We start from the raw sequence: 72,089 nt of genomic DNA, 5'->3' as shown, positions 1-72,089 counted from the left end.
TAGAAGGAGGCCATTCAGCCCATCGAGTCTCCACCAGAGCTTGGAAAGGGCACCCTCCCTGAGCCCACACCTCTACCCGCTCCCCATAACCCCACTTAATCTTATTGGGACACCACGGGAAATTTATCATGGTCAATCCACCTAACCTGCACATCTTTAGACTGTGGGAGGAGACCGGAGCACCCGGAGGAAACCCACGCACACACGGGGAGAATGTGCAGACTCCGCACAGACAGTGGCCCAAGCCGGAATCGAACCTGGGACCCTGGTGCTGTGAAGCAACAGTACTAATCACTTGTGGCAAACCACTGTTGCACCTCTATTAGAGGATGTATGGTAGGACCTGTACTACAGGCACGTTGGTATTCCCTGAGTATAAGTACGTGTGTCCTCCATGCTGCAGCCATTTTGCGACAAGTAGACCAACTCCAGACCCTGCACGACAGCCTTTGTCACCCGGGGAGTCACACGGTTGTACCATTTCAAAAAGGCCCGCAATCTGCCCTACTCCGTCGAGGAAGTACGGACAATCACCAGGGACTGCCAGGTCTGTGCGGAGTGCAAGCCGCACTTCTACTGGCCAGACCATGCGCACCTGATGAAGGCCTCCCGCCCCTTTGAGCGCCTCAGCGTGGATTTCAAAGGGCCCCTCCCCTCCACCAACCGTAACACGTATTTTCTCAGTGTGGTCGATGAATACTCCAGATTCCCCTTCGCCGTCCCATGCCCCGATATGACGCCTGCCACCGTCATCAAAGCCCTCAACACGATCTTCGCTCTGTTTGGTCTCCCCGCCTACGTCCTCCTTCATGAGTGATGAGCTGCGTCAGTTCCTGTTCAGCAGGGGTATCGCCTCCAGCAGAACGACCAGCTACAACCCCCGGGGAAACGGGCAGGTAGAGAGGGAGAATGGGACGGTATGGAGGGCCGTCCAGCTGGCCCTAAGGTCCAGGAACCTCCCTGCCTCCCGCTGGCAGGAGGTCCTCCGTGATGCACTCCACTTCATCCGGTCGCTACTGTGCACCGCTACAAATAACACACCCCATGAATGTCTTTTTGCCTTCCCCAGGAAGTCCACATCCGGGTGTCGCTCTCGACATGGCTCGCAGCTCCAGGACCCGTCCTGCTCCGTAGGCACGTCCGACTCCACAAGGTGGACCCGTTGGTGGAGAGGATGCAATTGCTCCATGCAAACCCCCAGTATGCCTATGTGGCGTACCCCGACGGCCGCCAGGATACTGTCTCCCTCAGGGACCTGGCACCAGCAGGTTCCCCCACACTCACACCCCTCCGGCCCGGCGCCACCCTCCCCTCCCCCGGCGCTCCCAGCAGCAACCCCCCCTGGACCATCCGTCCTCCCCCTGCCCACGCCCGAGGATGAAGAGGATTCCGGCACGCTCCCGGAGTCACCGGACATCAGACCAGCATCGGCATCGCCGCCACCACTACGTCGCTCCCAGCGGAGCATCAAGGCCCCGGACCGGTTAAACCTCTAACGGGTCCACTGGACTTTAAAAGACAGTTCTTTTTTTCTCTCTATCGAATATTGTAAATGTAAAAACCACTTGTTGTATATAGTTCTCCACCACCCACGCCGGACTCAATTTTAACAGGGGGTGAATGTGGTAAACCACTGTTGCACCTCTATTAGAGGATGTATGGTAGGACCTGTACTACAGGTACATTGGTAGTCCCTGAGTATAAATATGTGTGTCCTCCATGCTGCAGCCATTTCGCCAGCTGCTGTGGGAGGCCACACATCTTAGAGCAATAATGCCTCATTGTATCCAACTTAAGGCTTTGTGCAATTGATCGTGCATCACCACTGTGCTACCGTGCTGCCCTTCTAGAAGTCGCACACAGGGAATGTTGTCAAACACTGTGGGGATAGTAACACTTCTCTACATAAAGGATGATTGAAGTTTGGAACTCTCTTCTACAACCAAATTGAGTGAGAGTAATTGGTTAATTTTAAATTGGAGGTTGAAATCTTTTGTTATCCAAAAATATTTAAGAGACATGGTCATTATATGGAGTTAGGTCACAGATCAGCCTTGATCTCACTGAATGTTCAAATGACCACCTCGAGGGCAGGATTCTCTCACCCCAGCCTGGGCGAGAGAATTGTCGGGATGGGCGCGAATCACGCCACGCCGCCCCAACGCCGATTCGGAGAATCGACGCCATTGGTGCTGGCGCGGTCGGCGCAGTGCCGGTTGGGGGCCGTTCTATGGGGGGAGGGAATCCAACCCGGGGGGGGCCTCTGCTGTGTCTTGGCCCGTGATCGGGGCCTACCGATCGGCGGGCCGGCTTCTCGGGCTGGGGGCCTCTTTTGTTCCGCGCCGGCCCCTGTAGCCCCATGCCATATTGTGACAGGGCCGGCGTGGAGAAGCGAGCCACGCACATGCGGGGCAATCGCGCTGGTCCCACTGCGCATGCACCCGTTGGCAACGGCCGACTGCACATGCGCAGACGCGCGATGCCCATCTGACGCTGGGGATCAGCAGCTGGAGCGGCGTGGGTCGCTCCAGTGCTGTTCTGGCCCTCTGTAGGGGTCAGAATTGCTGTTCCTGAGGGCATGTTGACGCCGTCGAGAAACACAACGGCGTTTACGATGGCATCAACACTTATCCCCAGGATTAGAGAATTCCGCCCCATATTTCTGCAATCTTTCCTTGGCATGTTAGAATCAGTACCTATGAAGAGTAAAGGTTGTGAATGAAGCTGACATTCGTGGCGGGATTTGCATATTTTGGAGACAAATCCTGTGAGAAAAAACTGCTTCAACTGATGGAAAAGTCACGGGAACAAGAAGTTCACAAATTCTCTCCAGCAATACCTCATCACAGTGCTGCTGCTTCTTTAGTAGGAATTCTGTTTGGTTGAAAACTCTGAATAGAGTTTCCTACATTCTCTCATTGTTGACAAGGCCCAGACTGCAGGGGTTGTTTTAATTGGTTAGTTTGAATCTCCAGCTCATTGATGGCAGGGTGCTCGCTGAAAGAATATCAGCGATTGATGATGGAATATTCTGCAGGGTATGGATGAAGAGAAAACAGCTGGTGGTGCGTAACCTTTGAGCACTTTGTTAAGCCTATGTATATCCTGGAAATGAATCTGTGAAATTGTTTTTCATGGGTGAATTCAACAGTGCAAGCGACGATATAAAGGTGACTTTCTCTGAAAGGAAAATATTGTAGCTACATTGCCAACCTTGAGATTATGAAAGTGATCAGCAGCACTACTGAATGATCTCCTCTTCAATTCACAACAGGGAAAATTCCAGTACTTGTTGAGCGAGATAAAAAAGCATAAATATACGGAAAGAAGTCACAAAGGTTGGAATGGAAAACATGTGTGATAAGATAGATAAACTGTTGATACATAGAGTTAACAGGTTGAGATCTAAGTGTCACAATAGGGAATAGATTTCACAAGAAGTTGTGGTCCCTGCCCACACTTCAACTAAAAGTTTTGCTCTTCCTGCTTGGCGATGGGCGGGTTGGGTGAAGGGACTCAGCTATTTACAATCTATATTAATTACTTAGTAAAAGAGACCCAAGAGTAACATGTCTGGCGATGTTGATGATACAAAGCTGGGTGGGAATGTAAGCGGGGGCAAAGTGATATAGATAGGTTAATTGGCAGTGTGTGATGTAGCCACCTGAGTTGGCCACTTCCCCACACAAAATGGAGAAACACAAAGACAGCAGGGAAATTGGACAATCCTAGAGAAACAAGCAGTTTGCAGACTTTTCCTGTGTATTCTGCCTGCAAAGAAAGCGGACAGCACCAAAACCAGCAGTTTGCATATTAATGAGCGATCCCCGGGAACAATGGATACAACGATTAGCTACATTTGGGACATTCTATAGCAGGTCAGACTTCCCGGCGCCAACGGGAGTCCGAAGCAAAGGAGACAAACAAGCCAGAAAGAACCGCCCAGTGATCGAGAAACTGCCCCAGTATTGGGGAATTCAAACCAATCGATTGGTATGGGATCCAATCGATTGGAAGTAAGCTCGGGGTCCACCCAAAAGGGCGCGAAGCCCCTGGGACCTATAAAAGACAGGTCCCAAGTTCAGTTCACTCTCTTAGCCGGCCCCCTCAGCATAACATCTCAGCAGCTCCCGAAGAACTTTACCGTAAGGAGGAGAGGCCTGGCCAATTGCTGCACCACCAAGTAAGTGTCATACAACACACGCTACGAGATCGACACTCCTGACCCATACCAGCTGGAAGCCTGCAGATCCAGTACAGAGCAAGAGGCCATTGTTCCCTGATCCGGCGGGTTCCCTTATCCAGATAAGTATTGGCCTATTGGTGGTAGGAATAGTTTAGTCTTTTAGTATTATATGCATGAGTAGCGAATAACTATATTAATAAACGTGTCTTGTTTTGAACCTTACTAATTGGTGTATTGAGTCATTGGTCTGAACTTGAACTTGAACCTCGTGGCGGTATCATAAGGATACCTGGCGACTCTAGAGCTAAGTAATAAAACAGAGCCAAGTGGGTGTAAAGCGCACTCACCAGAATGAGCAACAGTGATTATGCACTTTGATGGTAATAATAGAAAAGCAGAATAGCTTTTTAAAGGATGGAAATTCTAAACGCTGATACCCGAGAGTGTTGTGGATGCTCCATCATTATGTATGTTTAAGGCTGAGAGAGTCATATTTTTGGCCTCTCAAGGAATCTAGGGAGATAGGGAGCATGCGGATTGCAGCGATACAGCCAGAAGGTCAGCAATGTTCATCTTGAATGGCCAAACATGCTCGAGGAGCCAGATGGTCCACTCCTGCTCTTATTCCTTATGCCCTTATCTGGTACAGCCCCTTTAAAAATTGCTAAAGAGCAAAATTAAGATCAAACTCAATTTGCTGAATAAAGTTCAATCTTGGAGGCAGATTATGTTGTGCAAATGAGAACAGAGCAGAAATTATTCTGGGCAATCAGCTAGGGATGATGGAAACGACAAATAATACTCCAGACACAAAAGATTGTTGGACTGCTTCTGCTAAAGCAAATAGAATTATCGTGAACTTAAAATGATATTATAAAACATCACGAAGATACAAATTCTCACCAATTCATACTAACTGGGATCTTTACAGGATTTCGCAAATATGTCTGACTTTCTGAAGCACATATGCATTTACTCACGCTATGATGTATCCTCGACAGTTATTATACCATAACTGGGCATTTGCCACAACCATTTTGACATCAACACAGTATTCTCCTGAATAATGGGTGGAGGTGGTGCGGGATGAAGACACACTTCGGAATCTGGCACTGATCCGGAAAGTTGAACCCCTGCACTGTGCCCATTCATGACCTCAGAAAAGGATGGTGTCAGGGCCCTCAATGGCCTTGGTCCAAAATAGGGAATAAAGTCACACTGATGCCCTCTCCTGATCACAGTCCAGCGACTATTTGAAATGTTTGTATGTGTCTGGATATTAGTTAAGCCTAGCTATTGTTTCTTGGGTGGATAGGGTTAAAATTGATTTGAGATAGTGGGATAATTTCGGCTGAAGCTGAGAAGGCCTTGCGGAGATATGATAAAAGATATTTAAAATGATTATGCAATTTACAGAGTGAAAGAGAAAGCATTTCCTTTGACTCCCAACTGATGAAGGGAAATCTGTAATTTAATATTTTCTGTAAGGAAATGAAGAGCATGGATGAGAGAAGCACCCTACCACCATATTAAAGGGCATATAGCTTTGCATTAGAAGTGTTAGAATTACAGTAGTGACAAACATGGTAAAAGGTGAGAATTGGTCAATATGTGCATGCGATCTGTGTCTGCCTTTTAATCCTTAAAAAATTCACATTGGTAACAAGTATTTTACAGAAGTTCCTTGATTCAAGCACTGATGAAAAATTGCTGTGCAGAAATAAAGTGTTCCCAGAAACGGTTCCCATTGCTTACCTGCTTAAATATTGAAGCTCTCGTCAGTCCATTTTAAATTCCGAAATTTCTATTATTTCTTTCCTTTCCCTTTGGATTTCATTTCACAATGCACTCCCAAGGGAGGTCATAATAGTTTTGAGTTGAGTACATTTGAAAAGGCACGGGTTCACATAAAGGACCTTATACAAGACAAAATAATCTGGATATAGAATTGAAGTGTGTATTTGAACAGTTTACTCAATTAGTGTATAATTGGACCAGCTCAAAATGAAAGCTATTTGCATCAATATAATCATCCGTTCTTCTGATGACCTGGTCAGTGCTTATCAGTCAAGCAAAAACACGAAAAACAGATTATCTGGTCATTATCATATTGCTGAATGTGGGACCATGCTGGATGCAAACTGTCGGGCGCGATTCTCTGAGGCCGCGTCGGATCAACCTCGCCGTTGTGAACTCCGTCGAGTTTCACGACGGCGCGAAACGGCCCTGATCGCGATCGATTCTGGCCCCGGAAATGGGGTAGTATCGGGGCCGCGAGGAACACGGGGCGTGGTGCGAAATCTGCGTCAACAGCGCGCGACGCCCGAATGACGCCGCGCCGCTTCTTAAAGGGAGCGATCCGCGCATGGAAGGACCCGGGAGCAGAAGAAGGAGGAGAGATGGCCGAGCCCCGAAGAGTCGCCCCGAGGTTCCAGGACACGGACCTGGACACCCTCCTCAATGAGGTGGAGCTATGTAGGGCCATCCTCTGCCCAAGACGTGGGCATCGCAAGCCGTCCAGCACAGTGAGAAGCGCCTGACGTGAGGTTGGCACCGCAGTGAGTGCTGTGGGGCACACCCCTCGGTCCGGGGAGCAGTGCAGTAAGAAGCTCCACGACCTCACTAGGGCTGCCAGGGTAAGTGCCACGACCGTGCTCCCGGGTCACAACCAACCCAGACCCCCCATGTTCATCATCAACCCCCCCCCCGGCACGAGGGGAGAGGGGCGAGGGTGAGTGGAGGGGGGTGAACAACGTTGTACCCGACCAACATGAGCACCGCGACCCCCTGGAGAGATGCCATGGTGTGGCTCCAACTTTCCCCTCACCCAGCATTAATGTAGCCTATCTGAATGCCCTGATAATACCTGCCTAATTGTGATGCTCTCTCCATGCCCCCCCCCCCCCCCCCCCCCAACACAACAAGACAGCACACAACAATCGCGAGCATATGAGAACCGGAGGGGGTTCGCCTGTGCTGCACCCCCTAACCGTTTACGAACAGAGGGCACTGGGCCTCGCTGGGGGATCCGCCACCCGGGAGGTCGTACAATGTGAGGTTGGGGTCGCAGAAGCAAGTGAGACAACCCTGCATGCTCTTCCCCCCGCCCCCCCTCAGCCCATCCTCTCCCCCCTCACACTCTGCCCACTGGACCACCCATCCTCTCCTCCCCTCACACTCTGCCCACTGTACCACCGTACATCCGGCCAAGCGTGTCTAATGATCCCCGTATCATTGTGTCCCCCAGGCCCAGCTGCCGAACATCCAGGGTCGTCTCGGCCAATGCAGTGCCGGCCATCCGCAACATCACCCGCACACAGGGTCGCACGCCAGAGGGTGGCAGGAGGTCGGCCAGGAGGGCCATCCTCTCATCCGGAACTCTGGAGGGGGATGCACAGAGGACAGACAGAGACGATACTGCTGCCCATAGGACGGACAGTGACGATAGTCATGGCTGTGCGTTGCCCGAAGGTCGGGCCATGAGCCACAATAGTGAAGGGGACAGGACTGGGACAGTGGGCGTTGACGCACAGAGGACGGCCACGCAGTCGACAGAGTCACCCGGTGCAGAACGTTACATGGGCCGCGTGCGCCCTGCGCCGGGCCATGAGTGGGACCAGGACACACCGGACTTCCTAACGGACGAGGACCTAGAGCTTGCGGCACTGCTGTCTCCCACACCATCCACCATCCCAGAGACACTCACCTCGGTTGGGCAATTAAGTGATGAGGCTCCTAGGTCACGGTCTGGTGTGCACCACACAGCCGAGCCGGTACAGCAGGTAGAGTTCGGAGCAGCCGAGGGGCTGGACGGTCGGAGCGCAGCCCAGGCCCAGCATCCAGCTGCTGTTCAGACGGTTCCCGGGTTCCTGGATGTACTTGACCCACCCGGAGACCCGATGCATGTGGAAACCCAGGGACACAATGACGGGATGAGGGCCGTCTTCCAGCAGCTGCAGACGCAGTTGGAGGAGTCCACCCGCGTCCAGGAGCAGGGAGTGGTGCCGCTCATCGCAGCCACCCAGGCCGACACCACATGGGTGGCGTCCGCGGTCGAGGCACTGGATGAAATGGTATCGGCCATTGGTCAGGTTCTGCAAGGCGTCGGGTTTCACATGCACGCATCATCCATGGCCTAGGAGAGGGCTGCCCTCTCACAGGCAGCCATGCGCCAGAGCCAAAACGACATTGCCGCCACGTTCCGGGCCCTTGGCCGAGTCTCACCGAGCCATGGCCCAGTCCCAGCAGGCACTGGCACAGTCCCAGCAGTCAGTCGCGGAGAGCATCGACCGCCTGATGCACGTGCTGGATGGCGTAGCGCACTCACAGGTTGAGGTCGCACAGTCCGTGGCAGGAATGTCGCACTCCCTGGGCTCCGTCTCTGCGAACATTCGGACCCTGGTCGATATCGTTGCAGGACTCCAGGACTGGCAGCGGCAGGTGTCGGTGGTGCGATGGGGCACGTCTCCGATCGCACCTCCGTCCCGCAGTGAGGCCCGGGGACCACCGGGCTCCCCGAGGGAGGAGGAGGTTCTGGGGCCCGTCCCATTAACTCCATCACGGGGCGTCCCTGAACACTTGGCCTCCTCACGTTCCGTCCCTGGTGCATCGGGTGGGCAGTGGGCAGAGCAGGGTGGCACCACATCATCTAGCAGGCCCGCCGAGCAGCCTGGCCTATCAAGGCCGGGTCGCCCCAGGAAACGAGTGCCGACGGGGTGACATGTCGCGGGCGTGATTCTCAGCAGTCCGCCTCCACTCCCGCTGTACCATCTGGGGAGACACCTAGACGTAGTAGTAGGGCCCGTAAGGCAAGGAAGTTGCACACATAGTAAGTTGGCATGGTTGTAGGGCACAGTTTAGTTGTAGGGGCTAGGGCATCTGTACTTTCACTATTAAACTCACTGACTGTTGCACCTACCTTATAAGACTCTGTGCTATGTCCGGTGCCACAGGGCTCCTGATGGTGACCGACTGTCGCTGGGGTTGACGAGCGGTTAAACGTCGGTGCCAGGTATGCAGCCTCTCCCTCCCCCACGCCCCCCCCCCCCCCCCCTCCCACAGTCGGACACCGTAGTCCTCGGCATTCCGATGCCAGCTACCCTACGCGGGCACGTGATGGAGTGTCCGTGACGAACGCAGTGACCACCAAGATGGATGGTTCAGCTATTGCCATGAGTCAGACTTTGCCTAACGATTCTGAACCCACAGCTCATCGCAGATCGGGCTGTCATCATTCAACATGGCACTGATCACACCCGCTTACACAGTCAGCAATGTAGTGCTATGCCGTTGTGCCGCAGTGGTAAGGTGATGTGGAATTGGTGCCGTGTACGCTGAGCAGGGGTGCAGGGGGATGGTGGGGGCTGTGTGGTGTCCGTGTGCATGACTGGCGATGCAAGTGGTAGTGTTCAGCGAGCCCCTCCCACGCGGTGCGTGAACCTTGCGGCCACCAACGCGTCGTGTGACCACTGTCCTCGACGGTGCCGTTGCGCAGCCTCCTGGACATTACCAGCACCCGGGTCATGTCTGTGACCTGCGCCCCACGCCCCACCCTGCTGCATGCCATCCTCCTCCACCTCCTCCTCCTCCTCTTCGTTAGAGTTAGCACCGCTGCCATCGGCCTCTCCCTCCGAATCCTCCACCAGGGCATCTCCCCTCTGCATAGCAATGTTGTGCAGCGCACAGCATACCACAACTATGCGACTAACCCTGTCAGGCCGGTACTGCAGGGCCCTTCCGGAGCGGTCCAGGCATCTGAATCGCGTCTTCAGCAAGACGAAGCACTGCTCCACCACACCTCTGGTTGCTGCATGGGCCTCGTTGTACAGGCTCTCCGCGTTGGTCTGAGGCCTCCGTATCGGCGTCATCAGCTATGACCTCAACGGATAACCCCTGTCGCCCAGCAACCAGCCCCTCAGCTGGGGGGGGGGGGGGGGGGGGGGGGGGGGGGGGGGGGGGGGGGGCATCCCTTGAACATTGCAGGAATGAACAACTGCGTCATGCACACTCCCGGGGAACCTTGCGCACATGTGCATGATCCTCATGTGGGGGTCGCAGACCACGTGGATGTTCATGGAGTATGTGCCTTCCTGTTAGTGAACACTTCCCTGTTGTCTGCAGGCGGGCGCATGGGGACGTGAACACCATCGATCACTCCCTGGACCATCGGTATTCCAGCCAACTTGGTGAATCCACGGGCTCGTGCTTCCTAATGTGCTCGTTCCTCTGGGAATGTAATGTAACGGTCCACGATGGCGAACAAGGCGTCGGTCACGTCCCGGATGCACCTGTGGACCGATGCCTGTGAGATCCCAGATAGGTCCTGTGGCACTAACAATTGCACACAAAGACTCGAGACATGTACAATCGAGGCTTTATTGCTGTGTGATGCTATTCCTCCGGCGGCAGCTGTAGAATAGGATCTCAGTGACACACACGCATATTTGTACACAAGCTCCCTGTCGCCGAGCTAGCCGGCAGGGGCTTACCGGAGGAACCTGTATTACAGGTACAGCCATGCATCCCCCTACTGCAGGTACACATATCTACAGTGGTTATATCACCACAGGTCCCCGCTCGGAGCCTGGAAGGAACCGGTAGCGTAGAAGTTTAGGGCCACCGTCACCTTGACAGATACCGGTATAGCGTGTCCTCCTCCCATTCCACGTGGTTCGAGGTGTGCCACGAGGTGGCATATATGTGCGACCGTCTCCCTGCTGAACCGTAGTCTCCTCCTGCATGTGAGGTCCGGTAGGGCCTCGAACGACATTCGGTCACGATACACCCTAGGCTTTGATGGCCGCCTGTGGTGCCCTGGCTCCACCATCAGTGGCTCCTCCTCCTCCTCCTCCCCCCCATGCACTTCGATATCAGTGCCCGCATCCTGTGCCTTCCTCAGTGTTTGGGGGTCAATGTTCCCCTCGCCATCCCCCTGAATATATCGGCTATGAGCGCCTGCGGCCTGCGCGGCGACGACGGGCCACTCCGCGGCCATCCCCTCTGCTGCAGCAGCAGCCCCTGCATCTGCATCCACTGTGGGCTGTCGCAGTCGACACTGCTGGATGGCCAACTGCAGTGCAGCGGCTCCAACCACTGCGGTGAACATCGCTGTCTGGTTGGCGTACATGGTGACCTGCAGAAGGGTGCTGGGGGGCAGACATGTTACACGGAGGTTCTTCGACACCTCAGCAGCCGGCTGCCATGGGATACCTGTGTGCCCCGTTGGCCTGGTCGCGCTGCTGACATGCGGCCAGCCTAACCCCTGGTCACTGTCTGCGTCTAACGGTCAGTTATTACCGTCCTCCTCACCGGTACGTCAGTGGGCTGTGCCCATCAGCCACATGACAACCAGCGGGCGTGTCCTCGTCACCGTCCTGCCATGGCAGGGCAGCTGACATGTGGCGTCCGCGGATGAACGACCCACTCCACTCCCTCCCTCTCCCCCTCCCACCTCCATTCACTCCCTCCCTCTCCCCCTCCCACCTCCATTTCCTTCCTCTCCCCACTCCCACCTCCACTCACTCCCTCCCTCTCCCCCTCCCACCTCCATTCCCTTCCTCTCCCCCTCCCACCTCCACTCACTCCCTCCCTCTCCCCCTCCCACCTCCATTCCCTTCCTCTCCCCCTCCCACCTCCACTCACTCCCTCCCTCTCCCCCTCCCACCTCCATTCCCTTCCTCTCCCCCTCCCACCTCCACTCATCGCACCCTACCCCCTCCCACCCCACCCCCCACAATGGCCGCAGTGTTCTCGGGGAAGCCTTCCCCAGTCTGCGGAGACTCCGTACAGTCCGCCCACCCACCGCTATGCTCAGCGTCAGCCAGCACGACTGGCTGACGACTGTATATAGCAGGTGTGAACAGTGACCCCAGTTCACGCCGTCGGGACTTCGGACCATCCGGGCCGGAGAATAGCAGGAGTACCGGAAAATCGCCATTTTGGGTGTCTCGGGCGATTCTCTGGCTTGCGTCGTGCGGAACCTGACGGGACCGATTTTGCCTCTTCGAAAACGGCGTCAATGTGACGCACGCCACTTGCAGTTGAACACCGTCAGCATATCATTAGTGGACCCACCCATGATGCTCCACTTCCACTGGGCCGAGTTTCCAAAGGCACGGTCCACGTGTGCTCTCACAAACCATGAACCTGACGTGGTGGCTGCTGAGAGAGAGTGAGGGTGTACTGACAGTGTCCAGCACCACCTTACGTCGCCCTCGGCTGGAGCCAGTAGCGGGGTTGGCCAGGAGGTGGACTGTGGGGACGGGATGGACGGGTATGCAATACCATTACCGCAACTGGCAAGCAGCCATGCAACTGCGCATGCTGCTGACAGCCAGCTGTAAACCTGGTGCCCGGGGTCGTATAGGTGACACCCCCCCCCCTTTCCGGGACACCCCCGGGTGACCTCTGGCCTCAGCTGTATGGGGCACATTCCAGCACAACCTGTCCCATCTTTTCGGCCCGATCAGTGTGTGTGTGGGGAGAGTATGTTTATGCGCGGCTGCAGCTTGTCAGCCCTGCGAGTGTCCATCACAGTCCCGGCGATTCCCACACCATCTTTCATGGGGTTTCTAGGGTGTTCCATGTGGTGCTGGTGCTAGCCGATCAAGTGTGGCGCCAATTGTTCTGGCATGAAAGTCCGTGGATTCTCCATTGGCGCCAGCGTCTCAGAAACGGAGAATCCTGCCCCTTGTTTTTCTCAACTGTGGTGGCCTCCCCTTAAATCTGCATAATGCCCATTTCCACTTCAGAAAAAGTGAGAATGAGCATTTGTTCTTCAATATAACGCCAGCAGGACCCGATGGCCCCACCAATGTCTGCAGTGTTTTGCGTGGCTCACCCGTCCTGCCACGGGTAGGGGGAGGGTTTTCGACCTGTACGCTAAGGATACCTAACTTGGCCTCACCACCACCTCCCTAGACCCTCCATTGTGTGTCAGTTATCAAACAATTTGTCTGACATCCTGTGTTGGATAAACAGGAATTTTGTTCAACAAAATATTGGAAAGACCAAAGTCATTGAGCCAGAACTTCCAAGGATTGACAACCACGGTGGGATTCCCACACTGCTCTGTTTTACCTACCTGCAGGAACAGTACCATCTCCTCCCCCCCCCCCCCCCCCCCCCCAACCCCCACCAGCCGGGTGAGCATGGTGCAGTGCAAAGCAATCCTGGAGCCTTGAGTACAAGACCGCAGAGTCAGAGGAAAGGAAGCCACGCTCCTTTTTACAGCAGTAGCTGACATCAAGCAAGTATGTTGAACGGTCCAGCCACTTTGAGAAGACAGGGAGAAGGTACGTGTGCAATGCAAATGGGTAAATTGGGGGTGGGTGGTGGGATGGTCAGTGAGGGTGGTCAGGTGGTCAGTGGGGGTGGGGTCAGGTGGCGAGTGAGGGAGGTTGAATAGTCAGTGGGAGATGGGTGGCCAATGGGGGCTCGGGTGGTGGGGTTAATGCATTATCAGTGGGGTGGCAAGTTGGGTTAGGGGGTTGGACAGTTAGCTGGTTAGGTGGGATCAGGGGCTTGTAGTTAATCAGAGGTAGCCAGGCATAAGGAGGGTAGTTGGGGTTCCCATGAAGAGTCGGGGCGGGGTGGAGGGGGGGGGGGGAGGGGGTGGTCAGTACCATAATTACCTGGGAGTTAAAAGTTGTTTTAATTCTTCTAACTTTGCCCAGCGTAACTGCTTCCCGGGCTGGGATACAGGCTCATCCTCCTCTCTTCCACCGCGCCCAGGAGTGTCTGCAGCACAGCGTCCGCGAACGTTTGTGCCGTACTCCTTACTGCCATCATTACTGCCCAGCGTAACTATTTTGGCAAGACAGTCAGAACCATCTCAAGTCTCCAATACAAAGCAGACTATCGGATGGTTAATACTGAGCTCTTTGACTAAACTATTGACCACAAGAACACAACTCTCAGCCAAGCCTCACTGTGTCTGCTTTGTTAAGAGTCCAGACACTTGTAAAAGGATTATGCAAATGAGCTTGTTTCGACAAATGCAGAGAAATGTTGGGCGTGATTCTCTGTTGACGTGAACTCGTGGGCTTTCACGACAGCAAAACTGGCGCTGCACCTGTACAGCTTCCGCTACTGATAAGGGGCGAACACCAGCGCCACGTGGAACACAATCGATTCCAATGAGAAATGGTGCTGGATTTGCTAGTTTTGCGATTGACACTTAGGAGGCTGACAAGCTGCAGCCTCTCATACACGCTTCACTCCCCTCACACACCATCCCAGCCAACAAGATGGCAGTAAGGAGAGCGGCACAAACGCTCGCGGACGCTGTGCTGCAGACACTCCTGGACGCGGTGGAAGAGAGCAGGATGAGCCTGTATCCCAGCCCGGGAAGCAGGCTGCCAGCCGCCACCATTGTGATCGGTCTTCTATACCTTACAAAGGAAATAAACAAACACCTAGAATTGTCCAAACTAGGATCTTTATTGAATCACACATGGTAAGATAGCGATCTGTTACAAAGCAAGTTATCATGGAGTTTCTTTATACTCCTCTGGAAGTACACCGAGCACGACTGTTCACTTGTATGTCTAACTACCACCCCCTACAACCATGTTCGCGGCCACTGGCAGCCGGTTGGGAGAACAGGTTTTATCATAGAAATTATAGTGCAGAAGGAGGCCATTCGGCCCATGGAGTCTGCACCGGCTCTTGGAAAAAGCACCCTATCCAAGCCCACACCTCCACCCTATCCCCATAAACCAGTAACCCACCCAACACTAAGGGCATTTTTGGACACTAAGCGGAATTTATCATGGCCAATCCACCTAACCTGCAAATCTTTGGACTGTGGGAGGAAACTGGAGCACCCTGAGGAAACCCACGCAGACACAGGGAGAACGTGCAGACTCCGCACAGACAGTGACCCAAGCCGGGAATCGAACCTGGGACCCTGGAGCAGTGAAGCAATTGTGCTAACCACTATGCTACCGTGCTGCCCTTGCTTATTCCATGCCAGAGAAAATTTGGGATTCTGGGAATGGCGATGGGAATCTTGGAATTGGGTCCCACACACCATTTCTAAATGGCTTCGGAGCCCTTCCAATACCTCCAAAATCCGGCACTGTATCACTCGTGCTAAAGGCTCCAGCCAATGGAAACAGGCCCTCATCATCTATTCTGCCAAGCCATCTCAGAGCCTTACACGTTTCTATGTGATCACCTCTCCATTCTCCTAAACTCCAGAGGCTATAGGCCCAATCTATTCAAGCCTCCCAACAGAGGATGACCTTCTCAGCGGAGATGATTGCCTTGTAAGGAGGATGTCTACCTCAACAATGGGGGGCATGGCTGCAGATTCTCTTGGGCTGCAGAATCATTTCAAAATGAAACTGAAATGGAAATGGAAAACTCTATTAGCTCTGCTCTGCGAGGGGAAGTTGTGTGCACAGGGAGAGGGAGGAGGATGGTGCTCAGTATCAGGTCCAATTCTCCAAGGATCTTGCGGCAGTACCTGCACCTCAATCCTAGCTAGGAAATGTCTGTGACGTGCTTGTATTTCATGAAGGATGAGGTCCCTGAAATGTGTCACCTCCTAAAGCCCAACCTGAAGTCACACAGATGGGCAAGGATGGCATTGCCAGTGGTCATCAAGGTCACCTTCACCCTCAATTTGCAAACCAGTGGATCCTTCCACGCAGGATCAGGTGATATTAGCGACACACAGCTCGCTGCTGTCCATCACCAAATCAAAGAAGGTAATTGATCCTATAGAGAAGGAATGGAACTAGATTGCCTTCTCACTGACCAGAGACACCAGGATGAGCGAGCACATGTCTTTGTCAGGCTATTGGGACTCCCAATAGTGCTGAGTACAATTAACAGTAAGTTAATGGCTCTGCGGGTCCTATCTGTTTGCGGGAGATGTTTCGTAATGAAATGAGCTATCAAGCAATTACCATCTAGTTTCTGTATGACCATGCCCAGATTAACTTGGTGTATGTCCTGCATGTTGGCAGAACCAATGAAACATTTATCCTCTGCCAGTCAGCTGCACCCAGCATCCTTGGCCCACCATGAGAAACCAGAGGCTAGCTGCAGATGGAACGGATACCTGCTCGATACCTGGCTTATCACTCCCCTCTGTTACCTGGCTCTCTATAGACAGTTCGCCTACAATGAGAGGCATTCGGCAACCAGGAGTGCTCATAGAAAACTATTAGCGTCCTGAAACAATGGTTCTGCTGCCTGGATCATTTGGAAAGTCTCCAGCATTAGTCAGAGTCTATCTTCGAGTTTTGATGCCTTGCTCTGTCCTCCATTATATTGCTAGTGTGAGGTGCAGCTTTTTCAACTAGACTGTATGGAGTCTGCACATTCTCCCCATGTCTGCGTGGGTTTCCTCCGGGTGCTCCGGTTTCCTCCCACAGTCCAAAGACGTGCAGGTTAGGTGGATTGTCCCTGTTAAATTGCCCTTAGTGTCCAAAAAGGTTAAGAGGGGTTAATGGGTTTCAGAGACAAGGTGGAAGTGAGGGCTTGAGTAGGTCGGTGCAGACTTAATGGGCCAAATGGCCCCCTCCTGCACTGGATGTTCTATGTTCTATGTGCAGAGGAAGAGAAGAATGAGGAAGCGAAGGCATTTGGAAACCCTTCTCAGAATCCAGTTCAATTATATTTGGAATAATAAAAAAGGCTGAAAAAACAAAATTTAGATAAATCATCATCAGATTTCCTCCACTATCGGCTGGAATTACCTCCAGTAACTCAGGCTACAGGCCAGGTTTGATGAAAATGTTGACATTATACTCTGCTGAATCTTTACCAGGGATAGAGCTCAAGATGCCAACTCTCAAGCAATCCCTGCAACACAGTTCTCTACAAATCGCCACCTTTCATTCATCCGCTACACACCATCACATCTTGGCTAAAACTCTGAAATAAAAGAAACCAACGACAAAAAAAATCCATAATAATTTCACGCAACTACACTTCCAATAATACATCTAAAACTGATCCATTCACCCTAGTGCATTCCCTTTGAGTCTGTCGTACAGGTTCTTTTGCCTGGCCTAATGTTCCTTTGCAATGCTGTCCCAGTAGGAGCATGACTGATTGAAGACATCCAACTCTCACTATTGGAGACTACAGGTATCCTTACAGCATGGCTCTGAGCAGTTCTGAGTCTTGAGGGCCCAATTTCAAACTGAACCGTCTTGGCATGGACATCGGTCTGGGCTGGCGGCTTTACACACCACTCAGCTCATTAAGAGGGGGGGCGAAGCGAGGGGCGGGTGTCCATCACTGTATCCTCTCAGCTGGTGCAATCCCAACAGCAGCCACTCCTTCTGGTGGCATCTCTGAGACTGAAGAGAGCTGCCTGCTTGGCTGGCAGGTTTTGGAAGCAGTCTCTCGTTCTTCAGAGGGATGGCAATGCCAGCGATTAACAGTTGATTACTGGAGGAGCCAGAAATGTGGCCGGGTTTCCTTGAGCTGAGGCAAGGTTGCCCCCCACCCACCAATTGTTGGGGCTCCCGCTACCTTTACTAATTCTCAGCTGGTGTGTGGCCTGTGCGTCAATGTAAGTTGAGATATTGGCCACCAGCCAATGGATCATAGCTGGGTCCACACGTGTTGGCACAGGGTTGGGCACCATTTCCATGCTGGAAAGGATTGCTTCCAAGCCCTTTGTAAAGCCAGTGCCAACTTGGGAGCCTAGCTCCTTCATGCCCCCTGACAGCTACAGGAGGCTCGATGCCAAGCATTTAGTTGTGTATGCCCATTAGTGTTCTTCTGCATGTTGCCTTATCAACATCCTCATCTGTAACCTCTGCAGCAGAACTCATTTGTGACTCACCCTCAGGTGAGCTAGCACAGAAACTATCCTTTTCCTATGATCTGGCTGCCGCCCACTTGTACCCACTAACTTGAAACATGCTGACTCGGTGCTCGCCTCTAAGGTATGTACTGGGCCTGTATCTGAAAAGCTGTGTCCATTCCCCACTGATTCTCTTCTGCTTCCTGTGATTATGTGCAATCTTGCCCTGTAACAAAGAGGGAGGACCATCAGTCAGTGAGTTGCAATGTATTTGGGTGATGTGCCTGTCATAGCTGAATAGCTGGAGGGATGTGGAAATAACGGTGCACTAAGTGCATTCCAATCCCACAAACATGTGATTTCACTGCACTTACCTCTCTTTGATGTGGTCAATGTCTACAAAAATTGGGATTTCACCATTTACGCCACTGAAGCATGAAAGGATATGAATGGATCGAAGCTGCAGATGTTTTTTACGAGCTGTCAATCACAGATCTCTACTCACGCTATGACTTGTCAGCAGGTAGTGGATCTGTGGGGACCAGGCGCTCTCAGCTGCTCTCCTTCGAGGAATGGACATGTGGAGCTGCAAGGTAAGTATTCCAGCTATAATGCTTCCCACTGCCCTGTCTAGACTGCTCTATAGCTTCTGGACAGGTGTCCCTTTTCTGTGGGGGGTCTGTGTGGGATAGAGGGGGGTCTGTTTGTGTGGGGGGGGTTATGGAGGGGGTTCCTTTATGCAGAGTGTCCTGTTGGGGGGTGTCCCCCTAATACAGTGGTCCCTGGGGGGGGGGTCAGGTTGCCCCCGTACATGGGGGTAGGGGGGGGTGGTGCCCAGGCAACCCAGAGGGTGGCGGACTGCAGGAGTCAGGACCGATTTGCAGGGATGGGGGGTCGGGCCGATTTTCCATGTGGAGGTGGTCGGGGCTGATTTGAGATGCAGGGGGAGTGGGGGGGGGGGGGGGGGGGGGGGGGGGGGGGGGGTTGCTGGCCATAGGACCTCGCTATTGGGCCGTCCGCTCAAGATGGCAACCTGATAGCTGGATGTACAGAAAACTAATTTTTTACATTATTTATTACACCCCTCTTGCTCTGACTCTACCCTTTTGCAATCTGTCTCACCCAATTCTCTTCACCTGGTTTTGCCTTGCTACTATTATCTCCAGATTCCAACACTCCCTGCTGAGTTAGTTTAAACCCTCTGCACTATCAAAAATATTTGATCCTGGCTCTGTTCAGGAAAAACCTATCCAGTCTGTACAAAATTCCATCGCCCTCAGAACAAGTTCCAATGTCTGAGGAATCTAAAGCCCCTTTTCCTGCAAAATCTCACCCACAATGCATTAGATCATCCTATTTCTAACCTCACCACTCTCTGGTCCTGGGAGTGATCTGGAGATTTGTTACCTTTGAGGTCCTGCTTGCTAATTTCTTTCCTAGTTCCCTAATCTCTGCCAGAAGGAATTTATTCCTCTTTCTACATACGTGTTTATATCATGATCACTGATTGTTTGCCCTCCACCTTCAAAGTGTATGCAGCCATTCAGCAATCATGATATTAGGGGGGCAGGATACTGGATTCGTGTCTGCAGCCTCAAATCTGCCTGTCTGTTCCCCTATCTATCAAATCCCATATCATAATTGTTTTTTTCAAACTTCCTGCTGCCCCTCCTGAGCCAGCCATTTCATAGAATCATAGAATCCCTACAGTGCAGAAGGAGGCCATTCGGCCCATTGAGTCTGCACTGACACTTTGAAAGAGCACCCTACCTAGGCCCACTCCCCAACTCCACCCTTTAACCCCATAACACCACCCAACCTTTGGACACCAAGGGACAATTTAGAATGGCCAATCCATTGATCCTGCACATCTTTGGACTGTGGGAGGGAATTGGATCCCAAGCAGACATGGGGGAACATACAAACTCCAGACAGTCACCCAAAGTTGGAATTGAACCTGGGTCCCTGGCGCTGTGAGGCAGCAGTGTTAACCACTGTGCCACCATGCTACCCCCTTTTGACTTGGCTCTGGCTACACTTAAAAGAAGAACCATCACTCTCACCAGTTTGGACTAAGATATCCACTCAGGAGATCCATGTCTGGTCCATTCCCTCTCTGCCTGAATACCTTTTAGCAGTAGAATGACCACATCCAAAAATGTGCCTTCCATGAAACTCTCAACCTCATGGACATATCACAGTGCGATGAATCCTGGAGCTCAAGCTGTTGCAAATGATAACACTTCACGCACATGACATTGTGCAACCTTTTTCATGTGGGAACTCCAGGACATGAGAAATATTGTTGTGTTCCCACATAGAACAGAATATGCATGCCATGCGACTGAGTTCTCCTGCCATGTTTTTATTTATTAGACTATTAAATTTACTGCTGAAATAAATAAAGATTCACCAGCTGCTCACCAATCAGTGTCTTCTCTTCTGCTGATATCAGTTTATTTTATTGGGAGGTTAATTGAATGTTTTTACTTAGTTTTCATTATCTAAAACTCTTGGATTTTAATCACCGGAAATATTCGAAACCCATTAATGTTACTAACCCTTGTTATTTAATTTTAACTTGATCCACTAGATCTGATTAATAATTCAGAACTGATTGTAATTGGAAGATAAATGATCAAATTAACTTTAGTTTTCAGTTTTATACCAATGAATCAATCAAGTCGTAGCTTATATTTGATTCATTTAGATTAAATTAAAAACTTACCTATAGATTATCCTTTTGTTCTGTGATATCACTTGGCACTTTTTTTGTCCTCCCATTTTGTTCAGAATCACTCACTCACTGACTCACGCACTCACTTACTCACTCACTCATTCACTCACTCACACCCACTCTCTCATATGCATGCTCACATGCACATGCACACACACTCTCTCACACGCGCAATCTCACACACACTCACACACACACAACACATTCACACACAATCTCACATACATATGGTCACACACACTCACACACACACTTACGCACTTATTTTCCTCCATGTGTTAGCTGCAGTAGAAAATAGTGGAGCACCCATTTTCAGATTTCTCAGCTTCATCAGAGTGGGAGCTAAAGAGCCAGAGCTGAGAAGGTGGGTGTGGGTATCAGAGATTGGGGGTTGTGGCGGGCTCGGGTCAGACCTGAAGGTAAGGGATGGGGTCAGGTTAGGTCCAGGAATTGGGGGAGGGGGGCCAGGGTGGGAGGAAATCCTTGGGGGAGGAGGGGTGGTGGGGCATGTATAATTGGGAGTGCTGGGGGTGTCCCTTGGGGTCAAGGGTGTGGGGTGTCCCATGGTGGATTGAATAGGTTGTTCACAATAGTTACACAGAAGTTAGAAGCGTTTTGAGGATTCTAACATCTTTGAAGTAACTATTAGTTTAACCCTGTCGGAACCATTCAAAGTTAACGATTTATATTGCATTCTAAGATCGTTCTTAGTACAACACAATTTCCCAGAGGAAGTTAACACTTATGGGCAATTGCCAAGCAAATCCTGTGAAGTTCCAAGATGACTACATACAATTTCTCGATCACTATTTTGGTGCCGATTCATGCTCTTGTCCGGACCTGGAAAAATTCATCAACTTCGCTTCCAGTTTCCACCCATCCATCACTTTCACCTGATCCATCTCAGACACCTCCCTTCCCTCCCTTGACCTTTCTGTCTCCATTTCTAGCAGTAGACTATATCCTAATATCCATTATAAGCCCACTAACTCCCACAGCTATCTGGATTGTAGTTCTTCACACCCTCCACCCTGTAAGGACTCCATCCCATTCTCTCAGCTCCTTCGCCTCCGTCGCATTTGTTCCAATGATGCTGTTTTCCAAAATGGTGCTTCGAAAATGTGTTCCTTCCTCCTCAACCATGATTTCCGACCTACAGTTGTGGACAGGGCCCTCTACAGCGTTCTGTCCATCTCCCGCAGCACTGCCCTCGCCCCCTCCCCGCCCTCCCAGAACAAAGATAGAGTCCTCCTCGTTCTCACATTTCACCCCACCAGCCTCCATATGGCTGCATAATGGAGCATAATCCTCCGCCATTTTCGCCAACTTCAGCGTGATGCCACCACCAAACACATCTTCCCTTCACTCCCTCAGTCAGCATTCCGCAGAGACTGTTCTCTCTTGAGATAATCTAGTCCACTCCTCCACCATACCCAGTACCTCTCCCATCACCCATGGCACCTTTCCATGCAATCGCATGGTGTATCATCTGCCCCTTTACCTCTTCCATGCTTCACATCCCAGGCCCAAAACACTTACTCTAGGTTAAGCAGCGTTTCACTTGCACCTCTTTCAATTTGGTTTATTGCATTTGCTGCTCCCAATGTGGCCTCCATTGTATCGGAGAGACCAAATGCAGACTGGTGAACTCTTTGCTGAGCACCTTCAGTCTGTGCGCATTCAGGACCCTGACCTTCCCGTTGCTTGCCATTTCAACACAAGTCCCTGCTCCCATGCCCACATGTCTGTCCTTGGCCTGCTGCAATGTTCCAGTGAAGTTCAACGCAAACTGGAGCAACAGTATCTCATATTCCAGTTCGGCACGCTACAGCCTTCTGGTCTAAATGTCGAATTCAACAACTTCAGATGATTAACTCTACCCCACCTCAACTCCTTTGTTTTCATTCCATTTCATTTCAACAGTCTTTTACTATTTCTTTCTTTCTTGTCTTTCTTTACACATATTTCCCCCCCATCTCATCCCCCCCTTCCTTACATTTCTCCCCTTTGCTTCCCCCTTCCCCTCTCTCCCCCCCCATTGCTGAGTCCATGGCAGCAAATACGCATGGCGGCAGCATGCAGCGGCCACACCGTGCAACATGGCGGCGGCCACTCGTGGACCCGGCCTGCAAAGTAGTGCCCGCCTTTGGCCGGCTCGTGCGCCCTGGACCACCTCCCAACAGTGCCCCCAGCCCCTGGAAAAGTCCCCACTGCCCGCAGATCTACCCCTCCCCCCGACTGAGTCCGCAGTCGCCATGCCTAATTCCCAACGGATGAGACTGCACGCAACAGACACCATCGGGAACTTAGCCGGTCGGGTGCAGAGCATCGGGTGGTGGGGCTCAGACAGTATCCTGAAGCCGTCGATATGGCACGCGGTGAGGGGGCGGAGCATCGCCGCCCCTGATTCGGTCATGAACGGGGATTCTCCAGCCGATTGCTCAAATCAATTTCTGCGTCGGCAACCAGAGAAACTGCCCTCGGTGTCTACTCGATGTGAGTCTGCAATTGGACCGCACTTACTGAACAGTCCTGAGTGTGATAATAGCTACACTGACAACCAAATTAAGGTAATCAGTTGAGCTGATAACATGGTTCATTTATGCTCACTAGAAGTAATTTGCATTTATACACAGGGATACATTCTCTGCAAACAAAAAGGATATATTCAAGCTTTGGGTCTTTTTTTGAATGACGTAGGTGTTTGGGAAGCCTACAGTTCCCCATTGCTTTCTCCATGGTAACACCTTGGCCTGTTAGAGTCCAATTGTCAACCAATCAGCACCCTTTTCTCCTGTAAGTAGAAATTATGGCGATTGATTAAAATTTGGCATACTTGTGATTGTCTTGATGAGTGCAAGATGAAAAGCTTCAGCAACATGTCTCTCTTTTCAGCACTAGTCAAATTATAGAGTGGTTACAATGGGGGAGTTTAATTATCTGAATATAGGTTGGTACAGTAGTAGTGTAAAGAGCAGAGAGGCCAATAGTTCGTAGTGCGATCTCAGGAAAATTTTCAACAGCAGTATGTTTTCAATCTAATGAAAATTAGATAGGCCTAGTTCTTGGTTGGTCAAGTAGATGCAGTCAGGGGACATTTAAGGGACAGTGATCATTGCATCATAAGTTGTCTATAGTAAAAGACAACTCGGGAAAAAATAACTTCAATGTCACAAATGGATTTGGGCCGAATAAATTGGAATGAAAGGTTGGCAGGAGAAACTGTGCCTGACCAATGGGCTGTCTTTAAAGAGGAGATAGTTCGGGCAAAGTCAAGGTATATTCCCATGAAGGGGTAACGTAGGGCAAACACATCCTGAGCTCCCTAGTTGCAAAAGCGTTAGAGATGAATGAGAAAAAGAGTGTTTTTGACAGATATCAAGTGGTTAATACAGAAATACAGAAGGCTGAATACAGAAAGTTCAGGGGGGAGGTCAAGAAGCAAACAAGAAAAGCAAATTCAGGGCGCAATTCTCTAGAAAGCTTTCTAAGTGTTGTAGCGAGCGGGAACTACCGTGAGCTTCCCGGCACTCTGCCCAGCGAGGCCAGCAACACTTTTCAACGTTAATCAGTCCAGTTAACAAGGCACCACAGGATTTTAGCTGCAAATGAAGGCTTGTCAGCTGATTCACCGGCGCCGGGCTCGTCAGCCTCCTCATTAAAGAGGTCAAGCAGCACTTGCTTAGCCAACCCCAGCCAGATTGCAACAATGGCACCCAGAATGTTGCACCCACAACATTGAGGGCCGAAGGGCCTGTTCTGTGCTGTACTGTTCTATGTTCTATGTTCTATGAGTCCGCCCCCAAGATTCGGGGATGGAGATCTGGGGAGGCTCCTGGACGCTGTGCAGGCCAGGAGAGATGTCTTGTTCACCTGTGGGCCCCGGAGCATCAGCCAGGGGGCACCCTGTGCTGCTAGGGATGAGGTGGTGGCGGCTGTGAGCGCCGGGAGTGTGACCAGGAGGACTGGCTAGAAAAAGGTCAACAACCTACACCGGGCAGCATGAGTGAATAGACGCCAACGCCACCACCCCAGCCCCCCATCCCCCCTACTAGGACCTTTCCGTCCCCACACGAGCATCCACCCCTACCTCTCCATGCGAACCCCATCCCTCCCTCTAACCCGCCTCTCCTTTCAAGCCCCCCAACCTTTCCTGTACAACCCCCCCTCCCTTCAATCTCCCAACCTTTCCTGCGCACCCCCCTCCCTTCAACCCCCCACCCTTACATCACACCTCCCTCTCCCTTAAACCCACCAACCCTTCCTTCACACCCCCCTGTCTCTGCAACCCCCCCAACCTCTCCTTCACATCCCCCCCACCCACCACTGCGAACCACGCATGTGGCTAATTATGTCATCTCTGTGGCTCCTCAGGAAAAGCTCTCCAACAATCGCTGGGAAAGAACCCAGACTGGCAGTGGTGTGTTGGACTTAAGAATCCTGACCTCCTTCAGCCCTGGAGGTGAGCGGCATGGCCAAGGACAGAATGGTCACCAGCACGGAGGCTGGCGGACGCCGGCAAGGTGAGGAACCACCTGGTCCCAGCCAAAGGACCTGTGGAATGTGAGTTGTTATTGCCTTCCTGACTGACTCATCCCTCCCCCTGACCACATGTCCATTCTCCTGCAGATCCTCCAGCTGACGGCGCCGGCCCATCCCGGAGTGTCCCCCACTCCAGCCTCCCAGGAGAACATCTCGGAGGAGAGCGCCGAGGAAGACACGATGGAGATGTCACAGCTATTATCCCCACCCCCCACCAGCGCAGATACAGGCACCTCGGGTGGAAATGTTAGTGGTCAGGTTTCTGGGGCACAATCTGGGGAGCACCGCACTGCTGCTGATGTACATCAGGTGGAGGCAGGAACCCCCAGGTGAGACAGCAGTCGGAGATCTGCTGGATCCCAGGACCCAGCTGGGTCCCAGTCTGATGCTGCACCTATGGTAGAGGTCATCCTGGAGCTGAGGGAGATGTAAGGGAGCAGCCAGGACATTCAGAGTGATATGCCAGCAACATTCCAGCAGGTCCATAGCCACTTGGCGGAGTCCCTATGGGCGCAGGAGATGTCGCCGGCAATGCGTGGCACCGAGTGCATCACTGCTAGTGTGGCGACTGCAGTGGAGAGCCTGGTGCACAACCTCGGCACCATGAGTAAAAGTGCCCAAGGCGGAATGCCGTTGGTGATGGCCATGGCTGAGGGTCTCTGCAGAATGTCCAACTCGCTGAGGGATGTGACCCAGTACCATGCTGACCTTGATGAGGTTTTGTGGGAAATGTCCCGCTCTCAGATGGGAATGGCCGAGGCACTGCAGAGCATGTCCCAGTCCATTGAGAGTGTGGGGAATTGTTACACACAATACATATCCTTGTGCACACTAGTATAATGCCTCTATCACTTTCTTCCGCAATGCAGGCCGACCTCCTAACCCTTGGCCCATCTCTCCAGTCACCTGCCCCTTCCTGTGGCACTCGCCCACACTCGGCCGTGGACATGTCCCCGGAGCTGTGTCCCATCTCCCTGGGTGTTTGGATGTTGGCTGCTGCATGTGTGGTGTTGCCTCCCGCAGTGTTCAAGCACAGTGTCCAGGCATCAAGGTGTGATTGGGATGCAAGGCAATGACTCCCACATGCTACATTGCCCGCCCACCCTGGGGAATCCACTTGGGTTGTGTGAAGGGCTCACTTAACCACGATTGCCAATTTCCTATTAGCGATAGCCTTCAGCCGCACGACCAGAGGCCTCGGCAGTCGGTGGGGGTTATGAGTGGTTGGTGGTCAGTTGGGCAGAGACAAGGGTTGCCCCAGGAATGGGTTCCATGATCCAGGTGTTGGTCTGGTGGTGCCACAAGAGGTTGCCCACTTGCTCCCCCAGTGTCTTCCTCCCACCATCTCATGGTAGCCCACCACTGCGGAGGGTCCCCCATACCCAGCCAAGCACTGGGTAACAAGCCCAGTGCCCCGGCTCTTTTCCTGTGAGCAAAGATGGCTACTCACCTCCTCGGCTCCCACGGAAGCCCTTCCGCCAGGTTCACGTTTTTGAAACGTGTACTAATCGGCGCCAGAGTGACCACTTGCTGGGGAAGCCCATTAATCACGGGAGGCTGTTGGATATATGGTGGCTCTCATTAATTATATGGAAATAGGGCTTAAGTGGTGATAATTGGTTTCTCGCCACGTTAGGGTGAGATCACGATTTTGCCTCTGGGAGCAGGCTGGTTGCATCGCCAACTGTTTGTCGCCTGGCGCGGTTCTCATTTTCAGCCCATTCAAAGGTCTTGTTTCGCTCGCGCCCAAAGAGTATGAATAGATCCTGGTAACCAACATAAAATGGAATACAAAAGACTTGTATCGGCATATAAAGAGCAAAAGGGTGGTAAATGGAGGAATGAGGCTGATTATAAACCAAAAAGGGGATTTATTCATGGAGGCAGGAGGAATGGCCGAAGTATTAAATGAATACTTTGCATCTGATTTTACCAAGGGCGAAGATGTTTCAGAGGTCATGATGATAGAGGAGGCAATTCAGACACTTGAAGGGTCTAAAATTGTTAATGAGGAGGTATTTATTGGCTAGACTCTCTGTATTTGAAGTTAATAAGGCATCAGGACTGATGAGGTGCAACCAAGGACACTGAACAAAATCCGAGTGGAAATTGCAGAGACATTGGGCGGAATTCTCTGTTAATGGAGTCTATGTCCTTCACGCCCGTGAGAAAATAGGCACAAATCACTCTGGACTTTCTCCAGGAAAGTCCAGAGCGATTATCCATTTTGAAGGCGGCTTACAGTGCCCCAGAGTACTCCTCACAGCTCCGGCTGCCGATACGGTGCCTGTGGTGGCGGCCCCACGCAACATGGCGGATCCACACAGCAGGCCGACCCCATCAATATCAGCCCCACCTGCGCTCGCAAGCCTGGCAATCCTGGAGGCTCCCCCCCCCCCCCCCCCCCCCCCGGGTGACAGATCCCCCCCCCCCAACCGGGGTGTCCACGGACTGTGTCTGTAGCCGCCACTCCGAGTGCCCGCCGGGTGGAACAATGAGTGAACCACGCCGACGGGAACCCAGCCAGTTGCTGGCGGAGGATCGCCGCGGGGACCTCTTTCCATGGCCCCTGACCGGCGCCGCGTCGACCGCGCATGCGAAACTGGCCGCGATTCTCCGGGGAAGGTGTGGGACCCGATCACGGGTCTGACGCCCCATTCTCCTCCACTGTGCCGAGCGCGATGGCGGCACGGAGGCTCGGAGAATCCCGGCCACCGGCTATAATTTTCAAGTCTTCCTTAGACTTAGGGACAACGGCAGAGTACTGGAGAATTTCAAATGTTAGACCCTTGTTAAAAAGGGGTGTAAAGTTAAACCTTTAACTTCAGTGACCGGAAAGCTTCCAGAAATGATAATTCATGACAAAATTGATAGTCGTTTGTTTATGACAAATTTTCTCTAATTTGCTGGAGTTTTTAGATGAAGTAACAGAGATGATTGATGAGGGTAATGTTGTTGATGTCGTATATATGGGATTTCAAAAGGCATTGATGTAGTTCCACACAAAAAAACTTGTGGGCAAAGTTGTAACTCATGGACTGTGTAGCCATGGTCTGTGTGAACTCCATGGAAGACAAGTCAGGCCCCTCAACTGAATGACATTATCAACAGAATGCAGTTGATTGTAAAGTTTGGATATTATTCCTTTTTATTATACTCTTTCATCTTATACTTATTCTGACAGGGATGGCTAGTAACTGAGCACTATAGCGCATGTTGCTACAAAGTGCGGGGACTCGTACATAATTTTGATGAACAATATTCATCAGCTTTTTTTTAGCCAAGGAACATGCTTGGCAGGTGTTGTCATAGTAGGGTTGTGTGAGAAATGACTCAAATATTGACTTTTAGCACAGTGGTTAGCACTGCAGCTTCACAGCGCCAGGGCCCCAGGTTCGACTCCCGGCTTGGGTCACTGTCTGTGCAGATTCTGCTCGTTCTCCCCATGTTTGCGTGTGTTTCCTCCGGATGCTCCGGTTTCCTCCCACAAGTCCCAAAAGACATGCTTGTAAGGTGAATTGGACATTCTGAATTCTCCCTCTGTGGAACCGAACAGGTGCGGGAATGTGATGACTAGGGGCTTTTCAGTAACTTCATTGCCATGTTAATGTAAGCTGACTTGTGACAGGAAAGATTATTCTTATTATTATAAAAGGGCCAGTCGCGATCTGTTTTCAAATTGGCTGAATGACAGGAAACAGAAAGTAGTGGTGCATGAATGTTTTTTGCTTGGCAACTGCTTGTTTTAGAATTCCCAGGGCCAGTGTCAGGAACTTAACTCTTCTTAATGATAGCAATGACCAAAACGTTTGTGTACAGGGCACAGTTTCAAAATTTGGAGATGATACACAACTTGAAAGCATTCTGAACTGTGAGGAGGATAATGCAAAAGTACATGGACATTTTTATTTTTCATTATATTTAAAAATATGAAGTGCCCAATTATTTTTTTTCCCAATTAAGGAGCAATTTAGCCTGTCCCATCTACCTAACCTGTACATCTTTGGGTTGTGGGGGCGAAACCCACGCAGACATGGGAAGAATGTGCAAACTCCACACGGACAGTGACCCAGGCCCAGGATTCGAACCCGGGTCCTTGGCACCATGAGGCAGCAGTGCCCACTGAGCCACCGTGCCACCCCTAAAAGTACACGGACAATTTGGGTCAATGGTCAGACAAATGGAAGATGCAATTCGATACAGAGAAGGATGAAGTGATGCATTTTTGTGAGAAGAACATGGAAACACAAGCAAAAATAAATGATTCCAAATGAGGGTTTTGGAGCAGAGGAATCGGGCTGTATATGTGAATAAGCCATGCAGTGGCAGGACAGGTTGAGAGAGCAGTTAATGAAATACAAAGTATCCCACCTAGGCTTTATTAAAAAGACACAGAGCACAATAACATGAAGCACAAAAACATAAATCCCTAGCTCAGCTTTAACTGGAGTACTGTGTCCAGTTCTGGGTGACACACTTTAGCAAATGTGTGAAGGTATCACAGACAGTGCTAAATAAATTCACAATAATATTTCCATATATTGGAGACTTTGGGACTGTTTTCCTTGGGAATGAGAGGATTGAGAGGAGATTTGATAGAGGCATTCAAAATCATGCAAGCCCTGGAGAGGGTAGATGGGATTTTATTTCCATTTTTGGAAAGATTGAGAAGGTAATTGGCAAAAGAGACAATGGTGATAGGAGGAGAAAGCTTTCATTCAGTGAACGATCGGGGTCTGACATGGGCTGTTGTGGAGGAAGAACCAATCAAGGCACAAGGGAATTGGATTATAAACTGAAAATTAATAATGTACAAGGTTTCAGGGAGAAGGCAGGGGATTGGTACAAGGAGGATCATTCCTCAGAGAGTCAACGTTGACATGATGGGACAAATGGTCTCATTCTGTGTGGTAGTCACCACTGTTGTATATATATCGCATATGAGGTGTATTACGGTAAGGCTCCTGTACTACAGGTACGGGGGAGATCCTTGTCCTCTGGCTCTGCCCAGTAGGCGGAGTATAAATGTGTGGGCTCACCGAGCTGCAGCCATTTCAGCAGCAGCTGTGGGAGGCTACACATCTCTGCTTAATAAAGCCTTGATTACTCTCTACTCTTGTCTCGTCGTAATTGATAGTGCATCAATTTATTACGCAGAGATTTTACAATGATGGATCTCCACATCAAGCCGGATCGCCTGCAGCTGCACCCTCAAGCAGCCAACGGCAAGTCGACCTTCGCACATTGGCTAGCTTGCTTTGAAGCATACATCGGATCTGTGACAGAACCACCCTCAGAGGCACAGAAACTCCAGATCCTCTATACACGGCTGAGCTCCGATATCTTTCCCCTCATCCGGGATGCGCCTACCTACGCTGAGGCCATGGCGCTACTGAAGGAGAACTACACGCAGCAGACCAACAAAATCTATGCCAGGCACCTCTGTCCACGCGGCATCACCTCCCCGGTGAGTCTGTGGAAGATTTCTGGCGTGCCCTACATGCCTTAGCAAGGGACAGCGATTGCCAGGACGTTTTGGCTGTTGAAAATTCTGAACTTCTAATTAGAGATGCGTTCGTCACTGGCATAGGGTCAGCTTACATCCGCCAGCGCCTCTTAGAAGGGGTTAACCTCGACCTCGCAGCGACCAAGAAACTCGCAATCTCACTCACAGTCGCCTCCCGCAATGTACAGGCATAGGCCCCTGACCTCACGGCCCCACCCTCCTGGGCATCATGGACCCCACCAGCGAACACCCCATCGTGGACCCCACCAGCGACCGCCCCTAGCCATCCCCAAGCCTGCGCTTAGCGGCAGCCAACTAACCCCGGGGGACCCAAGTGCTACTTCTGCGGACAGACCAAACACCCCCGGCAGCGCTGCCCGGCGCGGAGTGCTCTCTGCAAGGCCTGCAGGAAGAAAGGACATTTTGCTGCTATGTGCCAGGCCTGCTCGATCGGCGCCATTGTCCCTGCACCCCCCATGTGCGACCTGTGGGCGCCGCCATCTTCCTCGCCTCAGAACACGTGCGGCCCGTGGGCGCCGCCATCTTCCTTGCCTCAGACCACGTGTAGCTCGTGGGCGCCGCCATCTTGCTCGCCTCAGAACACCTGTGGCCTGTGGGCGGCGCCATCTTGCTTGCCTCAGGACACGGTTCGGCCTGGGGGCGCCGCCATCTTTAACGCCGCCCGCCATGTGCGCCTCGTGGGCGCCACCATCTTCCTCGCCCGAGGACCCCTGCTCGTCGGGCACCTCATCGGGCCGTTCATCACCTGCAACCGCTGCCGACCATCTAGGGGCCTTCCAACACCAGTCGCATCTTGCCTCCATCATGATCGACCAGTCCCGACCGCACAACCTCGCGACCGCGTCGACGGCAGTGAAAGTTGATGGGCACGAAACATCATGCCTTCTGGACTCCAGGGGCACAGAGAGCTACATCCATCCCGATACGGTAAGGCGCTGCTCCCTCATGGTACACCCCATGATCCAAAAAATCTTCCTGGCCTCCGGATCCCACTCTGTGGTGATCCAGGGGTACTGCATAGCCACGCTCACTATCCAGGAAATAGAGTTCAGCAGCTTCCGGCTCTACGTCCTACCCAACCTCTGCACTGCCTTGCTACTCTGCCTGGACTTCCAGTGCAACCTCCAGAGCCTAACCCTGAAACTTGGTGGGCCCCTACCACCCCTTTCTGTCTATGGTTTCACGGCCCTTAAGGTCGACCCGCCTTCTCTGTTTGCAAACCTCACTCCGGATTGCAAACCCATCACCACCAGGAGCAGACGGTACAGCGCCCAGGACAGGACCCTCATCGGGTCTGAGGTCCAGTGGCTGCTAGGGGAAGGTATTATCGAGGCCAGCAACAGCCCCTGGAGAGCCCAAGTGGTAGTTGTGAAAACTGGGGAGAAAAACAGGATGACTACAGTCAGACCATCAATCAGTACACGCAGCTCGATGCATACCCCCTCCCCCGCATATCTGATATGGTCAATCAGATTGCACAGTACCGGGTCTTCTTGACAGTGGACCTGAAATCTGCCTACCACCAGCTCCCCATTCGCAAGGCGGACCGCTCGTACACCGCATTTGAAGCGGACGGCCACCTTTACCACTTCCTTAGGGTTCCATTCGATGTCACTAACGGGGTCTCGGTCTTCCAACGGGAGATGGACCGAATGGTTGACCAGTACGGACTGCAGGCCACCTTCCCGTAACTGGATAACATCACCATCTTCCTCCACACCTCCAGACTCCTCAACCTAATCTACAACAAGGAGAAGTGCGTGTTCAGCACTAACCGATTAGCCATCCTCGGCTATGTGGTTCAAAATCAAGTTCTAGGGCCCCACCCCGATCGCATGCGCCCCTTTATGGACGTCCCCCTCCCCCACTGCCCCAAGGCCCTCAAACGATGGCTGGGGTTCTTCTCGTACTACGCCCAGTGGGTCCCTAACTATGCGGACAAGGCCCGCCCACTCATTCACTCCACTGTTTTTCCCCTGACGGCCGAGGCTCACCAGGCCTTCAACCGCATCAAGGCTGACATCGCCAAGGCCGCGATGCACGCGGTCGACGAGACACTCCCCATCCAAGTCGAGAGCGATGCATCAGACATCGCTCTGGCCGCAACCCTCAACCAGGCAGGCAGGCCCGTGGCATTCTTTTCACACACCCTCCACGCCTCTGAAATTCGGCACTCCTCTGTCAAGAAGGAGGCCCAAGCCATAGTAGAAGCTGTGGAACATTGGAGGCATTACCTGGCCGGCAGGGGATTCACTCTCCTCACTGACCAACGGTCGGTTGCCTTCATGTTCAACAACACACAGCGGGGCAAGATCAAAAATGATGAGATTTTGAGGTGGAGGATCAAGCTCTCCACCTCCAACTACGAGATTTTGTATCACCCCGGTAAGTCAATGAGCCCCCCGATGCCCTATCCCGAGGTACATGTGCCAGCGCACAAGTGGACTGACCCCGGACCCTACATGACGATCTCTGTCACCCAGGGGTCACCCGGTTTTTTCACTTCATAAAGGCCCGCAATCTGCCCTACTCCATCGAGGAGATCAGAGCTATCACCAGAGACTGCCAGGTCTGCGAGGAGTGTAAACCGCACTTCTACTGGCCAGACCGAGCGCACCTGGTAAAGGCCTCCCGCCCCTTTGAACGCCTCAGCATGGATTTCAAGGGTCCCCTCCCCTCCACCGACCGAAACACATACTTCCTTAATGTGGTCGACGAATACTCCAGATTCCCCTTCGTCGTCCCGTGCCCTGATATGACGTCTGCCACCCGTCATCAAAGCCCTCAACACCATCTTCGCTTTGTTCGGTTTCCCTGCCTACGTCTGCAGCGACCGGGGATCCTCATTTATGAGCGATGAGCTGTGCCAGTACCTGATGAGCAAGGGCATCACCTCGAGCAAGACGACCAGCTACAACCCTCAGGGAAACAGGCAGGTGGAGCGGGAGAATGGGACGGTCTGGAAGGCCGTCCAGCTGGCCCTACGGTCCAGGAATCTCCCAGCCTCCCACTGGTAGGAGGTCCTCCCCGACGCCCTTCACTCCATTTGGTGGCTCCTTTGCACAGCGACTAACGAAACCCCCCATGAATGTCTCCTTACCTTCCCCAGGAAGTTCACCTCCGGGGTTTCGCTCCCAATGTGGCTGGCAGCTCCAAGACCCGTTCTCCTCCGCAAGCACGTGTGGCTCCACAAGGCGGATCCGTTGGTCGAAAGGATACAGCTGCAGCATGCGAACCCGCAATACACCTACATGGCGTACCCCGACGGCCGCCAAGACACAGTCTCCCTCAGGGACCTGGTGCCAGCTGGGTCCCCACACCCCCCCCTCTGCCTTGGCACCACCCTCCCTCTCCCCAGCGCATCTCACCACAGCCTCTGTTCCAGTACGATCCGTCCTCCCCTTGGTCCCACCAGGGGATGAAGATGAGGTCGACACTCTCCCGGAGTCACCGGCGACCGAACCGACGCCTGCATTGCCACCGGGACTGCGGCGCTCGCAACAAAGGAACAAGACGCCCGATCGTCTGAATTTGTAAACTTTCCTAAAATGTTAAACATATGCATGTAAATAGTCTTCCACCACCCCCACTGGACTCTTTTTTAACAGGCGTGAATGTGGTCGTCACCACTTGTATATATATCGCATATGAGGTATATTACGGTAAGGCCCCTGTACTACAGGTACGGGGGTAGATCCCTGCGTGCTGGCTCCACCCAGTAGGCGGAGTATAAATGTGTGGGCTCACCGAGCTGCAGCCATTTCGGCAGCAGCTGCAGGAGGCTCCACATCTCTGCGTAATAAAGCCTCGATTACTCTCTACTCTCGTCTCGTCGTAATTGATAGTGCATCATCCTGTAACTGTTTTGTCATTCTGTGAAAATGATACTTGTACAAACACCCCTGGCAGGATTCTCCGTCGGCCGAAGCCGAAATCGGGAAAGGCGATTTGGCTGGGAATCGTGGCGCGCTCCAGGTTCACGACAAATCACAATTCTCCCGTGCCTCGATTGCAGCGTCAATGCGTTCCACTCCACACGCCATTTGCATATCATTAGCGGGCCTGACTCGGTAATCTCCGGGGCCTCCGCGATTCTCTGATTCCACTGGCGGGAATTCCCGACGGCACGGTTCACCTGTACTTTTAAATATTGGGGCACAGGAGCCATGGCTGATAAGGGAGAGGGAAAGGATTGGGCACAGAGAGGCGTGACCATAGGCTACCGGCCCTGACACTGGCTGTGCTGGCTGGAGGGGGAGGGGGCCACTGCCGGGGCCTGGGAGAGGAGGATGGTTGATGGGGGGGTTGGGCCGTGGGGCCGGGTGACCCTCCACAGGACTGGGGCGGTGTCCACGCACGGATTGCCATTGCTGTGGTCCGCAAGGCAGCCATCTTACTCCGCATCCCACTGACCATGACCACCCACCTTGGCCCCTGATTATGCAGAATGCCTCCGGCCGTAAGGATGCCTCCAGCCCACCATCCCCACACACCAGGCCCCACCCTCCATCCCACCACCCCTGCATTCCATTCACCACCTCACTACCCCCGCAAGCCAGCCCCACACTCCACCCCACCACCCCTGCACCTTAGCCCCCACCACTCCCACAGCCAGCCGCCACCTGCTGGCAAGGCATCACGTGGCCCACCCAAAGGCAATCTGTACAGTAACCCATACAGGGGGGTGCCGGATGGGGCCTGCGGAGCATACCGCTGGCAAGGGCTTTGGCAGCCGATGGTACCCTTGGCAGCATGGATGGGTGCCAGAGCCAGGCCAGAGGCCGCCATGGTGCTGTGCACCAACAGGGCCAGGGGTGCGGGGATGGCGAAGGGGGGACATGCGGGGCAGGGTCTGTAGTGCCAACTGGTGCCATGGGTGGAGCCCGATAGACTTGGTGGGGCACGGGGGTATACACCATGCAAACATGTCAGCGTTTCACTCCCTGCAGACAATAGATATTGGAATCCAAGCAGTAATGGTGGCCTTCGTCCTGGTCGCCGCAGCCCTGGGGGATGGACTGCTGCTGTACGAGCTGGAGTTGCTCGAGGAGGAGAAAGTTACAGCAATGGAGCCTGCCCCAGAAGAACAGGAGGGAGCCAGTGAGGATGGAGTGCCAGCCGTCCAACAGGTCAAGGAGGTGCAAAGGAGGTGCAGCGTGAGGTCTAGCATGTACCAGAGCCATTTGTCATTCGAGGACCTGCTGGACCGGGCATGCCGTCGAAGACTCCAGCTGAGCAGGGAAACAGTACAACATATCTACAAGATCATGGCGCAGGAGGCACTGTGTTGGAATTAGGAGGACACCTGCTCCCGGTGGCATGTGCAGCAGGCAGTAAAGAAGCCAAATGGAATGTTGGCCTTTGTAGTGAGAGGATTCAGTTCAGGAGCAGGGATACCTTGCTGCAATTATACAGGGCCTTGGTGAGGCTACACCTGGAATATTGTGTGCAGTTTTGGTATCCTTATCTGAAGAAGGATGTCATAGCTATCGAGAGAGTGTAGCAAAGGTTTACCAGACTGATTCCTGGGATGGCAGGACTGACTAACAAGGAGAAATTAAGTCGACTAGGATTGTATTTGTGAGAGTTCAGAAGAATAAGGGCGATCTCATAGAAACCTATAAAATGTTAACAGGACTGGAGAGTGTAGATGCAGGAAGGATGTTCGTGATGGTGTGGTGTCCAGAACCAGGGGTCACAGTCTGAGGATACGGGCAACATTTAGGACAGAGATGATGAGAAATTTCTTCACCAAGAGAGTGGTGAGCCTGGAGAATTCGTTACCACAGGAAGTAGTTGAGTCCTAAACATTGTATGGTTTCAAGAAGCAGTTAGTTTTAACACTGAGAGCGAAGGGGAGCAAAGGATATGGGGGAAAGTGGGGGAAGGCTATTGAGTTGGATAATCAGCCATGATCATAATGTATGGCGGAGCGGGCTTGAAGGGCCGAATGGCCTCCTCTCACTCCTATTTTTTTCTGTTTCCATGTTTCTAATAGTGTTCGAACTTGCTAACAGTCATCATAAATTACATTCATGTATGGTTGTAAACATTATTTGATAATATCACAATGCAGCTGGAAAGAGTGTCTGTGCCTCAGTATGCATCAAGCATATTCTCGGACAGACAGGAACTGCTGCAGGTGCTTTTTATCCTCACTGACTTCAAACCACTTCTATTATTTTGCTTAAAACTGGTAACGCTGAAGAGGAAATGTCGCCTGCAGTGACGGGGAAGCCACTGTGCACGTCCTGGTTACAGCAGGAAAATGAATTTAACCCACATGGTATCTGAAATACCTGAAATGGGAAAGGGGCTAAATTCGATAGCCCCTCAAAATAAGCACGGACAATTTTGTGATGCCTGTTGTTTTAAATCATTTCAGCCTTTATCCAACATTAACCATTCTGGTGATTGCCCAGATGCCCAAGCAGCAGACCGATATGGCTAGTATCACTTACAGCGAGCATGCATTGTGGCTGGAGCAGGTACAAGAGTTGAATCTGCCCTCAAAAACAATGAAGAATGGGGACAGTGGCGAGAGAGTGGGCTCCAAGGTCTTCTGATGCTGCACTGGAGGCTTTGGTGAAATAAGTGGAAAGGAGGAGGGGTGTCCTGAAACCCCAGGAGACTAAGAAGACCCCAGACACATGGAAGACACATGGGAGCAGATAGGAGTGGAGGTCAATGGAATCCAAGCCCCAAGTCCTAGATGCAGTGCTTGCAAGAAGCTAAAGGATTTCTCACAAGTGGTCAAGGTCAGTAAGTGGATCTTCAAGTGCCATATCACACAAATGTACCATTATTCTGCTCAATTCACCACACTCCCATTACTAAGCCAACAATTGCCATCAGTCAGGACTCATACCTAAAATTCATGTGCTCTACCTCACCCTCAAACACATGGAGCGGGATTCTCCAACCGTCCCTGCTGGCTGCCAAATTCTCCGGAGCCGGGGTTTTGGCAGGCACAGGAATCGCGGCGCGCCAGTCGGTGGCTGCTGGCAGTGGCCCCCCCCCCAGCGATTCTCCGGCCCACAATGAGCCGAGTGGCTGCCTGTTTTTGGCCGATCCCGCCGGCGTAAATCACAACAGTTCCTTACCGGCAGGACCTGGCTCCACGGGCGGCCTGCAGAGTCCTCAGGAGGGCACGGGATGATCTGGCCCTGGGGGGTGCCCCCACGGTGGCCTGCCCCTCGATCGGGGCCCACCGACCCGCGGGCAGGACTGAGCCGTGGGGGCACTCTTTCCCTGCCCACCGGCCGCTGTCAATGTCTGCCATGGCTGGTGCGGAGAAGAACCCACCTGCGCATGTGGTCGGATGGCGCCAGCAAACGCTGGCACTCCCGCGCGTGCGCCAACTCGCGCCGGACATCGGAGCCTCTTCGGCACCGGTTGCCATGGCGCCAAATACCTCCGCTCTGGCTGGCGCGCCGCCAAACACTCTGGCGCTGGCCTAGCCCCTGAAGTTGCGGAGGATTCCGCACCTTCGGCACGTCCCGATGCCGGAGTGGTTTACGCCGGAGTGGCCCACCCCAACGGTTCGCGGAGAATCCCGCCCATGGTACTGCCAGAAGTCTCACTCCCACATCTCACAGTTGAACATAATGTGAGCTATTTAACTATGACAGCCCCGTCACCAAATCACATTGCAGAACACCCACTGACACACTTCACTCTCTCCAGCAGGATAAGGCAGCACACAACCATTGGTAGCAAATGATTTACAAACTGTATATGGCATCAACATATGTATCTATTGCTGTCTGTCCCTGTATCACAACCTTATCATTGTGCCTTCCCCCAGGTTGTCCAACCTTTTTGCATGAGGGGTCACATTTCAATTTTTCCACAATCAAGGAGCCATTGAGAAACTTACAGAAAGATACACTTTGGTAAAGCATCATATATGAATTTCAACAAAATATGCAATAAATCGGTGATTTTAAAAAGTAAGGAATAAGAATGAACATTAAAGAGTGCCAAACAGCAGAATTAACCAATAGAACCTATTATGCCTCTTCACTTAAAGAGAGATGGACTAGGCCCCAAGAAGATGAGAGAAGAAATGCATCTTGGCCATTCACCTTCACAGTATGCGCTGCTCCGCAAATGAAAAACTTTCTCTTCCAAATTTGCTGCTGATAGTCTCTCCAAAATTGGAGGAGCAGCTGCTTGCTGATCTTTCACTTATATTTATCTATATTTTGAACAGTGAGTCCGCTGGCCAGATAGAGAGGCATGATGGGCCGGATTGTGGCCCGCTTGCCATAGATTGAACGGAACTGACTTATTCCTTTAAGATTCCCAAGAATTGCAACTTGGCCAGGTAATGGAGTAATTACAAAAAGACAATGATAATGAAGATGCACAGCCACTTGATTTTGCATTTGTCATCACCAGCTCATACAATGACCTAGCAAGAAGTTTAGAGGACAGCGTGATACGGTGAAACATGGACCACGACTGGGCTACAGCCAGGGCTAGGGGCAAGGATGGCATAGGTGCCATTATGTTGGGGGATTAGATTTCATGAGTTCTGTGGCAGACTATTCCGATGACCACTTTGGCAGGGTGGCCAACTGAAGAAGGCTGATGTGTATGCAAAAGGCATTGCCGGGTCTGCCATGCCAGAAAGCCTGAATTCAAACTCATAGGGCATAGAGCTCAGCACAAATTTGACGCAGGGCTTTGCAAAGAGCTTGGAGTCTATATTGTCTAGCATGTAAATGGTGACCAACTCCCTCAGCATTCTTGTAAGTTCACCATGATGGCCAGTATCTTAGCTTTCATTTCAAGCTGAGCAATATCCACTAGACGCCTTGAGTGCCGTAGTAAAAGCTCAGACTGAACTATGCAACGTAAGCATTCTGTCATCCAGGCTTAGACTGCTGCTATCATGGCTGTGGAGTAGAGTGTCCAAAGGGACTGCAATCTGTCCTTCAACAGATTTCTAGAACTGCTAAGATGCCAGTCTGGGGAAGTGGTCATGACTCCATGGAATATGAACCTCCTGTACTTTCTCAGGAAGGCAGTATTCATCATCCCACCTGTTATGTACTGGACAGCCATTTTATCTTGGCATACTTTGCATGCCAATGTATTATGGGATCCATGTTGTTTGTTAGTTCGGTTCCTGAAGCAAAATAAATGTCATTACAATGTTCAATCATCTATGTGTTTATGTGTGTATTGATTAATCTTGGAAGGGGTTAACAATACCAGTATCAAAATGTAACTAACTGGCGATGAGGACAGTGGATCTCTGTGGTAATGCCACTCGAAGAGGAAAACTAAAGTAAAGAAACTTATTTTTTCCACTGTGAACTGTATGTTGGATTTGAACTCCACTGCAGAAAAAGAAACATACAGAGGTTTAAAAATCAATTGGGAGCCTGCAGATTTTGGCGGTTGCAATGGCTGCACTGATTCATTTCAATGGAAAAACACAAAAGTTCACAAACTTCAGAAAAAGCAGCCCCGATGGTAGGGTTCCCAGCAGGAGGCACGGGAGAATTGGGACCATGAAGCTGATAGGCTGCTGATAACCTTAAAGTTCAAAGTTAGCAAGAACCAGCCGGGACTTCCACAGAAGAAAGAACTGCGCTGAAGTTGATTTTTGGAAGCCAGAGAATGCAATCGCTGCAGCTTTTAAAGGAAAACAACATTTAAAAATTGAAAAAAAATCAAAGCAGCAACGTTTCCAGTGAGCCCAAAAAGCGCAGGAAACTCACAGCATAGAAAGCTGACAGTTGCAGGGACAACTCAAAATTTAAAAAAATGGTTACTGGCTTAAAATGGTAACACATTTGTTATATTACCTTTGGTGGGAATATATTGTGTTCTTTGTCCTTTCTTCCAGAATAGTCCATTGTGATGATGACAAAGAATCTACCAATCATTAGATTGAAACAAAACTAATTTATTGTGTAACGATTAATTAAATGAGGTTTGCGCACTCTACTGAGCTATAGTTAATAATAAAGTAACATTGAATCTGTTTAGCAGTAATCAATAATCTAAATAGTCACTAATAATATTCTAATTTAACCTCGTGGTAACTCTATCTCACCTAATCTCCTTCTGGTGTTGTTCTCTTGCTTTCTCCTTCACTAACACTACCCAGCATTCCCTGAGGTCTGCTTTATATACTGAGAAGTGTTGGTGCCCTCTAGTGTTTGAATTAGACAGAGTTGTAATAATTAACCCTTCGCTAACTTGACTATATACATACCATTACAGCATTTAAAGTGGTAACTATGAGAAAATGATTCCGCTTAACAGACCTACGGGACATTTCAATAAGATTGTTGAACAGTGGTGCTTTTACACTGAACATTTTGAGTTTTTTGTCCTTGCACATGGAATTGAAATTGATAAAAATAAGAACATAAGAACGAGGAGCAGCAGTAGGCAATTCAACCCCTCACACCTGCTCAGCACTCAATGTGATCATGGCTGATCTCATCTCGGCCTCAATTCCTCTTTCCTGCCATTTCTCCACAAACCTTCAACCCACTACTAATTAAAAATCTGTCTATCTTCTTAAATTTACTTCTTGTCCCGGAATTCACCACACTTTGGGGTAATGACGGCTTTGAGGGAAGTTATTTCTCCTCATCTCTGTTTTAAATCTGCTACCCCTTGTCTTAAAACTGTCAACTTTCTTGTGTGCATGTGTGTGCATGCAGTAATGTGTGCAATTCTGGTCGCCATATTATAGGAAGGATGTGATTGCACTGGAGAGGGTGCAGAGGCGATTCACCAGGTTGTTGCCTCAGATGGAACATTTAAGTTATGAAGAAAGGCTGGATAAGTTTACATTATTTTCACTGGAGCAGAGAAGACTGAGGGGTGACATGATCGAGATGTACAAGAATATGAGGGGCATGGACAGGGTGGATAGCGAGCAGCTGTTCCCCTTAGCAGAAGGGTCAATAACGAGGTGGCATAATTTAAGGTGAGGGGCAGAAGGTTCAGAGGGGATTTGAGGAAAAATATTTGCACCCAGAGAGTAGTGGGAGTCTGGTATGTACGGCCTGGGAGGGTGGTGGGGGCTGGTTGCCTCACATCCTTAAAAATGTTCCTGCATGAGCACTTGGAATATCATAACATTCAAGGCTGTGGGTCAAGTGCTGGTAAATGGGATTAGGTAGGCAGGTCCAGTGTTTTTCATGTGTCAGTGCGACTCAATGGGCAGAAGGCCCTCTTCTGCACTGTATGATTCTGTGACTTCCTGAGTGATCTCAAACACACCTTCATCACCAGCTGCTGCTGGCAGGTGTTTGTCTGTGAGAGATTAAGGGAGAGTATTAGCTGGAACATTGGACTTCAAAGTTGTCATAATATCCACTCATGTATATCATGAGCTGAAGACAGGCAGTGATTGACACACAGGATAACCAATGAACACACACAACACAGAACAACCAATCACCAGACAGGCCACCACCACTATAAAGCCCACAGGGCATTAAGGTTCGGTCTCTCTCACAGGACACGGCTAGGGAGATAATCGCAGTTCACAGGCCAATGAACATCATCACCTTGTGATAGAGAGCTAGTCTGGTCAAGCCAGGAGGAGATTATCAGTTAGGTTAATAGAGTGTCAACCCACAGCAGATTATGTAAAGCAATCAACAGGTTCAATAAAACAGTGTTGGACCATCTCCTGTGTCGGAAGCCTGTTTCTTGTTTTACTGCATCCAGTTGCAGTCAATGTTAGACCAACACAGATAACACATCAAAAGTGACATGTTGATTGACATGCTTTTCGTGTTCTACATCCTTCTAGTGGTTTATCATTCTGTGAACACTCACACCCTCATAAATGTGACATCCAGATCAGCTCATATCAAAGGTGTGCGTGTGCACCTCAGGCCGAAGGTCCCCAAACAGTACCCATCAAGCCCAAGCAACAGAAAGTACAGATCCCCATTTCACACCACTAATATTGTGAGATCAACATCTCGGTTACACTGGTAATTAAATCCTCTGTTTGGTGAGGTGGGAGCCAACAATGCCAATCAGCACTCAGAGCCTTTTATCCAGTGGGTTGCAATGACTGGGCTTCTATTGATTTATCTATTAGCCAGGCTCATGCAAATGATACACTTCAGTGGGAAGTTTGGCATAATCAGTGGTTGTTTACACAAAAGTCTTGAGGGTTTTCCAAACCATAGTACAGTTTTGCATATTGCATTTATTGCGAGATAGCATTGATATCACTAAGAGAATTAAAGACAGGAGTTAATTTAGAAATCTGGCAAAAAACAGCTGCATGGGGTAATGCAATAACGTGGTATTCAAAAGGCAACATTCAGATCTGATGATCAGAAACATACTGAAGATCATGAGTCTCAAAATTCCATTTCCATTTGTGTTGACATTGCAGCTTCGAAAACCCTCAAGCATAGTCCACACCCAATCTTAAAAGACACAAAGGATTGGATAACAAACTGAAAGGAAGAGGATGAGGAGACTCCCATGGGGCCTCACTGGATAAAAAGGATAGGTTATAGTCTATGAAATAGAAGCTGTCACTGAACATTCTATTAGCAAGATAGATCTAAATTGCTCCACAAAAATATTAAAGTGGACAAGTACCCTCAAAGTATCAATATTGTTGTTATAGCTACGGAATAGAGTTTAGCTTCTTGCCTTAACTGAAACTAGGAGAAACAAATCAATTTCAAGAGAGGGTGTAAGGATCCTCTCTCCCACCATGTCTGTAGAGATGAGAGGAAGACACTGTGATTCATCCAAGTGCAGAACATACCAATTTCTAAAGGCTAGCCTCATCTGGGGCTGGGACTGGGGCTGTTTAGCACAGGGCTAAATCGCTGGCTTTAAAAGCAGATCAAGCAGGCCAGCAGCACGGTTCGATTCCCGTAACAGCCTCCCCGAACAGGCGGCAGAATGTGGCGACTAGGGGCTTTTCACAGTAACTTCATTTGAACCTACCCGTGACAATAAGCGAATTTAATTTCATCTACATTTTGACCCATTAGCTATCTTTGTTATTAATATATTTGAATTAGCATTCAGAAATTAAATTACGCCTGCAATTTTTGGCACACGCTTACATGATGGCAGCATGTTTATTCATCCTCCCCATTCTAATTATAACCTACCCAGGGAATCGTAAACACCTGTAATTATACCTGGAATGGGAATCAGTGTTGTTGCATTAAATTGAGGGTATTAGCCTGAAAAAGCATTTAAGATGTCAGCTACAGTTGTGAATTTTTAGTTTTCCACTTTGATCCTTTTAGCCCAAATTTACATGTGGAATGCTAGTCATTTTAACCAAGGAAAACATAAAATGAGAGCCAGTATTGAAACTCATAATATATTTTAAGTTTAAAAAAAAATAATATTACAAAAAATATTTTGCCTACCTTTTATCTTAGTTCTCAGCAGCAGCTTTTTTTTTTAAGGGAAAAGCCACATTCTAAATTGATCTTCACAAATGTAATCATCATCTATCAAGATCTGTGAATACCTGTGGTTATCCTTGCACTAGAAATCAATGTCCTTGCATTAATTAAAATGTATCGGGTATGAATAGCATTTAAAATGTAAAGTAACAGCGCAAGGAAAATTAAACTTGACAGATTCCAGCTAAGAGGCCTTGATATGTCACCAATACCTCAATGTGAAATTTATGACAATAAAACACAGTGACGAGCATAACTGCCTGAAAACCAAAAGGAAAAATGAAAGAACACATGAGTCATTTCATATTTAGAATATATAAGTGACAAGGTTGTTTCGGGTTATGCTGCGTAACTTCTCAGGGAAAATGCCAGTTTCTACTCAATATTCTAAGATGTTCCCCCGTGCAAAGTGGCCAAAACACAATATCTTGTTGGAGAACATCCAGCATCCATTAAATCCTGTGTGCAGTTTACCTGAAACTAGATTACAAAGCAGGGCAGACCATTTGAAATATACTAATTTACTCACAAAATGACTGCTCTATTTCACCCACCCCTTGCAAAACAAATGGAAATGCAGCAATCCTTGCACCCAGCTCTCAGGAACCTATGGTACAATACTTTCAACACGCAGGACAATCCTGACCCACAGACAACAAAGAAAACCACTTTACTCTGTTCTATACCACTAATCCCTGAAATATAACAGTAAAACATCCATAGAACAAGTGTGTGTTTGACGGTGCCTGGTTTCTGCATCAGACCCCGTAACAATACATTAGCAAGCAAAAGCTGCATAAAAAGCAGACCTCAGCTGGAAGCAGTCAAATTTCTAATAGAAAATCTGTCAAGACATCACATGTTTGCTTGTAGTAAGTGGCTTTTGATACCGAGCTGTTACACAACCCAGTGGCAAAGCCCCTTTAAAAGTAATCATGTTTACGTCTAATGCTAACAGCTTAATCTGATAGAGGACTATTGACTTGTCACTTTTACCAGTAGCTGGAGGTATATTCAAGGAAGAGTTCACCAGTAGAAACCAGTCATGAAGTTTACCACATTTTCACCATCATCCTTGATTATATTCCCCAATGTATTTTATATGTGACATTAGGGCAGTTAGGGCAGCACAGTAGCACAGTGGCTAGCACTGTGGCTTCACAGCGCCGGAATGTGGCGACTAGGGGCTTTGCACAGTAACTTCATTGCAATGTAAGCCTACTTGTGACAATAAAGATTACAAAAAAAAATTTGCAAATCATGTTTTAACACAGTTAAACAGTTCTATCTCGCATATTGTTTCTGTCCAGGGACAGGAGGCTGTTTGCGATGCTTGGCAATGCAGCAAACACCTTGGTATGCATTCTCACCCAGTCTTCTCCTGTTTGTCGTCCAATCAAAGTCCTCACCTGAGTTCCTGCAGCACAAATCATCTGCGATCAGCTTTCAATGAACTGGAACATGAGCTATCCCTTCCATCAACCTGTTTGTTTTATTTGTTCATGTGGGTTGTGGAAATCACTGCCCATCCCTGAGGGTACTTAAGGGCCAACCACATTGCTGTGGATCTGGAGTCACATGTAGGCCAGACCAGGTAAGGCTGACAGATTTCTTTACCTAAAGGACATTAGTGAACGAGATGTGTGTTTCCCACAATCAACAATGGTTTCATAGTCATCATTAGACTTTTAATTCCAGATTTTATTACTAACAAATTCAAATTTCACCGCCTGCCATGGCGGGATTAGAACTCGGCCCCCGGTAATTGACTCATACCTGTTAACTCACCATTGTAATAGTCCTCCTTGTTTATTTCCTTTGTTCACATTGTCTTTTCTTTTATCATTTTTGGTCTGTCGACCCATATTCAGACTGTGCCTTTAAGCAGAGGACTCAAGCAGACACAGCCTGCTTGTCAGTACATTGCGTTCCTAAGTTTTATATTTTGGAGAGGAGAAACAGACTCGTGGGTGCTGAGTGAACCTTAAGAACTAGCTTTGAAGTGTGGTGAATGTAATATATGAATGTATATATACTAATTCACACTGTTATTGTAAGCGCAGTAGCGCCATCCTACCACTAGGGGGAGTAGCGCTGGGAGCACTTAGGAACTTGTACTGGGCTCCACCCTTGGTTCCGCCCACGACTCCTCCCCCTAGTGCAGCTGTATAAGTATCCGTGTCCAGAGTCAGCCTGGGTCACTTCGAGTTCATCAACGGGTAACAGGTAACAGGCTGGCTCTGAAGTAAGTCAATTAAAGCCTAGATTCACATCGGAAACACGTGTCTGGTGAATTGATGGTTCCATCATGGAGGAAGTTGGTTCGATTGGTTGGCTGACAGCGAGTGGGTTGGCCAGGGACAGTGGCCTGACAACTGTCTGCGATTGGTTTCTGCATGCTGCTTTTTCAAAGAACTGGGCAAAAGTGTTTAGACCTTGGAAGAGAAAGGAACAGTCTCTCTCTCTCTCGCACACTGCTGAAGTAAAGAGCTGCTTCCTTGTTCTAAAACCAGTGAGTACCAGGCACATCTTTGCTGTGAACTTGAAATGTTCCTGAATCTACAGGGAAAATAGACACCCTTGCCAGAGAAAACATCTCATGCCTAGAAGGAAGAGGACCGAAACAAAATCTGAACCTCAGAATGACATTAACTACAAGTCATCCCAGTGCATCATAGATCCTTGCCGGGATTCTCCGCCGGCGTGATTCTCCGTTATGCCAGTGCCCGGGGGTTTCCCGTCGGCGTGGGACTGCCCCACAATGGGAAACCCCATTGACCCCATTTTGGGATATTGTGTCATGTTTCGCTGATGTACCTGCCATTCCTGAATAGCTTAAGATATTTGCGCCTGAGGAAGGCATCATTAGAAAGTGTGTGAGGGTGAGGTGCAGTATCTGGATATTAAGTGTGAGTGTTAGGGATTTCTACAGGATGGGTGATGTGGCATAGTGCATTTCATAGAATCATAGAATCCCGACAGTACAGAACGAGGCCATTTGGCCCATCGAGTCTGCACCGACCCTCTGAAAGAGTACCCTACTGATGCACGATCAATGATTACTAAAGAGAGGTTGTAGTCCAACTGAAGGTTTTAATAAGCTAGATGTTTCCCCCAGCAGCTCAGGTACAGAAATGAAGCTGCTGGGGCAGCACGGGCTCTTATACCCCGCCTTGTAGGGCGGAGCTACCATACAGGTTCGACCAATGGAAAGAATACATTATCTACCAATGGTGTTCCAGCATTACTAGGTACCGTAATACCTCTACACAGACTACCACATCCACGCCCGTTAAAAAAGAGTCTGGCGGGGGTAGTGGTTTGGTATTACAACATGGTAACGTGGTAGGAGTTATGGTTATGGAGGTACCGTAATGCCTCCGTACATCGTTTTGTTTTATTATCGTAGCTATTTACAATTTTACAATTTTACAATTAACTGTATACACGTTAAAATGAAGCAATCAGTCGATCGGGGGCCCTAGTCGTCGTCTGTGATCGTCGAAGCTTTGGTGGTGACGCCGGTGGAGGTTCGGGCGTCTGTGACTCCGGGAGCGTGGTTTCGATCTCTGTGGCAGCGTCAACACCCCTAGATGGTGCTGGTGGGGAAGCTGATTGACCTGGGAAGGGAGCGTCTGCGGGGTGCATCGGTGGGCGGGAGAGCCTAGACGGGGCCGGCGGAAGAACTGATCCTCCTGTGAAGGGGGATGGGGGGTGGGACTGGTGGCAGGGGTGTAAGCGGGGATCCGGCGGGTGCCAGGTCTCGTAGGGAGACCGTGTCTTGTCGGCCGTCGGGGTATGCTACGTCGGCTTACTGGGGGTTAGCGCGGAGAAGATGGACCCTCTCGACCAACGGGTCCGACCTGTGCACCTGCACGTGTTTTCGGAGCAGGATGGGTCCGGGGGCTGCCAGACAGGTCGGGAGCGAGGTCCCAGTGGAGGACTTCCTGGGGAAAACAAGGAGACGTTTGTGAGGTGTTTGGTTGGTCGTGGTGCAGAGCAGGGACCGGATGGAGTGGAGGGCATCCGGGAGGACATCCTGCCAGTGGGAGACTGGGAGATTTCTGGACCGTAGGGCCAGTAGGACGGTCTTCCAGACCGTTCCGTTCTCCCTCTCTACCTGTCCGTTACCCCGGGGGTTGTAACTGGTCGTCCTGCTCGAGGCAATGCCCTTGCTGAGCAGGAATTGACGCAGTTCATCGCTCATAAAGGAGGACCCCCTATCACTATGTATGTAAGCGGGAAACCCGAACAGTGTAAAGATGCTATGGAGGTCTTTGATGACAGTGGTTGCGGTCATGTCGGGGCAGGGGATGGCGAATGGGAATCGGGAGTATTCGTCAATCACGTTGAGGAAGTACGTGTTTTGGTCGGTGGAGGGGAGAGGACCTTTGAAGTCCATGCTGAGGCGTTCAAAGGGACGGGAAGCCTTTATCAGGTGCGCTTTCTCTGGCCGGTAGAAGTGCGCCTTGCACTCCGCGCAGATTTGGCAGTTCCTGGTGGCTGTCCTGACCTCCTCGATGGAGTAGGGCAGGTTTCGGGTCTTGACAAAATGGAAGAAGCGAGTGACCCCCGGGTGGCAGAGATCCTCGTGGAGGGCTCGGAGACGGTCCACTTGTGCGTTGGCACATGCGGGACAGGGCATCAGGAGGCTTGTTTAGCTTCCTGGGATGATACAAAATCTGGTAGTTATAGGTGGAGAGTTCGATCCTCCACCGCAAGATCTTATCGGTTTTTATCTTGCCCCGCTGTGCATTATCGAACATGAAGGCGACCAACCGATGGTTAGTGAGGAGAGTGAATCTCCTACCGGCCAGGTAATGCCTCCAATATCGCACAGCTTCTACTATGGCCTGGGCCTACTTTTCAACTGAGGAGTGGCGGATTTCGGAAGCCTGGAGGGTACGTGAAAAGAAGGCCACGGGTCTGCCCGCTTGGTTGAGGGTGGCCGCCAGAGTTACGTCGGACGCGTCGCTCTCAACCTGGAAGGGGAGGGACTCGTCGATAGCACGCATCATGGCCTTTGCAATGTCTGCTTTGATGCAGCTGAAGGCCTGGCAGGCCTCTTGATGCGACCATCAATTCACTCAGAGACACGAGTTGAAGTAAACTGTGGCTTAAATCGACTTACAACTGAGCCTGCCTGCGACTAGCTGAACTGAAGGCAGGCTCACAAGATTGCAGCACTTTATACTTCTGGATGTGGGCAGAGCCATGGGCAGAGCCCTGTAAATGCTCCTCATCTCCCCCTGTACGCAGAGCCGCGCAACGGCTCACAGATGGAGCCCACAGGGACACAGTGATATACAGTGTGAATTTATATTATACATTCACCACACCTCTATCGACAGGGGAAAAACTGTGGATTGGATCAGGGGATGGGCCTTGTCTGCATAGTTGGGGACCCACTGGGCGTAGTAAGAAAAAAAACCTAGGCAGCGCTTCTGGGCCTTGGAGCAGTCAGGGAGGGGGAACTCCATAAGGGGCGCATGCGTTCAGGGTTGGGGCCTACCACTCCATTTCGCACTACGTAGCCGAGGATGGCTAGGCGGTCGGTGCTAAATATGCATTTATCCTTGTTATACGTAAGGTTATTTTCGGAGGTTGATGTCGTGGTCCTGCTGGTCGTGGCCGCAGATGGTGACATTATCGAGATACGGGAATGTTGCCCGTAAACCGTATCGGTCAACCATTCGGTCCATCTCTCGCTGGAAGACCGAGACCCCGTTAGTGACACTGAAGGGAACCCTTAAAAAGTGGTAGAGCCACCCATCTGCCTCGAAGGCGGTGTACTTGCGGTCACTCGTGCGGATGGGGAGCTGGTGGTATGCGGACCGTGGATAAGACCTTGTATTGCGCGATCCTGTTTCCCAGGTCGGATATGCGGGTGAGAGGGTACGTGTCCAGCTGCGTAAACCTGTTGATGGTCTGACTGTAGTTGGTGACCATCCTATGCTTCTCCCCGGTCTTTACCACCACTACTTGAGCTCTCCAGGGACTGTTGCTAGCTTTAATTACTCCTTCCCTCAGTAGCCGTTGGACCTCAGACCTAATAAAGATCCGGTCCTGGACACTGTACTGTCTGCTCCTGATGGCAACGGGTTTGCAATCCGGGGTGAGGTTCGCAAACAGGGAAGGCAGGTCGACCTTGAGGGTCGCGAGGCTGCAGACAGTGAGAGGGGGTATAGGGCCGCCGAATTTGAAAGTTAGACTTTGGAGGTTGCACTGGAAGTCTAACCCTAGGACTGTGGCCGCGCAGAGGTGGGGAAGGACGTAGAGCTGGTAATTTTTGAACTCCCTTCCCTGGACTATGAGGTTTGCTACACAGAACCCCTTTATCTCTACTGAGTGGGAACCGGAGGCCAGGGAGATTTTTTGATTAACAGGATGGACGGGGAGAGAACAGCGCCTTACCGTGTCGGGGTGGATGAAGCTCTCCGTGCTCCCAGAGTTGATTAAGCAGGACGTCTCGTGTCCGTTGATTAGCACCGTTGTAATAGCAGTTGAGAGTGTTCGAGGCCGAGACTGGTCCAGGGTCACCGAGGCTAATCGTGGCAGCAGCTGGGTGTTCTCGTCGGGCGGTGTGTGGTCATCTGCACCGATGTCCTAGGAGTCCATCCATGATGGCGGCGCCCACTGGTCGTACGTGGCTGTGGGTGCACAAAATGGCGGCGCCCATCCATCACACGCGGCATTAGCGGAACAAGATGGCGGTGCCCGGAGGCCACACGTGGCCCTGGAGGAGGAAGATGGCGGCGCTCACTGGCCGCACGGGGCCCGTGGAGAGGGTTGTAGTGGCAGTCCGTATTCGCTTCCGGAGAACGCAGCAAACGCCCGGGCCTGGCATACCGCCACAAAGTGGCCCTTTTTGCCGCACCCTTTACAGGTGGACGAACGGGCTGGGCAGCGCTGTCGGGGGTCTTTGGCACCGACAAAGGGACAGAAAAGGGCAATTTAACGTGGCCAATCCATCTAACGTGCACATCCTCAATCTGCACCTGGCCTAGTCTTCTATTTTCCTGCTTTCCAATCGCAACACTGATTGCCAGCAGAAGCTTCCCTTGATTCATTGCAGCTTCTCAGTTTAAGAGGGGTAAATTGCCTATGAGAGCTGCAAGCTAGTTACAACATGTGCTCAGCCTCAAATGCACCTGTTAAGGTGCAGTCAGTCAGCAGCAGGGTTTGTGTTAGTCTTGTTACGATATATAACCTGTAACTTTTTTGTTTGAAGCAGACAAAGTTTGAAATCCCAGGTAGCCACTCAGAGAATAAAGCCACTGGATTTCATGGTTTCAAACAAATCAAGTAAACTTTGCTGTACAAAGTCAGCAAAGTGAAACAATCCACCATATCCAGCTTATACTCTAATATTCAGAATTAACATGAGGTGGGTTTGAATCAACAGACAAGTTATAGTCAAACACACTGTGCTGCACATTAAATGGTAGATGTGATCAAGACATATCCCACGGGCGTGATTCTCCGCACCCGCGGAAAATCGCGAAGTTGGCCGTGAAAACGGGCGAGTTTTGCAACGGCCCGACACGACCCATTTCCCGAGGTATTCACGTCCGGGAAATGGGTTAGGAACGGGGCTGCGTCAATCACGTGCGCGATGACGCCGGAACGCGGCGATGCTACGAACACGCCCACGTGACGCCGCCCGACGCTGTAAAAAGGCGCGGGCGAGCACAGAAACGGTAGGCCAGGATGTCGGAGCTCAGGAGAGCAGCCCCGCGATTTGTGGAGGCTGATGTGGAGATGCTGCTCGATTCCATCGAGCAGAGGAGGGGCATCATCTGCCCGCGTAGAGGGCATCGCCACCCTGCCAGCGCGGTGCGCCAGGCCTGGCATGAGGTTGCTGCTGCCGTCAGTGCTGTGGGGCAGACACCTCGTTCAGCTGACCAGTGTCGGAAGAAGATGCACAACCTCACCAGGGCTGCCAGGGTAAGTGCCAAGAGGGTGCCCCCAGGTCACAACCATCCCTCCCCCCCTTTACTTAATCACCCACCTCCCCCCCGGCACGGGGGGTGGAGGGGGATTGTGGCAGAGTGAGTTGAGGGTGGTTCACAAAGTTGTCACAGACCCAGTGCTCTGGCCCCCGTGGAGAGATGCAATCGTCTTATTACAACTTGACCCCCAAACTGTACCAGTATCTGAACGGACTGCTGATACCTGCCGTATTGTAATAATCTACCTATGCCCCATCCCCCAACAAGACAAGACCGCTCACAACACCCGTGAGCGGAACAAGACGGGAGGGGGTTCGCCCATCCTGCGGCCCCTCACCACTTTTGAGCAGAGGGCCCTGGACCTTGTTGGCGGATCTGCGACTCGGGATATCGCGCAATGCGAGGTTGGCGGAGCTGCAACAAGTGAGACAACCCTGCATGACAAACACCCCCCCTCCCCCGTCCTCTGCCCCATCACACACCCTGCCCACTGGGATACCTCCCCCATCCTCTGTCCCTTCACACACCCTGCCCACTGGAACACCTCCCCCATCCTCTGTCCCTTCACACTCTGCCCACTGGGACCGTCCAGTGCCCGGCCGAGCGTCTCTAAATAACCCGTTTCATTCTCTTCCCTAGGACGTGATGCCGAACAACCAAGGCCGTCTGGCTCCAGACGGACACAGGCATCTGCCTCCTCCTCACCCGGGGCTGCACGACAGAGGGTGCCTGATCAGCGGGGAGTCCCATCCTCCCCAACAGAATCTGTGGAGCAGGACGCCCAGAGAGGCGACACCGCTAGATAAAGAAATGGCCTGCGAACGCCCTGCGGCCTCTCAGCGGGCCGATGACATCAAGGAGGCGCCCACCCAAGACGACCTCGAGATTGCGGCACAGCTTTCTCCCACACCATCCACCATCCCAGAGACACTCACCCCGGCTGGCCTATTTAGTGATGAGGCTCCTAGGTCACAGTCTGGGTCGCACATCACAGCTGAGCAGGAACAGCAGGTGGAGGTCGGAGCAGCCGAGGGCCCGGACTGGCGGAGGCCAGGCCAGGCCCCGCATGCAGCTGGCTCCCAGACGTTTTCAGAGTTCCTGGACTTTCTCAACCCACCCGCACAGCCGATGCATCAAGAAACCCAGGGACACAATGGCAGCACGGTAGCATGGTGGTTAGCATAAATGCTTCACAGCTCCAGGGTCCCAGGTTCGATTCCCGGCTGGGTCATTGTCTGTGCGGAGTCTGCACGTCCTCCCCGTGTGTGCGTGGGTTTCCTCCGGGTGCTCCGGTTTCCTCCCACAGTCCAAAGATGTGCGGGTTAGGTGGATTGGCCATGCTAAATTGCCCGTAGTGTCCTAAAAAGTAAGGTTAAGGGGGGGTTGTTGGGTTACGGGTATAGGGTGGATACGTGGGTTTGAGTAGGGTGATCATTGCTCGGCACAACATCGAGGGCTGAAGGGCCTGTTCTGTGCTGTACTGTTCTATGTTCTATGTTCTAATGACGGGATGAAGGCTGTCTTCCAGACTCTGCAGACGCTGTTAGAGGAGTCGAACCGCGTCCACGAGCAGGGAGTGGTGCCGCTCATGGCAGAAACCCAGGCCGACACCGCACGGGTGGCATCCGCGGTGGAGGCAATGGGTGAAACGGTTTTGGCCATAGGTCAGGTTATGCAAGACGTTGGGCTTCACGTGCAGGCGTCATCCTCGGCCCTGGACAGGGTTGCCCTCTCACAGGCAGCAATGCGCCAGAGCCAAAACGACATTGCCGGCGCGCTGCGGGCCTTGGCCGAGTCTCAGCAGGTCATGGCCCAGTTGCAACAGTCAGTCGCGGAGAGCATCAACCGCCTGACACATGTGCTGGATGGCGTCATGCACTCACAGGTTGAGGTCGCACAGTCCCTGGCGGGAATGTCTAACTCCCTGGACTCCGTCTCTGCAAACCTTCGGATCCTGGTGGATACCGTTACAGGCCTCCAGGACTGGCAGCGCCAGGCGCCAGCACCTCCCCGCTCGCACCTCTGTCCCAAAGTGAGGCCCGGGGGCCACCGGGCTCCCCGAGGGAGGAGGCGGTTTCGGGGCCCGTCCCATTAACTCCATCACGGGACGTCCCAGAATTCCCGGCCTCCCCCCATCCCATCCCTGGTGCATCGGGTGGGCAGCAGGCAGAGCAGGGTGGCACAACGTCACCCGAGATGCCCGCAGAGCAGCCTGGCCCATCAAGGCCGGGTCGCCCCAGGAAACGCTTGCCGAAGGAGAAACAAGTCGAAGGGGGCGATTCGCAGCAGTCCTCCTCCACTCCTGCTGTATCATCTGGGGAATCACTTAGACGTAGTGGTAGGGCCCGTAAGGCAACAAAGATAGACACTGAGTAAGTTGGCACGGGTGAAGGGCACAGTTTAGTTGTAGGGGCTAGGGCACCTGTAAATGTTTGTTCATGTTAAACGCACTGTTCCACCTTACTTGTAATACCGTGTGATTGTTCCACAGCCACAGGATTTGTGATGGTGACCGAGTGTCGCTGGGGTTGATGAGCGGTGAAACTTCGGTGCCGGGTGTGCAGTCCCTGCCCCTCCCCCCACCCCCTCCCACAGCTAGCCCACGCGGGCACGTGATAGAATGTCCGTGACGATCTCAGCGGCCACCAAGGTGGATGGTTCAGCTATTGCCATGGGTCAGACTCTCTCTAACGATTCTGAGCTCACAGCTCTTCGCAGAGCGGGCTGTCATCATTCCACATGGCACTGATCACACCCGCTGACACAGCCATCAATGTTGTGCCATACCGTCTGGACCCACTGGTAAGGGTGATGTCTAAGTGGAGCAGTGTACACTGAGAGGGGGTGGGGGGTGCTGTTGTGGTGGCAGTTGTGTGTTGACCCTCTGCACGACTAGCGATGCAGGTGGTGGTTTGGTGTTCAGCGGGGACGTCACATGTGACGCGTGAACCGTGCTGCCACCAAGGCGTCACGTGCCCGCCGTCCTCGCCGGGTCCGTCGTGCCACCTCCTGGACATCACCAGCACCTGGGTCGTGTCTGCGTGCTGCGCCCGCCACTCCGCCAGCCTCCTCCTCCTCCTCCTCCTCTGTGCTAGCACCACTGCCACTGGCTTCTCCCTCCGCCTCCTGCAGCAGGTCATCTCCCCTCTGCATCGCGATATTGTGCAGCGCACAGCAGACCACAACAATGCGAGCGACCCTGTCGGGCTGGTACTGCAGGGCCCCTCCGGAGCGGCCCAGGCACCTGAATCTCATCTTCAGGAGGCCAAGGCAGCGCTTCACTACACCCCTGGTTGCTGCATGGGCCTCATTGTATCGTGTTTCCGCATTGGTCTGAGGCCTCCATATAGGCGTCATCAGCCAAGACCTCAGCGGATAACCCCTGTCGCCTAGCAACCAGCCCCTCAGCCGAGGGGGACGCCCCTCAAACATTGCAGGGATGTCCGACTGCGCCAGTATGTAGGAGTCACGCACACTCCCTGGGAACCTTGCAGAGACGTTCATGATCCTCATGTGGGGGTCGCATACCACCTGGATATTCATGGAGTATGTCCCCCTTCTGTTTGTGAACACCTCCCTGTCCCCTGCAGGCGGGCGCATGGGGACGTGAACACAATCGATTGCCCCCTGCACCATCGGTATCCCGGCCACGCTGGCAAATCCACGAGCTCGTGAGTCTTGACTTGCTCGGTCCTCGGGAAAGGTGATGTAGCGGTCCGCGATGGCATAGAGGGCGTCGGTCACATCCCGGATACACCTGTGGACCGATGACTGGGAGATCCCGGAGAGGTCCCAGCTCGGAGACTGGAAGGAGCCGGTCGCATAGAAGTTAAGAGCGACCGTCACCTTGATGGCAACCGGGATCGCGTGTCCTCCCCCCGTTCCACGTGGGACGAGGTGCGCCACGAGGTGACAGATATGTATCACCGTCCGCCTACGCAGCCGGAGTCTCCTCCTGCAGGTGATGTCCGTCATTGTTAGGAAAGAGATCCGGACACGGTACACCCTCGGCCTTGGTCGTCGCCTCTGGTGCCGTGGCTGCACCCTCACTCTCTCCTCTTCCTCTTCCTCCTCCTCCTCCCCCCCATGCTGCTCGACGACTGGCAACTCCTCGGCCCTTCCCTCTGCTGCTGCAGCTGGCCCTGCATCCACTGCGGGTTGTGGCTGTGGATGCTGCTGCATCTCCAAATGCAGTGCAGCGGCCCCAACCACTGCGCTGAACATAGCCGTTCTGTTAGCAGACATTGTGCTAACCTACAGAAGGGTGGTGGGGGGCAGAGAAACGGGACATGTTAGACGGAGGTTAGTCGACACCTCGGCAGCCGCCTGCCACGGGATACCTGTGTGTCCCGGTGGCCTGGTCGCGCTGCTGACACGCGGGCAGCCTAACCCCTGGTCACTTTCTGCATCCAACGGGCAGTTAACTACGTCCTCCTCACCGGTGCGTCAGTGGCCTGTGGCCATAAGCCACAGGGCAACCAGCGGCCGTGTCCTCGTGACCGGCACGCCATGGCATGGTGGCAGACATTTTGTAACCAGGGTTGGACGGGTCACTCGCTCACTCTCTCCCTACCCCCCCCCACTCCCACTCCCCCCCCCTCCGTCTCCCCCACTCCCCCCCTCCGTCTCCCCCACTCCCCCCTCCGTCTCCCCCCTCCGTCGCCCCCCTCAATCTCCCCTACTCCCCCTCCGTCTCCCTCACTCCCCCCTCCGTCTCCCCCACTCTCCCCTCCGTCTCCCCCACTCACCCCTCCGTCTCCCACACTCCCCCCTCCGTCTCCCACACTCCCCCCCCCCCCCCCCCCCGCTCTGGACCCCCTCTCGTTCTCGGGGATGCCTTCCCCGTTGTGGCCAGACTCCAGCAGTACGCTGAGCGGTGCGCTCACCTCCTCGAAGCTCTCGTCAGCCAGCACGACTGGTTGACAAACTTGAAAAGCAGGTGTGTTGGCCGGCGTGAAAACAGTGCGTGATGACGTCGGGACTTCGGCCCATCCGGGCCGGAGAATAGCGGGGGGCCAATAAGTAGCGATTCTGGTCGTGTCGGGGGCGCGTTCGAGGCCTTTGCCGGGAATGCCGACATGTAGTTTGTGCGGGGTTCAGAGAATAGCGGGAGGGCGTCGGACCAGCGTCGCCGTGAAAATTTGCGCGGCCCGCTATTCTCCGAACCGGCGTGAGTGCGGAGAATCGCGCCCCACATATTTGTCAGCAACCCACCTAGATGTCAGCGACCACAACGAATCACAAACTCTTGCTAACATTCTGGCTCTCCCACAAGGAATTTGAATTCTTTACTTTCGAAGATCTGAATTCCTTGAATGGCACTCAAATTTAAGCTGTCTCAGTGGATGCTGAATTCCCAATGGTTCAACCTCCTCTCCTGAGACTGCGCTCCACAGGAATCACAAAATTGCACTTCTACCTCTAATTGCTGGGATTTCCAACTCTTTTGAAGACTACTAGCATCATTATTTTCCATGACAATCAGTTAGCTCTAGCTGAGAGATCAGTCTCGAGTAGATGTTTTGGTGATAATTTACCTGGTTAATTGTAATGCCAATGCAAGTCTCTTCAGACATTTCTCCATGCGGATGAGGGATTTGAATACTTGGAGAAATAGGAGGAAATGGGGCAGTTACAATTTCAATATGAACATGATGTGCTAATAGTGTACTCACTGGTGTATGAATGAACAACATGATAACGATGCAGTTCCAGTACAAATGTTGTGAACCATGGCTGGAGAATAAAGATATGCCACAAATTCTACCTTTCCTGACTGAAAGTATGGTAGCCATGATGTGGAGATGCCGGCGTTGGAATGGGGCGAGCACAGTAAGAAGTCTGACAACACCAGGTTAAAGTCCAACAGGTTTGTTTCAAATCACTAGCTTTTGGAGCACTGCTCCCTCCTCAGGTGAATGGAGAGGTAGGTTCCAGAAACGCATTCAAAGTATTGTCTTGCATCTTTGACTTTGTCTATATAAATGTTTCTGGAACATACCTGTCCATTCACCTGAGGAAGGAGCAGTGCTCCGAAAGCTAGTGCTTTGAAACAAACCTGATGGACTTTAACCTGGTGTTGCCAGACTTCTTACTGAAAGTATGGTGGCACTGTGGCCTTATTGAGGTTCTGTGGAAGCTCTACAGCTTTTGTGATGTGATCTGTTGTTTTCCACTTGTATGGTACCACAGGTAGCAGAAGATAGAATCTTTTCCTGTTAATATTGGCGATGGCACTGAGCAACACATGGGGCCATTTGGGTGCAATTTTAAGGATCTTCAGGAATTATGCTAAGCTTTACAATTGCAGTGTTCTCAAATACTGTCCTGATTGTCAGAACAGAAGTGAGCCAGCTTTTCATATCACGCAATGGGGTGGAATTTATCAATACATTGGGTTTCGCTGTGGCTCTTCATCTGAACCATGGCAGTAGCATTCTATATCTGGGATTCTAAAGCAGCCCATATGAATGAAAATCGCTTATTGTCACGAGTAGGCTTCAAATGAAGTTACTGTGAAAAGCCCCTAGTCGCCACATTCCGGCGCCTGTTCGGGGAGGCTGTTACGGGAATCGAACCGTGCTGCTGGCTTGCCTTGGTCTGCTTTCAGAGCCAGCGATTAGCCCTGTGAGCTAGCACATAGGATGTCAACCCACATCTGTCAAGAGGAGGATTTCCAATTAAAGGGAGGATTACAAGGGACAGAGTAGCAGAATTTTGGGCAGCACGGTAGTGCAGTGGTTAGCACTGCTGCCTCACGCCACCGAGGACCCGGGTTCAACCCCGGCCCCGGGTCACTGACCGTATGAAGTTTGCACATTCTCCCCGTGTCTGTGTGGGTCTCAACCCCACTACCCAAAAATATGTGAATTGGCCGTGCTAAATTGCCCTTTAATTAGAAAATTATTTTTAAAAAAGAGAAGCTGAATTCTAGATTGCTTCAAAAACGACAGAGGTGAAAAGGAAGACCTGGGAAGGTTTTTTCCCAGTTCTCTAATTCTTTCCTCGAGGCTGTGCTGAGGGATTGATGTGAAATGCAGATTGGAGCAAATGGACAGCCTCTCAAACTGAGCAGTAGATGGAAGTGACCATGGGAATGAACAGCAGAGGTCACTTGAACTTGAACTTGGTGCCCCAAGAAGGTCAATGACTTTAATATAAGTAAGGTGAAACTTTCAGATGCCAAGTCCCCAGTAGTGATTTCCCCAGTATGACATTCCTCACATCAACGCACCTTTGAGCTTCACTGAATTCTCTCTCTCTCTCTCGCTACTTCCACACACCCCTGTCTGAACAGCCAATGCTCACACTCACCTTCATCTTAATGACATTCCACAGCCCACAAATACTGTCCTTGCTTCCTTTCCTCACTGTCAATTTCTCACACAATTTTGCATCTGAGTTCGCATGAGCGCAAACGGCGATGTGGACTCAAAACTTCGCATGAATTCGAAAACACCATTCAGGTTTCTGTTCCAGAGCCTCCATATCTTTGTTCCCAAGTCCTTTTTAGGGAAAATTAGCAGGATAATTTGGAGGTTTGTGTGCACAGCAAAGACACCGTGCATGAGGCAGGTGTTCCTGGAGAAGGGGGGGGGGGGGGGGGGGGGGGGTGACCGCAGTTGTCGAATTTGGTAAATTATTATTGGGCGGTGAACGTTGCAATGGTGATGAAATGGGCGATGCAGGAGAGATCAGTTTGGGGACGGATGGAGGCAGTGTCACGTAGGGGGATGGGTTTGTGGGCACTGGTGTTGGCAGCTCTTCCATTCTTGCCAGTCAGGTAGTCCATGAGCCTGGTGGTGGTTTCGGTGTCATGGGTGTGGAGTCAGTGCAGGCACCATTTCAGGCTGGAGCACATGTCATTGTGGGCACTGATATGTGACGGCAGGGCAAGATTCCAGGTGTGGTGGAAGGTGGGGATAGAGTACTTTAGGGACTTGTTCATAGGGGGTACGTTTGCAGGACTGGAGGAGTTGAAGGAACTGTATGAGTTGCCAAAAGGGAATGGCTTTAGGTACCTGCAGCTGAGGGATTTTGTGAGAAGTGCCATCCTTCCTGCTGCTGCTGCCTCTGGTGTTGCAGGACAAGCTGTCTGCTGTTGGAGGATGATATAGGGGAGGGGAGGGTGTCAGAATCTACAGGGGACTGATGGAGAGGGAGGGCACCTCGATGGAGGAGAATAAGCACAAATGGGAGAAGGAGTTGGGCAGGGAGGTGCGTTCCGTGACGTGGGTTGAGGCCCTGCGGAGGGCGAATGCGTCCTCGTCATGTGCGAGGTTAGACTTCACCTAGTTTAAGGTGGTGCAGTGGTGCATAGGGCCTACATGACGGTGGCGAGGGTGAGCCAGTTATTTGTGGGTGTGGAAGATAGATGTGGGTGGTGTGCCGGTGGGGGGGTGGCGGGGGTGCAAATTGCATCCACAGGTCCTGGGCATGTCGAAGCTGAGGGGGTTCTGGCAGGGGTTCTGGGATATTATGTCTGAGGTTCTGGACGAGGGGGTGGACCCAAGTCCGGAGGTGCCGATATTCAGTGTGTGCGAAGATCTGGGAGTCCAGGTGGAGAGAGAGGCTGATGTATTGGCCTTCCTGACAGCCGGAAGGTGGATTTTGTTGTGTTGTCGGGACTCGGAGCTGCCGAAGGAGGGGGAGGGAAAAGGTCAAACCCACTTTGCGGGGATTGGAGAAGGGGTTTACCTGGAAGTGGAAACCATTCATTGATTTCTTCAAGGAGGATTGAAGGGTAAGCTGGGGCGGGGGGGGGGGGGGGGGGGAGATGAGGGGTTGGGGGAAGGGATAAGGGGGTAAAAATTAGGAATGTGGTGTGCGGTGGAGTGTTGGTATCAGGGGAGGTTGGGGATTTGTGTTTTTTTGTTCATGTTAATGTTTTGGTCTTCTGATATTTTTGTGTATATATGTAAATATATATCTAAAAAAGGCTTCCCATCATTTATTCTCCCCTCACTAAATATTAATCTTTATTAAGATTAATGTTTAGTATTAATCTTCATTATTGTCACAAGTAGGCTTACATTAACACTGCAATGAAGCTACTGTGAAAAGCCCCTAGTCGCCACATTCTGGCGCCTGTGCGGGTGCACAGAGGGAGAATTCAGAATGTCCAATTCACCTAACAGTACATCTTTCAGGACTTGTGAGAGGAAACCGGATCGCCCGGAGGAAACCCACGCAGACACAGGGAGAACGTGCAGACCACACAGACAGTGACCCAAGCCGGGAATCAAACCTGAGATCCTGCTACTGTGAAGCAACAATGCTAACCACTGTGCTACTGTGCCGCCCTATATTCAACAGGTATTTAGAAACGTAAACGTGAAACAGTCAAGTGGAACCTGCCAAGGGGGCAAAGGTACTTACAGCCCCCGGGAAGAGAGGGGCTTGCCCAGGCAGTGCCCTGGAAGTGCTTCCGGGCAGCCCGGAACTACCCGCTGGCAATCCACCATGGCAGTACAAGGTTGACATCGCCAGGGTTGCACTAACAGGTTTACACTTCCAGGGGAAGTTCCAGGATTTTGCCCTCGGGGGAACCCCATTACGGGTTCCCCCTCATGTGTGTGTGGGGGGTGGAGGTTTGCCCCAAATGCTTGTGCCCAATACTTATTGGTAGTAAGTCTCCCCGATGCTTGGATTGGATTGGATTGGATTTGTTTATTGTCACGTGTACCGAGGTACAGTGAAAAGTATTTTTCTGCAAGCAGCTCAACAGATCATTCAGTACATGGGAAGAAAAGGGAATTGAACAGAATTCAAGAAAATACATGAGAATACATAATACGGCAACACAAGATATACAATGTAACTACATAAGCATTGGCATCGGATGAAGCAGACAGGGTGTAGTGTTAATGAGGACAGTCCATAAAAGAGTCATTTAGGAGTCTGGTGACAGTGGGGAAGAAGCTGTTTTTGAGTCTGTTCGTCCGTGTTCTCAGATTTCTGAATCTCCTGCCCGATGGAAGAAGTTGGAAAAGTGAGTAAGCCGGGTGGGAGGGATCCTTGATTATGCTGCCTGCTTTCCCCCGGCAGCGGGAGGTGTAGATGGAATCAATGGATGGGAGGCAGGTTCGTGTGATGGACTGGGCGGTATTCACGACTCTCTGAAGTTCCTTGCGGTCCTGGGCCGAGCAGTTGCCATACCATGCTGTGATGCAGCCCGAGAGGATGCTCTCTATAGTGCATCTGTAAAAGTTGGTAAGGGTTAATGTGGACATGCCAAATTTCCTTAGTTTCCTGAGGAAGTAAAGGCGCTGTTGTGCTTTCTTGGTGATAGCGTCGACATGAGTGGACCAGGATAGATTTTTGGTGATGTGCACCCCTAGGAATTTGAAACTGCTCACCATCTCTACCTCGGCTCCGTTGATGCTGACAGGGGTGTGTACAGTACTATGCTTCCTGAAGTCGATGACCAGCTCTTTAGTTTTGCTGGCATTAAGGGAGAGATTGTTGTCATTGCACCACTCCACTAAGTTCTCTATCTCCCTCCTGTATTCAGACTCGTCGCTGTTCGAGATCCGGCCCACTATGGTCGTATCGTCAGCAAACTTGTAGATGGAGTTGGAACCAAGTTTTGCCATGCAGTCGTGTGTGTACAGGGAGTAGAGTAGGGGGCTAAGTACGCAGCCTTGCGGGGCACCGGTGTTGAGGACTATTGTGGAGGAGGTGTTGGTGTTCATTCTTACTGACTGTGGTCTGTTGGTCAGAAAGTCAAGGATCCAGTTGCAGAGTGGAGAGCCAAGTCCTAGGTTTTGGAGCTTTGATATGAGCTTGGCTGGGATTATGGTGTTGAAGGCGGAGCTGTAGTCAATAAATAAGAGTCTGATGTAGGAGTCCTTGTTTTCGAGATGCTCTAGGGATGAGTGTAGGGCCAGGGAAATGGCGTCTGATGTGGACCGGTTGCGACGGTATGCGAATTGAAGTGGGTCAAGGCGTTCCGGGAGTATGGAGGTGATGCGCTTCATGATCAGCCTCTCAAAGCACTTCATTACAACTGACGTCAGGGCCACCGGGCGGTAGTCATTGAGGCATGTTGCCTGGTTCTTCTTTGGTACCGGTATGATGGTGGTCTTCTTGAAGCAGGTGGGGACCTCGGAGTGGAGTAGGGATAGGTTTTTTTTTTTTTTTATTTATTTTGAAATAAATTTAGATTAGCCAATTTTTTTTCCAATTAAGGGGCAATTTTAGTGTGGCCAATCCACCTACTCTGCACATTTTTGGGTTGTGGGGGCGAAACCCACGCAGACACGGGGAGAACGTGCAAACTCCACACGGACAGTGACCCAGAGCCGGGATCGAACCTGGGACCTCAGCGCCGTGAGGCGGTTGTGCTAACCACTAGGCCACCGTGCTGAGTAGGGATAGGTTAAAGATGTCTGTGAAAACCTCTGCCAGCTGGTCCGCGCAGGTTCTGAGTGCACGACCAGGGATCCCGTCCGGGCCCATCGCCTTCCGTGGGTTCACTTTCAGGAAGGCCGATCTGACTTCGGAAACTGTGATGGTGGGTATGGGTGAATTATGGGTTGCTGGGGCATTCGATAGCGGGTTGTTGGTTACCTGCTCAAACCGAGCATAGAATGCGTTAAGTTCATCGGGGAGGGGTGCACTGCTGCCAGAGATACTGCTCGGCTTCGCTTTGTAGCCCGTTATGTTGCTTAGTCCTTGCCACAACCGCCGAGAGTCTGTCTGTGACTCTAGCTTAGTTTGGTATTCTCTCTTGGCATCTCGGATGGCTTTGCGGAGGTCGTACCTGGATTTCTTGTATAGGACAGGGTCGTCTGCCTTGAACGCCTCAGATCTGTCCTTCAGTAGGGAGTCAATCTCGCGGTTGAGCCATGGTTTCCGGTTGGGGAACGTACATACTGCTTTCTTTGGCACGCAGTCGTCCACACATTTGCTGATGAAGTCTGTGACGGTGGTGACATACTCATTTAAGTTAGTCGCTGAGTTCTTAAATATGGACCAGTCCACTGTCTCCAAGCAGTCACGTAAGAGCTCTTCTGTCTCCTCAGACCAGCACTGCACAACCTTCTTAGCTGGATTCTCCCGCTTGAGTTTCTGCTTGTAAGCCGGGAGAAGGAGCACAGTCTTATGGTCTGATTTCCCAAAGTGCGGTCGGGGGATGGAACGGTAGGCGCCCTTGATTTTTGAGTAGCAGTGGTCAAGAGTGTTGTCGCCCCAGGTGGTACAGGAGATGTGCTGGTGGAATTTTGGCTGTACACTCTTGAGGTTGGCTTTGTTGAAGTCTCCGGCCACAATGAACAGGGCCTCCGGGTGTTCTGTTTCATGGTTGTTTATGACTGTGTACAGTTCATCCAGCGCCTTCCTCACTTCTGCCTGGGGTGGGATGTAGACCGCTGTGATAATGGCTGAAGTGAACTCACGTAGAAGATAGTATGGGCGGCACTTTACGGTCAGGCATTCCAGGTCTGGCGAGCAGTAGGTCGCCAGGGTCACCACATCCAAGCACCAGGAGGAGTTGATGAGGAGGCAAACCCCTCCACCCTTCGCTTTGCCTGAAGATGCCGTGCGGTCCGCCCGGTGAATAGAGAAGCCTTCAGGTTGTATGGCACAGTCCGGTGAGGCGGGGGTGAGCCATGTCTCTGTGAAACAGAGCACACAGCAGTCTCTTACTTCCCTCTGAGAGGTAAGTCTGGCGTTAAGTTCATCCAGCTTGTTTTCAATCGCTTGGACGTTTGCTAGGAGTATGCTGGGGAGAGGGGTCTTGAAACCGCGTTCCTTCAGTCTAACCTGCAGACCGCTGCGTTTCCCTCGCTTTCTCGGTCGGCGGCTGCTGCTGGATGATCCTGGGATCCGATGAGAGACGTCAGCCCTTGTGGAAGGTAGGTGGTTGCGTCTGGCAGGGTCCAGGGTGCTGGCGGGGTCCAGGGCGCTAGCGAGGTCCAGGGCGCTGTTTACATTTCCGGGGTCGCGTCTGGCAGGGCCCCGGGCGCTGGTTGAGGTAGAGGGGTTGCTGGGGGGGTGAGTCTGCGATCCGGATGAGTCCCGGCGTTCTGCAGGCGCGGGAATACCTTGCAGCGTGTTCGGGTCCTCGCGCGCAGTCTCCGTTGTTTTTGGGGTCCTGGGTCATGGGCAGGGGCTTCCTGGGGCAGATTGGGCTAGGTCCCATGGTCTGTTCCCTTCCTGGGCGCTCCTGGGGTCGGATCTTGAAGTCAGCACGGTGGGGCCTCCATGTGGATTTTTTTTTTTTGGGGGGATCCGTATTGGTCCTCTGTGACTGTGGTGGGGTGGAGTGGAGTTCATTTCTAACGTTGATCAGGTTGTCCTTTAAAGGTAGTGCTCCAAACTCTTGATAGGCCGGCCCTATCAAACTCCGCCCCAGCAGAATGATAGTGACATCCACCCCCCCAGATCTGTGCCAAAAAATCCTGAGAGTAAACACGGCCATGCAGCTAGAGAGCTACAGGTTGTTTTTTTCACTGAAAAAAAAATTGTAAGTGTCAGGGGGAGCTGGAGAACTGGAGGCAGCCTTGCAGCGACAGCCATCTCAACAGCCACTGTCATTGTATGTCCACCTGCTCCATTGAGAAGGAGGACTGCAAATCTCAGCTGTGGATAAGGCGGTCAAGAAGGCATACGGCATGCTAGCCTTCATCGGTCGGGGCATTGAATATAAAAATTGGCAAATCATGTTGCAGATGTATAGGACCTTAGTTCGGCCTCATTTTGAATACTGTGTACAATTCTGGTCACCACGCTACCAGAAGGATGTGGATGCTTTGGAGAGGGCACAGAAGCGGTTTACTAGGATGTTGGCTGGTGTGGAGGGCATTGGCTATGAGGAGAGGTTAGATAAACTCGGTCTGTTCTCACTGGAACAACGGAGATTGAGAGGCGACCTGATGGAGGTGTACAAGATTATGAGTGGCATGGGCAGAGTGGACAGTCAGATATTCTTTCCTAGGGTAGGAGAGTCAAGTACCAGGTGACATAGGTTTAAAGTGTGTGGAGAAAAGTTTAGAACAGATGTGCAAGGCAAGTTTTTAACACAGAGGGTGGTAAATATGTGGAACGCGCTGCCTGGGGAGTTGGTGGGTGGAGGTACGATAGTGGCATTTAAGGGACATCTAGACAAATGTATGAATAGGGTGGGAATGGAAGAATACAGATTATGTAAGTGCATATGGTTTTAGTTTAGGCAGGTACCATAGTCGATGCTGGCTTGGAGGGCGAAGGGCCTGTTCCTGTGCTGTGTTGTTCTTTGTTCTGTGACAGCCTGAGCCTCCTGAGGTACTGGTGCTCACATGCTGATCTTCTGCCTGTAGATCTCCTTCCAGCCACATCTCAGTGTCTGTCCACTCTGTCCTATGGAGCAGTGTATGGCTGAGGAGGAGGTTGCTGCTGCTGGTGTTGCCATTGCTCCTGTTGCTGCTGGTCTTATTCCTCACTGTTAATCCAAGGCAGAGCTGCAAAATCAGCTTCCACACAGCAATGAAGATAGACAGCGGGGAAATACAGTTCAAGATGAGTGGGTGACATGGTAGCACAGTGTTTAGCATTGTTGCTTCACAGCGGCAGGGTTCGATACCCGGCTTGCGTCACTGTCTGTGCAGAGTCTCCACGTTCTCACTGTGTCTGCGTGGGTTTCCTCTGGGTGCTCCGGTTTCCTCCCACAAGTCCCGAAAGACGTGCTTGCTAGGTGAATTGGACATTCTGAATTCTCCCTGTTTATCCGAGCAGACTTGTGGCGACTTGAGGATTTTCACAGTAACTTAGAATAAGCCTATTTGTAACACTAATAAAGATTACTATTAAAGTCAAAGATTGATGAAATGAGTTCCGAAAATATTGCAAGTAACTTGTAATGCTGTGAAACCAAACTCTCTGAACAAATACTGTGATCGCAGGCCTTTTCCATAAGCTGGCCAAGAGCTGCGCAGTTTCTAGGTTCAAAGGTCTTCCAGCCTGTCAGTTTCATTGATCAAGGACTCTCCACTGTGATCTCGCCTAGGTGACCCTGGTGAGCTGTACGCAGCTCCGGAATTCTATTAAAGCCAAAATGCTGAGAGAAATTCTCAACTATTTACCTATTCTCAAACTGAATTAATTTATCTGACAGCTCCATGATGCAGCACGGTAGCACAAGTGATTAGCACTCTGGCTTCACAGCGCCAGGGTCCCAGGTTCGAGTCCCTGCTGGGTCACTGTCTGTGCAGAGTCTGCACGTTCTCCCCGTGTGTGCGTGGGTTTCCTCCGGGTGCTCTGGTTTCCTCTCACTGTCCAAAGACGTCCCGGTTAAGTGGATTGGTCATTATAAAATTGCCTTTAGTGACCAAAAAAGGTTAGGAGGGGTTATTAGGTTCCGGGGATAGGGTGGAAGTGAGGGTTTAAGTGGGTTGGGCAGACTCGATGGGCTGAATGGCCATTTTCTGCACTGTATTGGCAGCACGGTAGCATGGTGGTTAGCATAAATGCATCACAGCTCCAGGGTCCCAGGTTCGATTCCCGGCTGGGTCACTGTCTGTGCGGAGTCTGCACGTCCTCCCCGTGTGTGCGTGGGTTTCCTCCGGGTGCTCCGGTTTCCTCCCACAGTCCAAAGATGTGCGGGATAGGTGGATTGGCCATGATAAATTGCCCGTAGTGTCCTAAAAGGTAAGGTTAAGGGGGGAGGGGGGGGGGGGGGGGGGGGTTGGGTTACGGGTATAGGGTGGATATGTGGGTTTGAGTAGGGTGATCATTGCTCGGCACAACATCGAGGGCCGAAGGGCCTGTTCTGTGCTGTACTGTTCTATGTTCTATGTGTGTTCTATGTTCTATGTTCCATGAGGGTTTCCTGCCAGCCTCCAAAGGACTCCAGTTAATCCCAGAAATGGGCAGGATAATATCTTTCCAACGCAATACCATTTTCTGAGGCTTTAAGCACCCCCAACACACACCCAAACACGCCCCACCCCTCCGTAAAACTCTGTCCAGTTCATCTATGATCTGCATAATATGTCTAAGCAGCACAACAGTTTGTAAAATGTCACTGGCCGCCTGAAATGACTCAGTGACGTCAAAATTAAATGCAGTCGTGATCTCAACAGCCATCGTGGTGTTTGTGCTCCATGAATCTACCAACAGCATTTGGAATGATCCATTGATGGCTCCCTAGTAAAGTGAGACTTCCATAGCTAATGCCCCCTCAGCAGGACAGGTAGGTGTTCCTCCAATTATATATTCTGGTGTTGGGTACTGTGAAGACCCAGGAGACTCGAGAAGGTAAATAAACGGATGTTTATTCGGGTTAAAGAAAACAGCCGCTACGGCGACGTACACAAAATAAATCCTAGTCGAGGTAAGGCCGGTTTTTAGAGAGCAAGATAACGAGCCCGTGCTGGGCAGGACTCTACCCACCAGCGCCGGAGCTTGTATTCTCCCATGGGGAGATTTGTAGTGTATCCCCAAGGGCCTCATAAAGGACAGGTAACCTTTACCTGATATCCTTCCATTAGTGCTCCTCTTTCATCTAATTTTGCAAATGCAGGAACCAAAAAGAGCTATAATACAAAAGATAGAGGGCGCGATTCTCCGCACTCACGACGGGTCGGAGAATAGCGGGCGTCGCAAATATTTACGGCGACGCTGTTCCGACGCCCTCCCGCTATTCTCCGAACCCCGCAAAATCTCGGAGTCGCCATTCCCGAGAAACGCCTCCTTCCCGCCCCCGACACGACCAGAATCGCCACTAATAGCCCCCCCCCGCTATTCACCGGCCCAGATGGGCCGAAGTCCCGACATCATCGCGCCCTGTTTGCACGGCGTGAAACACACCTGCTATTTAAGTTCGTCAACCAGTCGGGCTGGCTGACGACAGCTTGGAGGAGGTGAGCGCACCGCTCAGCGCACCGCTCAGCGCACCGCTCGAGTCTGGCCACAACGAAGAAGGCATCCCTGAGAACGGGAGGGGGGGTCCAGAGCGGGGGCAGTGGGGGAGATGGAGGGGGCAGTGGGGGAGACGGAGGGGGCAGTGGGGGGGCGGGGAGGGCAGTGGGGGGGAACGGGGGGGCAGTGGGGGGGACGGGGGGGGCAGTGGGGGGGACGGGGGGGGTGGGGGAGACGGAGGGGGCAGTGGGGGAGACGGGGGGGCAGTGGGGAGACGGGGGGATGGGGGGGAGTGGGGGAGTGGGGGGGACGGGGGGGAGTGGGGGGGGGAGTGGGGGAGACGGGGGGACGGGGGGGAGTGGGGGAGACGGGGGGGGGAGCGGGGGAGATGGGGGGGTAGTGGGAGTGGGGGGGGTTAGGTAGAGAGTGAGCGAGTGAGCCGTCCAACCCCGTAACAAAATGTCTGCCACCATGCCATGGCGTGCCGGTCACGAGTACACGGCCGCTGGTTCCCCTGTGGCTTACGGCCACAGGCCACTGATGCACCCGTGAGGAGGACATAGTTTACTGGCCGTTGGATGCAGAAAGTGACCAGGGGTTAGGCTGCCCGCGTGTCAGCAGCACGATCAGGCCACCGGGACACACAGGTATCCCGTGGCAGGCGGCTGCCGAGGTGTCGACTAACCTCCGTCTAACATGTCCCGTTTCTCTGGCCCCCTCCACCCTTCTGTAGGTTAGCACGATGTATGGGAACAGAACGGCTATGTTTTGCGCAGTGGTTGGGGCCGCTGCATTGCATTTGGCGATGCAGCAGCATCCACACCCACAACCCGCAGTGGATGCAGGGCGAGCTGCAGCAGCAGAGGGAAGGGCCGAGGAGTTGCCAGTCGCCGAGCAGCATGGAGAGGAGGAGGAGGAGGAGGAAGAGGAAGAGGAAGAGGAGAGAGTGAGGGTGCAGCCACGGCGCCAGAGGCGACGACCAAAGCCGAGGGTGTACCGTGTCCGGGTCTCTTTCCTAACAATGACGGACATCATCTGCAGAAGGAGACTCTGGCTGAGTAGGCAGACGGTGATACATATCTGCCAACTCCTGTCGCACCTCGCCCCACGTGGAACGGGGGGAGGACACGCGATCCCGGTTGCCATCAAGGTGACGGTCGCTCTTAACTTCTATGCGACCGGCTCCTTCCAGTCTCCGAGCGGGGACCTCTCCGGGATCTCCCAGTCATCGGTCTACAGGTGTATCCGGGATGTGACCGACGCCCTCTATGCCATCGCGGACCGCTACATCACCTTTCCCGAGGACCAAGCAAGTCAAGACTCACGAGCTCGTGGATTTGCCAGCATGGCCGGGATACCGAGGGTGCAGGGGGCAATCGATTGTGTTCACATCCCCATGCGCCTGCCTGTAGGGGACAGGGATGTGTTCACAAACAGAAGGGGGACATACTCCATGAATATCCAGGTGGTATGCGACCCCCACATGAGGATCATGAACGTCTCTGCAAGGTTCCCAGGGAGTGTGCATGACTCCTACATACTGGCGCAGTCGTTCATCCCTGCGATGTTTGAGGGACGTCCCCCCCCGGCTGAGGGGCTGGTTGCTAGGCGACAGGGGTTATCCGCTGAGGTCTTGGCTGATGACGCCTATACGGAGGCCTCAGACCAATGCGGAAACACGATACAACGAGGCCCATGCAGCAACCAGGGCTGTGGTGGAGCGCTGCCTTGGGCTCCTGAAGATGAGATTCAGGTGCCTGGACCGCTCCGGAGGGGCCCTGCAGTACCAGGCCGACAGGGTCGCTCGCATTGTTGTGGTCTGCTGTGCGCTGCACAACATCGCGATGCAGAGGGGAGATGACCTGCTGCAGGAGGCAGAGGGAGAAGCCAGTGGCAGTGGTGCCAGCACAGAGGAGGAGGAGGAGGAGGAGGAGGAGAGGGAGGAGGAGGAGGCTGGTGGAGTGGCGGGCGCAGCACGCAGACACGACCCTGGTGCTGGTGATGTCCAGGAGGCGGCACGACAGACCCGGCGAGGAACTTGGTGGCAGCACAGTTCACGCATCGCATGTGACGTCCCCGCTGAACACCAAACCACCACCTGCATCGCTAGTCGTGCAGAGGGTCAACACACAACTTCCACCACCACAACCCCCCCACCCCCTCTCAGTGTACCCTGCTCCACTTCGACATCACCCTTACCACTGGGTCCAGACGGTGTGGCACAACATTGATGGCTGTGTCAGCGGGTGTGATCAGTGCCATGTGGAATGATGACAGCCCGCTCTGCGATGAGCTGTGAGCTCAGAATCGTTAGAGAGAGTCTGACCCATGGCAATAGCTCAACCATCCACCTTGGTGGCCGCTGAGATCGTCACTGACACTCCATCACGTGCCCGCGTGGGCTAGCTGTGGGAGGGGTGGGGGGGGGGGGGAGGGGCAGGGACTGCACACCCGGCACCGAAGTTTCACCACTCGTCAACCCCAGCGACACTCGGTCACCATCACAAATCCTGTGGCTGTGGAACAATCACACGGTATTACAAGTAAGGTGGAACAGTGCGTTTAATGTTAACAATTACTTACAGGTGCCCTAGCCCCTACAACTAAACTGTGCCCTTCACCCGTGCCAACTTACTCAGTGTCCATCTTAGTTGCCTTACGGGCCCTACCACTACGTCTAAGTGACTCCCCAGATGATACAGCAGGAGTGGAGGAGGATTGCTGCGAATCGCCCCCCTCGACTCGTTTCTCCTTGGCCAAGCGTTTCCTGGGGCGACCCGGCCTTGATGGGCCAGGCTGCTCTGCGGGCATCTCGGGTGACGTTGTGCCACCCTGCTCTGCCTGCTGCCCACCCGATGCACCAGGGATGGGACGGGGGGAGGCCGAGAATTCCGGGACGTCCCGTGATGGAGTTAATGGGACGGGCCCCGAAACCTCCTCCTCCCTCGGGGAGCCCGGTGGCCCCCGGGCCTCACTTTGGGACAGAGATGCGAGCGGGGAGGTGCCCCGTCGCACCACCGACACCTGGCGCTGCCAGTCCTGGAGGCCTGCAACGGTATCCACCAGGATCCGAAGGTTTGTAGAGACGGAGTCCAG

This window comes from Scyliorhinus canicula, chromosome 2 (genome assembly GCF_902713615.1).
Source record: "Scyliorhinus canicula chromosome 2, sScyCan1.1, whole genome shotgun sequence".
In the NCBI taxonomy this organism is placed as follows: Eukaryota; Metazoa; Chordata; class Chondrichthyes; order Carcharhiniformes; family Scyliorhinidae; genus Scyliorhinus; species Scyliorhinus canicula.
The sequence above is the reverse complement of the archived record's forward strand: the minus strand, read 5'-3'. Positions refer to the sequence as shown.